This window comes from Protopterus annectens, chromosome 13.part0 (genome assembly GCF_019279795.1).
Source record: "Protopterus annectens isolate FY-2018-M chromosome 13.part0, PAN1.0, whole genome shotgun sequence".
NCBI classification, from domain to species: Eukaryota; Metazoa; Chordata; order Ceratodontiformes; family Protopteridae; genus Protopterus; species Protopterus annectens.
Window position 1 is genome coordinate 884,255,916 of NC_056747.1, and position 72,089 is coordinate 884,328,004.

The window sequence follows — 72,089 nt, forward strand, 5'->3', positions numbered from 1 at the left end:
CTTTTCTCCCCGGGCCTCTACTGAAAATGGAAATATCTCCAGCTAGACTAGCCCGGTCAACAAATGTAAAATAAAATAAATAAATAATAATAGGTAAATGAAAGGCCATCAGAAGTGATGTGCTGGTATAAGTGCTCGGTAAATGAAAGGCCATCTGAAGTGACATGCTGGTATAGTTGCTAGGTAAATGAAAGGCCATCAGAAGTGACATGCTGGTATAGTTGCTAGGTAAATGAAAGGCCATCAGAAGTGACGTGCTAGTATAGGTGCTAGGTTAATGAAAGGCCAGCAGAAGTGATGGGCTGGTATAGGTGCTAGGTAAATGAAAAGCCATCAGAACTGACGTGCTGGTATAGGGGTTGGGTAACCAAAGGCTATCAGAAGTGACATGCTGGTATAAGTGCTAGGTAAATGAAAAGCGACATGCTGGCATAGGTGCTAGGTAAATGAAAGGCCATCAGAAGTGACGTGCTGGTATAGGGGTTGGGTAAGTGAAAGGCCATCAGAAGTGACATGCTGGTATAGGTGCTAGGTAAATGAAAGGCCATCAGAAGTGATATGCTAGTATAGGAGCTAGGTAAATGAAAGGCCATCAGAAGTAACATGCTGGTATAGGGGTTGGGTAAGTGAAAGGCCATCAGAAGTGACGTGCTGGTATAGGTGCTAGGTAAATGAAAGGCCATCAGAAATGACGTGCTGGTATAGTTGCTAGGTAAATGAAAGGCCATCAGAAGTGACGTGCTGCTATAGGTGCTAGGTAAATGAAAGGCCATCAGAAGTGACATGCTGCTATAGGTGCTAGGTAAATGAAAGGCCATCAGAAGTGATGTGCTGGTATAGGGGTTGGGTAAATGAGAGGCTATCAGTTTGGCAAAGAGGATTAAGGCTATGACATGGTAACAAGCATCAACCTCTAGGCCAGGAATCGATCATGTTAGTCTCCCTTTGCCTACTCTGTGCTTCTGAGCAACTCACTTATCGAGATAGTGTTTCTGCGCCTACCTTTCAACTGCTATGATTTGCACATAGTGCTGTGATGTTTGGCTCTCAGATTTTGCCATGCTCCTTCTTTATTTCTAGTGTTCCTCATAAAGTTAGGCCTGTTTATGAGTATGTACTTTATTAAATACATTAACTAAGCTTGTACAAAGATTCACTAACATAAACTATATAATGTCTAGTATGTAATGACCTTATGTTGTGAAAAATAAGAAAGTGCTCCTCGTTTTGACCCTCTGCTATAATTTTTAAATGCCAGTGTTATCATTTGTAATGCTTGGAGGTTGAGTGGTATGCTCCAGGTTTGTCCCTGAAAAGAGGTATTTGTGTTCAATGGGTTTATCTCATTAAGAAAAGCAACAGTAAGAATTAATAAACTAAAATTTCATCTCCAAAATGTGGAACATTGCCTCTTGTAATGTGGAACAAGTGGGTAAAATGCGGATCACATAATAAAAACTTCATCTTGAAAACCCACAATATGATTTAAATGTGTTACTTTATATTCACAAAATGTCTTTTAATGAATTAATATGATTCAATATTATTTGCCATGAACATTTATTAAAAAAAGCTCTTAACAATGAATGTGTAACTGATGTTTTCAATGTCGAACAGCATAGGACATTAAATTGTTATGACCTAAAATAAGGTGCGTTCCTCATTATGAAGTACATTTAAGAGGTGTGATGCAGAAACATTACAAAAGGTTTCCTTAAGCTTCCTGATGACGCAACCCTTTCCTATTTAATTCCATAAAATAGCTATTGTAGTTTGAAAGTACAAGGATGTACCTAAAACCTTTCTACTTGGTCTTAAAATGTACTCCATTAATTCATGTTTTATCTGCTGAGCAGACATTACCTGCAGGAATGAGAAGCCAATAACGTCTCTCAGCAGTAATCGGACACAAACATGGGCAGTTGTGTGGCACTGGCCGGACTTTGTTGGAGTCACATTCCATACAGTAAGCTGCTAAGGAGCATTACCTGCAGCTGATTCTGTATGTCTCTTGTGACATACTGTGTGATTTTGAGTGAGTTACTTGACAGCACTACCCTCATGTGGTTAACTGGTCATTTTTTGAGTCATGTTTCAACAATACAACCCTTCAGTGACATTTATTTTTTTTCCTAAGCTATTGTGACTCTAAAGGTGATTAAATTTAGCAAGGGGGTACAGGGGGATATGGGATACTCAACAGCCCTCAGCAATGGCAATGCTTTCAACACTTCACAAACATTTTCAGAGCTATGCCATCAGTGAAATGGAACTCAAAAAAATTTACCAAATCTTGCAAGATCTGCTCTGAAAAGAGGCACTTATGCTCAGTGGTCTTTCACGTGTTAACACAATTAAAATAAATAAATAAAATTAAATAAATACATGTTTGCCTACATGTTATTGAAATGCTAGTGAAAGGAAATATTTTGTATCCTACTTGCAGTTCACTTCATGGCTATGATAGAACTGTGTACTACCATGCACTAGAAGTCCCAGGTCATTTGTTTGTGTAGTAAGTGGTGCATTGCTTCCTCTGTATATGCATCTCACTGTCAGTACCTATTTTATGCTCCCCTATGACCAGTTTAAATGACCAACTTGCTTAACAAGGCATAGCTGCCTCTGGCTTTCTTTGTTGTATAGCCAGCCGCCACACATCATGAAAAGCCTTGATTGCCTGTTAGCACACTCAAGTACTTCCATTTCACTTCAGCAGAAACATTCAGTTTTTACATTTTCATAAAAATTTGGTCTTTTTTTCCTTAGAAATTACTTTGCACTTGCGATTCTGTGCAAACAGAAAACATTCACTCTAGCTGAAGAAAAATTGCTTCTGTGAAAATGTTTACATCTAACCATCTAGCTGTTGTTCATCTTTATCTAACAATCTAACCATCTAGCTAAACACCATAAATACTTTTTGTTTTTATCATTCCTCTGTTTGTTGCCATAGTCATATTGCATAACAGTATTTATACTTTCTGCAGGTTGTAAATTATACCTGCATTATACTTACTTCACAGTACCGTTCCAGCCTTTTTCAGTTGGTTTTGAGCAGATGTTTTGTGTGCACTATTGTATTCTGCTTGCAGCTATTCCCTCTCTGTAACATTAAACAATTTTCTTCTGCATCTTTGCTGATGTTCTATTAAATCAAGGTGTCATATTGTTTCATATGAGGATTTCAGGCCTAATAAGAACAGCAGAAGCTTTTGGGACAAAAGATTCTGGTTCCTATAAAGGATTTAACTAATTAAAACGGGATATCTTGACACCACATTCTAGCTAGTGTTATGGGGTTTGACTTTGCTTATGACCTATGGCAGTGTTTTGCAAAAGCTTAGAAATACATATTGAACAATTATTAACATACCAGTACATGTCCAAGTCTGATCATAACTGGTAGTGATTTTATTCATCTCCCTGTACTCTCAGTGATAATGTTGCATGAATGCAAATAATGACTGTGTAAATGGCAGTATGCTTTTATTTTTTCTGCTTTTATCCATCTTGTTTCTGGCCAAATAACCAATAAGGCGATATGATTTTTAGCTTTCTTTCTTGGATGCAAATTTTGACATGGATAGATAAAAATAATTGTACATCAACGCACACACACACACACACACACACACACACACACACACACACACACACACACACACACACACACACACACACATACACGTTCATTCATAAAAAATGTGACAGAGCATGAACAAAGTGGAGATGTGCTATTAAAGCCATGTAGTTTTGATGCAAAGCTAAATAGCTGTTTTGTCCCATCTTAATATAAAGATATAAGGAATTTATGCTGCGCAGCATCTGTGAAGCGAGATCTAGGTTATTTTCACTTTATTTGAAACCATCATTTATAATAAAATAATGTTCTATTTATTTGTTCATGTTGCATATTCTATAATCCTATGGACAATTTAAGTATAAAACAAAAGACAATATCTGTAGATTTTTTAAGTTACTATTTCTTTAAGAGAAGTCATACGTTCACTGCATTTTATCATCATTAATATTGAGCATGTAGCAATGTCATGTTCTCCTGCACTTGTGGTTTATCTAATGCAAAGAGTCACAGAATTTGTGCTTTGATACTGAAAATCTGTTGAATGTACCCTATAAATGCAAACAAAAGGGCATGCAAATCCATAAGAAAGAATTTCGGGAGGGTCAGTTTAAATGGCATGGCGCTATCAGGTTTCACAGTAAAATCAGCAAAGGTCAAGAACAGCAGATGCGTTACTGCATTTTGTCCTTATCTCCTTATAAGAGACAGCCAGAAATGACAGAGATGTTAACTCTTGAGGCTAATGGGAAACCATGAGCAAAAACAAAATGACAGCTACAACAGATGACCCTCTGCAGATTTTACCCCCACACAAACAAGACAAGACTAACAAAAAAGGTACTGACTGTACAGTCAGAATGTATACCTAACATAATTAAAATGTGTATTGTTCTATATTATTAGGGGACTGTGTAGTAATGTTTATATAAACCTTACAGAACTTCACTTTACTGACACTCTTATGACTATATATGGTTTCCCATTATAATCTCGAAATACTGAAATGTCGAATTTCAGTATCTCGAAACTATAAAGGCGAACGACTAACAATCCCAAAACCCAAAAGCACGAAACACACAATCACGAACATGTATACATCATACACCACACAGCACACACACCATTTTACCTACACCACACAAACTATGCAACCCTACACTACATGTAAGCAGGGGGGCAAGCACCCCTGCATCCACCATGTGGGGGGCTGTGCCCTCCACACCCCCTACTTATATATATCAACTCCGAGATCACACAAAATGAAAAAAAAAAACAAACAAACTCACAACCAGACATTCTACGGTCCCTTGCTCCCACGCACACACACACACACACACACACACACACACACACACACACACACACACACACACACACACACACACACGCACACACACACACACACGCACGCACACACACACGCACACACACACACACACACACACACACAAACACCAACACATCCAACACTCACATTCATACTTTCACCTCCCTACTCTAACCCACACGTACAACTTACAAAAACACTCACATACACTCACTCACCTTAAATTCCGGACACCATCCCAGCCAAACACTTCATGCAACATAGCGTAAATGCATAAGCGCGGATTTGAGATATTCGGATTCGCGCTTATGCACTATTGCTATTTTGAAGATTCGCCTTTATGGTCTCGGGATACTGAAATTTGGGATTTCAGTATTTTGAGATTATAAAGGGGAACCCTTTAAATATATTTACCATACGTGTATAATAGAGGTGCCTGGCATGAAGAAACATTTAAGCATGTGTTAAAATATTATTTCTTATAAACATCTAAAATAATTTAAAAGACTGGCACTTTCCTAGTATGCAGACATACTTCTGTATGAACTAGGTCTTAAACGTGTTTGAAAACAAAGTCTACATATATTCATTCCAGAGCTATTTGTACTACTTTCTTCCATGTAATAGCTATTCCTGTATCTCTAGACTTTATCTGTGTAATTGGTTATCCTACCGCATAAGGTCTTCACCTTATAAATACAAGGTTCAGGGTTTAATTTTGATCATGGGTTATTGGCTAGGCTTAAAATGGCCCGTAAGGGCAGTTAGCCTAGTATTCAACCATAAACAATAAATCTATAGAGTGACAGCCAAGTGCTTGAATAGCATTTGGTCAGAATACACAAACATTTGTCTAAAGTTATGACAATCAGTTTTATCTTTGTTCAGAAGTGCAGTAACCTCAAAGTTCATTATATTAAGCCTCAAGTGCAGGAGTTGAAGCCCCAAACATAAGACGTAAAGACGTAACATAAACGTAAGACCTTTCTTGCTACAGCCAAAGATGCGGTTACAAATGCAAAAACAAAAAAAGTATCAACAAGTGAGTCAGTAACTAAATGATAGAAAGGTCTCCCTGTAAAAGAGATTCCTTAGTGGGTAGTGGGATATCCATGGCCATTAACATCAACTAAACAGTACAAACATGCCATGTCTTAAGCACACTTTGCCCAAGCAACTGCTGTTAAAGGCAAGGAGAGAGTGAAGGGAAAATATTTATTTTGCAGTGCAGTAACATGATCAAATATGAATGGACAAGGGTGTGAATTTAAGAAGCATAATAGCTGACCTCTGAGTCTTATATTCAACTATCTGTAATCATCTGAAGGCATAGCCATCTTTATGCAGAGGGGAGCTATGCAGTCGCCTAGGGCATTGCTTGTTTAGGGGTACCTTTCTATCATTTATTTATTTTAATCAAATAAATATGGCAACAGCATTTTTTGACTTATAAAAATAAATAAATAAATGGTCTGAGTTACTCCTCCACAAAGATGCATTGACACCCTATACGGGAGGCACTGTGCAGCTTGTAAATTAATCTGAACTTTCTGATATTTGCTATCATGCAATCTCCCTGATTTGTGGAATGACAAGAAATATATATCCCCAAAAATTTCCAGGTAAGAAGAAGAAGAAGAAGAAGTGGATCATCATTGCTGACAGCAACAGTCAGGAACAGAACAAGCTAAAATGTTTCTTTCTTTCTTTCTTTCTTTCTTTCTTTCTTTCTTTCTTTCTTTTCATTTCATTTTTTAACGCTGGCAGCAATCAGGTATGGGGAGTGGACAAATGGAGTGTCTTTCAGCTATCCCCGAGTTGTTACTTTTTGGTTAGTTCCTCATAAAATGCAGTTTTCTGCTAAATTTAAGAGTCACACATCAGTCAATGATGACATACATTTGAGTTTCAGACTTCAAGTCAATGATGACATACAGTTGAGTTTCAGACTTCTTATCTACTAAGTGGTGCCCATAATGTAGATGTATATACCAATATTTAAAATCTGTTCTTGATTTTGCCTCCTCATTACTTTTGGTTTTGTCCCCAAGTCTTCCAGTAAGATGATGAGTTATTTTATACCTGAGATGTGCACAGATGACTTAGCTTTAATTGCAGGCATTGTCTGTGGAGGGAAATGACTACCTGCTGTTGATTGCTCATTATTCTGACTTGACAGGATTAAAGTGATTTGTGTGACACAACTGGAAATACTTTATTATTTGGCTACCATTTGTGTAGAACAAAGATGAAATGACTTGACCATAATTTCATCACAATCAGATATCTGTAGTATACACAGTATGGCTATAACTGCTAAGTGCGGGTGAGAACTGTTGGTGGAAGAAAATAACTAGTCCTCTTGTTGTTTGCTCAGTTTAAACAGTCGCTAACTTGTTTTTTCATTTGTGCTAAGCAAGATGTAATACTTTATTGCTGTGATCACTGTTACTATTTTCTAACCATACTCCAATATCTGAAGTGTACACAGTGAAGTGGCTGTAATCAATATATATAGAGGCCATCTATGAATACTGATCACTATTAAGCAACAGTCACTGATCTGGCATGGCAGGAAAAGTGTTGCACAATGTATTATATTTTCTGAATTCAGTATAAAACCACTATTGCTATAAATTATGCCTGCCATGTGTTTGGGGAGGAGTGATTTGAAGTGTATTTAAGAGTAGTAAGTTGGCCAAATTTTCTTTCACTTTTTATCACAAGTATCAGCATTGCACGTGATAAGTGGCTATCTTTGGTGGTCAGGCAGGAACCTGTTGTGTGTGATGACGTCTGATCATTGGCATAGTGTCAGAGAAAATAGAGTTGCCATCTCACAGCACATGGCTCTGGTTAAGCTCTTGGCTGTGGCTACTTTTGTGTGCAGTCTGCATGCCTTCTCTGTCTTTGTGTGGGTTTATCCATATGCTCTGGTTTCTTCCAATACCCCCAAATCATGACACAGGCGAACTGATATTACTACAATTTGTCCATAAGTAAACATGCAGTGTGTGTGTGGTTGTGCATCTTGTGATAGACTTGGCTTGTCTGGGGCAGTGTCAGTATGCGAGGGCATGTGTGAAACATCTTTGCAACTTGTGATAAACCTGGCTTGTCAGAGACAGTATCTGTGTGTGCGTGTGTTGTGTGTTCGTATGCACGTGTGTGGACATGCACAATATTGCCAAGGGCATACATACCTTTTCTGGGTAGCAGTGGGAAAAAGAAAGATAGCATGTCATTATCTGTGAAAAACATGCCATAAAGTGCATCACAGAACAGCCAGACTCTTAGAACTTCTGGGGTCCTACCAGTTCCCAACCCACAGATTGTATAAGTGCATTTTGACACAGGCTTATTAGCAGTCTTGCCCTGCACTCCACCTAATCTAAAACTGGCTCTGCTCAGAGGTGTACACAGAAAGTCATTATAGCTTTTGTGAGGGCTGTGGACAATGTGGTAATTATTTTTTTTAACTTTACTCACAAAACCCAGAGATGTACATAGAAGGTCACTATAACTTGTGTTTGGACTGGGTCAGTGAAGTCATTATTTCTTTAACCTTCCTCACACACCAAAAAGGTGTGCACATAAGGTCACAATAGCTTGTCTAGGGGCAGTGTGCTAGTTAGGAGCAATAATTTGAAATACATTACTGTGACTGCTATTTTTCTTTACTTGCCTCACAATCAAACATCAGATGTGTTTACAGGTGGCTATCTTTTGGGGAGGAGGTAAGGAGGCATGCTGTTTTACATATGTCTGACAGCAACAGTTTGAAATATGATACTCTGTTCTATTTGTTATTTCAGTGTCATCCCAGTCAGACATTATAGAGGTACACAGTAGGTGGATGTCTTTGGGAAGAGGGTTGGGTGATGAGACATGCCGTCTATATCACTGAGAGCAGCTCCTTGAAATATATATCTGTGGCCATTTGTGTACTGACTTGCATCCCAAAATAATAGCAGAGTGATACATAGGACATAACAATATTTTGCTTGGCAGGTGGTAGCAAGACAAGCACTATTTCTTTATGTGATTTATGTATCTTTCAAGCATCTGACTTTTTGGTTTATTGTGAAACGCGATTCTGTTAGATGCAACTTCTTTCTTCCTTGAAAGAAGACTGAATTTGTTCCCCTATTTGTGCCTTTTTACAGGCTATCATTGGACAAAAAGGTTGGAAAAGCTCTAAAATGCACCTCAGAGAATATATAATCTCTTAGTTTCTGGGGACCACTGGACCCCCAGACCCTAGCTTAATGTAATTATTTATTCCACAGTTATCACTGTGTACACTTGGCCAGTGTGTGTTTTAAATGATGCAAAAAAAAAAAAGTTGAAGAGTAAGATTTTTGCTCAGGCCATTATTATTAGATGAACAGATTGTTTTGTGGAAAAACAGCTCTAAAATGTACTTCACAGCATATAGAAATTTATGGCTTTTGGGGCCTGGGGATCTGTTGGCTCATAGCCCCCTGGCCGTATTCAGTTATTTCCTCTGCAGGTATTACAGTGCAGTTGTGGCTAGCTTGGGTGTGTTAACATGAAGAAGGAAAAACAGGTTGAGTGGACTGGCCTAAATGTCCTTTTTGGTTATGATCCAGGCTCAGTGAAGCAACAGTTAAGAAGATACAGAGACATTAGTTAAGCGAAACAAAAGAATTCTGAAAGCAAGCTTTACAAAGAATTAGGCACATTAATCAAAGGGATAGCAAACAGTCTATATACATCAGATAAAGTAAGAACACCATATTATACTGATAATGAATAAATGAATACATTTAATATGTTGGTGCAATATTGATTGCATTTTGATTTACAAAGTATAAAACAGTAACTCCTTATGCTGATTCTCACAGTTTTAGCACATAGCTTTGAATATTATTAACAATAATTGTTTGGAATCATAAATAGTTATGAATTCCATTACATAAAATGGTGCAAAGAGCAGCAACATGCAAGGAAGAGGCACTTTAGAAGCATAAGTAGCGGTCACTTTAGGGGACAATAGTGATGTATACAGAGAATGCAAATGACTCCGAAATAATATAGAACTAAGGTTCTAGGTGCAAATGCGAGACAGCAGATGTGTAAATGACGCCCTCAAACATGGCGAAGTGATTCAAAAATGTATAAAGTGGGAGTGTTCTGCCAAGGTGTTCGTCTGCTCTTAATGTTAGAAATTGTTGATGTACATGATATTAGAATGTTTATGATAACAGCAGCTATAGTAGAGCAGTATGTGTTAGTGTCCACACTTGCCACCACTTAGTTGACCAAATGATTGTGGACCACTTCTTTGGATAAGGATGCCATATGGAAGTTTGTCAAATTTTGTTAGACACGTGGAATCAAGGGGTATACTTGGACAGCTCATTCCACTGAGACATGTATAGCTTTAACCATCTCATCTACTGGGACCTTTTAGTGACCTGCAGGGGGAATGCTAGGAATTTCACAGGTGTCAGCTTTAGATATGCTATACCAGTTCCTTGACATTATGTTCCAACTTGTAAAGGAGAATATGTGGTTGACAAGGGCTGCAGAGGACAGTATCACCACTATGTGGGCATTCTATAGTATTGCCTATTTCTCTGAGATCCTGGGAGTCATTGATTTCACACACACATTGCCATCAAGGTCTGACCCAATCCACATGATGTCAGATATATCAACAAGAAGGGCTTCTATTCCCTCAGCTGCCAGGTGTATTGCAATACCAAGAGTATAGTCTGCAATGTTTCCATGCACTTCCCAGGCAGTTCTTATGATTCTTATACCTGGCATATGTCTGACATCTACCAACATTTTATGTGGGATGACTTTTCATAGGGTCATCTACTTGATAGGTATACATGTAGGTGGGTACAGAGCCCACTATGTACAGTTATGATGCAGGTAGCAGGCCTTCTATAGTGCTGTGCACTGGATGCTGGATATGTGTTAGAAACATGGATGATGACCCCATATGCAACCTCCAGACCATGGCAGAGAAGGCATACAATACTTCACACACACACACACACACACACACACACACACACACACACACACACACACACACACACACACACACACACACACACACACACACACACACACGCACACACACACACACACACACACACACACACACACACACACACACACACACACACACACACACACACACACACACACACACACACACACACACACACAAGGAATATGATAGAGCATGCTTTTTGTTAAAGTCATGTTTCTGCTGCCTAGATGTCTCCATTGAAGCACTGCAGTGCACTCCTGAGATTTGCAGCACCTTATTTGTTGTGTGCTCCATGTTTCATAATATTGTTGTGCAGAAATAGCTTCAGTAACAAGGAAATATCCCAGCAAGATCCACTATACATGTTGAAGCAGCAGACAAGAAGCAAGCAGCTAGCCGGAGAAGGGACAGACACCAACAGAATCCAATGTGAGGCAGACATAGCTGCAATACATTGTGACAAGACAAAAACAGGGGCATCTGGCAGATAACTATGGGCCATAACATAGATAAAATAGAATAAAAAGGTGCATGCATTATCAAACCCAGGCTGTGTAGTACAGTGCATGTATTGGCCACGCAATTTATTCAGACATTACCTTACCAAGGCAGTTTAGTGGTGGGCATGGCACAGTCTTCATAATTTGTACATCTTGTAGATACAGTGACAGATGACCACAGTGCTTTCATATGGGCCAGGGTCACATAAGGTAAATGAGGTTGTCATGTAGTGTGGTGGCAGGTTGTGAGGAGTCAGTGATCACATGCCCCAGTGGTGGGATGGAGATGTCATGTTGTTAATGCTGGCAATGTGTATTGGGGTGGCCTGTGAGTTTAGAACTTGATGCAGTCCATGGCAAGGACAGCACAGAACTATGGGAATTTGTGTGCTCCATGATGGTCTGTCCCATGTCTGGAGCAATCAGATGTATGACATTCATCACCAGGATGATGGCCATGAGTAAATATGGCACTCTGTGTATCCACAGGGCATATTAGTGGTGTATAACTACTGAGATGTCCAGGAATGGGAGCCAGAGGAGCATCAGTGGCCAAACACATGACAGTCACAATGGCCAGGAGTGGTGGCCTCCATAGTCAGAGCCAACATTGATGTTCCTCGGCAACAGTCTGTGTCTTCTTGTTATGCCTAGCCAGGAATCAGCCACCTGTGTCTGGACACATCCATGTCCACATTCTGCAGAGGCAGGTCACAGGACAGTTACCATCTGCCTAATATATGAAAAAATGGATGTCATGTGATGCACAAGTGACCTGAGCAGCACCATCTGCTTAGTGTTCATATATTCCATATTATAGTACAGAAACTGGATTTCATCCCACAGACTATGCAGATATTGCACCATGTCCTACAGGCCATACAGCACTCACACCACCTCCACAATGATGTGAGCAGCATCTTTCTGTGTCTGAATCACTTGCCTGCACATCCACTGATTAATGACAAGTGGACACAAGGTACTGCATTATCAAAATAATTCTCTATCAGGACATCTGCAGGGATATCCTCAAACACACCTACGTGCTTTCTTCCTTTCCCACCCTCCCAGTCAAGGTGAACCCTGGCCAAAGGTATTTGAAATGGGGTCCCTCCTAAATCTCTGACTGGAGTGGACTGCCCAAGCAAGTACTGCTCGTCTTTAACCACTGCAGGCTTCACAATGGTTATGTCAGAGACTGTGGCTATCTTAGCAGTGGCCTGTTTTCCATCCACTAAGATAGGATATAAACTCTGGTGATAGTCTGGTACTCCTCTTGTCTCCAGACAACTTACCACTGGCATGCTTTTATTCCCACTTGGTGGCTACCCAACCTTTTGTTCCCCATCTTGCTTCAGTGGATATTTGTATTCTACATGGCCCTTCTGGTTACATTTAAAACATCTAAGCATTGACCCTGGCCATGTACCTGAACTAGCAGCTTCCACTATTACTGGTGGACTTTGTTGGGGTGGTTTAGGCTACCCACCATTTGTTCCCTTATAGCCATATGCAGCACTATCTCCTTCTTCTGCAGTGATGTTCTGTTGCTAAGTAGAGATCCCCTTTTCTCCCCAGCTCATCTGCAGAGTTACACTCCTGGTCTGACAACCAGATTCTCATGTCCTCAGGCAAAGTGCTAAGGGCTTGTTCCCCTCACCTAAAGGTCTGCCAGCCTTTTAAAAGTGGTGACCTCACACCCACTCAGCCACCTATGAAAATAAGTGCTTAACTCAGCAATATAATCACATACACTTTCATCTGCCTTGCAGCTATGCTCACAAAACTTTTTTCTGTAGGCTTTAGGTGTTAACTTAAAACATTCCAATAAACATTTTTTAACTTTATCATAGTTTAAACATTCAGTGTCAGACAATTTAGAAACAGCAGTTACAGCTTTACCTTGGAGTAAGGGGGTCAGGAACCATACCCGGAGCCCTTGATCAACATTATACTGTTTACATACTCTTTCAGATTTATGAATAAAACTATCAAAATTACCACCGTCTGTAAACTGTGGAAGAAATTTACTAACCTTTATTGTTTCTCAGGTTCAGTTATTCCCTTCTCCGTTACCTCCATGACCCTGATGAAGAGTCAGCATGTTCCTCTCATGTTGGCACTTCTTATTTTCTTCTGCCTCCAAATGTTGCCATCTCTCTGCTGATTCTAATTCCAAATATTTGGCTTCCAGTTCAACTCTCTTTAACTCCAGATGGGTTTTTAAGTCTTCTGAGGAAAAGGAAAACTGTTCTGTTTCTGAGGGCTGCACATCCTCGTCATCAGACTGGTTGTCTTCCTGGTTGCTGGTTCATGCTGCAGCTGCAATTATGGCTGAAATCATTTCCTCTTTAGTCAGGTTGGCATGCACCAGTCTTTTGGCTTCACACACCTTGGCCAACTGTTTATTTGTCAACTTGCCATAATCCTCTGCTGACATCTTTGCCTGCTTTCTCTGACTAAACCAAACTAACAATAAATAAATAAATAAATAAATAAATAAATAAAAAACTGTTGTGAAAATGAAATGCTGTATGTTTACTTTGTGGCTGCGTGGAGTACACACACCTTCAGTGACAACTGCCTACAGGCTACAGAAGTTCAATTAATATCTATACCACTGCTCACCAATATAAGATGTCCCTGCTCTGGGGTAATAATCAAGTAGCCTCAATCCTCACCACTGACACCAGTGAGGGACATTCACTTGGAACTAAAATAGATAAACCCTGTATTTCCAGATGCAGCTTTCTGCACCAAGCACAATTTCATTTAAGAGCATACAGGGAGCACGCTCTGTCCTAGGGCTGGGTTTTCCTCTCCAGGCCTCAAATAAGACCCCCACCTTTCTCTCTGCATAAACCAGTGCTCTGTGTCCCTGCTCCAATTAGCTGACACTCACACTGTTTAAGATTTGATTTTCACACACACACACACACACACACACACACACACACACACACACACACACACACACACACACACACACACACACACACACACACACACACCTAGGAAAGACTGGCACAGATTTACTAGCTCTACCACCTCTGCCCAGGCTATGGGCAGTTCCACTGCCATCAGCCAGCTAATCTAAGGCTCTTACAGGGGTTCCCAATTATACTGAGTAAAATTAATGCTAATACAAAGGGTAGTGTTTGACTAATGCAGCAAGACTTTCAGGAGTGGCCACAGTGTTATGAAATAAATGTAAGTTCTCTTAAAGGGTATAATATTCTCTAAAAGACCAGCCATAATGAAAAGTTTAAATATATTTAATAATAAATAATAAAATAGCATGAAAATACTAAATATCTATTTACAATAAACACCAGAGTTTCAGTCAGAGGAAATATTAAATATAACACTGATGGAAAGAGTCACACATATACAGAAAAACAATACTTAACTAATCTCATTATATTTTTCCTGACTGATCTAAAGAATTACTGTCCCCTAGTTCACTTACTAGAGCAAGGCAAGGTGAAATGGGTGAGTGGTCCTTCTTTGGCAGGTTTCACAAACAGACTGCCCTGAGACTTCTGTCTCATCTAGTATTAAGACATCTGGTTACCTGACTTCTGGTTCCCACACTACCCCCTTTATTAGAAACTGAGCCAAAATGTTGCACATATGTGTTACCATACACACACATAGCACTTTGCTAAGATGTGTTACAGCATCTGGAAGCTATAAAACTATTTCAGAAACTTTCACCCTTCCAAAGTAGCAGTTAGTTCGCCCCTAAGGGCAATACAGTAGGATTCCTAGTCCTGGTTTTCACAGACATTTTGTCTCTGGCTGCAATCAGACCTATGAGATGCAATCTTTATGGCATAGACTGGAAAATTTAATTTCAGGGTATTTTTCAAAGTTAGCTGAACTGAGATTAACCTCTTTTCTTCCATTATCCTCTGTTCCAATATATTCATTTCAACAGTTGCAATACAGTCTGACATACAGGTGTATTTATTTTCTGTCCAGCAGGACCCACTGTTGGTACATTTTTTAACAGAAGCAACTTTACAAATACATTTTCAACACAAGCACCTGTACAAATCATTTTGGTATACAAATGACATATAATTCTTTACAAAACTCCGGCTAGCTATGCTGGCATATGTTGCACAGGAAGTCATGCACTGCTCTACTCTCTCTGGCATATCTGGCACAACGTCACACATATATATATATATATATATATATATATATATATATATACATACACACACACACGCACACACACACACACACACACACACACACACACACACACACACACACACACATATGCACACACACACACGCACACACACATAGATATATATATATATATATATATATATATATATATATATATATATATACATATATATATATATATATATATATATATATATATGTGTGTGTGTGTGTGTGTGTGTATTATACATTGAAATTGATATACATATTTATATACTTATACATACAGATAGACATAGACATATACGGTTGTAGCTCAAGGTTGTCAACTCATTTGGTTGACAATATTTGTGGGTATATAGCAGAGAAAATGGACAAATGAGTGAATGCTCATTTGTGTGAATCACATATGGTTTAATTCAAGCATTTTATAGTGTAGGTAAGTAGAGGTGTGCAGGAAAATCAATATTTGAATGAAACAGTGGTGGTTACGAAGATGTGCACGATCATGTTAAAGGAGTTGGTGTGTACGTAAAAGTATTCATGAGCTAGAGTTAAATTAAAGACCAGGTAAGGGGATGGATTCAGTGTTGTGTATATTTGCTGTTCTGTGTCCTTTTGTCTTGTGTAGTGATAGCATTAGGGAAAGGGTTTTTAGTAGAGTAATGTGCATAGTTGAGGTTGGGGCAGGGTTAGGGTCAGCACACGAGTAAGGGTGTGGTAGGGGAGCCCATTCTTAATCCATAAGCAAAGTAAGAGGTAACAACTTGACTTGCATCTTGATGTGAGAAATATTCTGTGTCATATATACATTGGATGACTATCCTGTTAGTTTTATTTATTAATAAACTGTGCAAGTAAAAATGCCGTAAATTCATCCTGACTTGTTGAACCCCACTCCTGATCATAATGATAAGGGGGAATGTGGAGAGAAATGGAGAAGCACATGATGCAATCTGTAGTGCTAGTGAATTATGTTAGTCTGAGAGATTATAGCCCTCCTGACCTATTGAATGAAGCTTGGGTAGTTCAAATGATGGTGAATATGAGCTCATCACCTGTCAACCATCATACTGTTATAAGACAGAGCAACACAGGAAGAAGGTGGAGGCACTAGGTGGGGTGGAGGGGTTGATATCTTTGTTAGAAGGGATATTAAGTGCCCTTGGAGGTACACAAATAACTGCTGGCACAATGAAAGTCGTGAGTGTGGCAAGAGACTGAGTAGCATGAGTGAACCTACTGCCAAGACATAACAAACCCACACAGATGGAGTTAAATGAAGAAAAGTAAGAGGAGGACGGTGTGACAATACTATAAGAATTAAACATCTCCTTATCACAACAATGGCACTTGGAAAAATATAAAAAGCTATAACATTTCATAACTGAACAAAGAAAACAAGAAAACTTGCCAAGTGCAGTCCATCTGTATGTGTGCGTGTTTGTTGGAGGTGGTATTGTTCCCATCTACACCACTCATTCCTAAATACACTGTTACCTGGAGCTGTAAAGAACTACAAATAGAAAACATATATCTGAAACCCATAATTTGTTGATAACAAAAAATAGTTCTAAGGTTTGCAAAAAGCAGTCCTCATAATAGCAAAAGAGAGTCTGTTATAACTTGTCCAGGTAGGTCAGATTCATCATACAGGTCATTTATGGTAGAACAAGGAACTCTATATACCTATTCTAGGATGTCTTTAATCCTGTTGGTAAGGATTAGAAATCTGGTCATCTTCCTGTCTCTACTGGACAGCATCGTGGTCACCGATGTCCTGGGAGTGAGCACACAAGTGGCTATCCCTGTGTTATTTATAGTAACAGGATATGAAATACTAAACAACTAGGTAAATAGCCACAGTTAAATTAACATATGTGCATACTATATTGTGAAAATAGTCTGAAAGAGCTAGTGTTTATAATGCTGTGTAGGTTAGTTGGGTAGCATTTCAGAAGAGGGTTCAAAAAAGTCACTTCAGCTTGCGTATAGTAGAGTGATAAAGTAAAGTGAAAGAGGTAGTGACATTCACAAAACCTGTTGTTCATGATACAGAAAAATGTTATTAACAGAGAAAACATCTAGGAAGAGAAGAATACAAAGAGATGGAAAAAAGGAGGGAGGTAGAGACAGAGACAGAGAACAATCAAGTGAGCAGAATATGTACTTTGGCAGAACAATTTTATTTAGTTAGTGCAAGCAGAGAATGTATTAGAACTAAGATTAACTAAATGTGTCAGGATCAAAGGAATTTAAATAGTCTTTTAATAAAACTGACAATAATGCGAATACTGTAGAAGACATTAAACTTTATCCTGCAGTATAATACAAACACATGAGGCTATGAGGTGCCAACAGGCTTCTTCCCTTTTTAGTTGGGCCCTCATTCTCCACATTCAGATTGTGTACTACTGTGGAATATAATGATAATTATCAAGACTCTGCTAATTGGAGGGTGGTGCTAACGTATGTTTCCCAGAGTTAAAACTTGCTACAGCTTCGGCCAGAAGAAACAAACCATTCAAAGCTTTAACTTGTGAAATTTTCTAAAAGTATTTTTATGAGGGGATCTAATACAGTCCCCCAGTCAAGTATTAACTCTTCCAGTTTTGCATTTCAGGCACAGATTTTCAACTAGAACTGAATCAGGCATTGACTTATAAACCAGGCAGTGGACATCTTTAAGTATCCTGTAAAAAACATAATATAAACAAATTCCCTTTATGATTCCAGATGTGAATTTTCTAGTTAGAAATCATTGCATCCTTCCAAACTTATTCTGATGGCTTGTTCAAATGTTACAGAAATCAGCTTTACATTCAATGTTGTTGTGTCTTTCGGCTTTTCCCGGTTAGGGGTTGCCACAGCGGAACTCCGGTCCGCTAATGATTGGCAGTAGATTTTTATGTGCTGGCTTGCCAGGCTTAACACACTACCTTCAACCAAGGAACGCCCATTCATGCATGTCGCCACACAGAAGACGCTCTTACTGAGAATCGAACGGGCAACGTCTTGCAGTATAAAGGGGTCAGTGATCTACCTAGTATGACTAGATGTGGTCTTTGGAATTAGAGTGGGTTCGTAATATTCCATTCTTATCTTTCTAGTTTGGCACTGGTCAAGGTTTAAATTGTCTGCTATTGGTTAACTTCTCAACTCTTCAGATTTTTGCCTCATAATTTTGGTATGTTCCTCATACAATTTGTGATTTTTCTCCATTTTTGTGGCAAATCAGTGAGGACTGGATTCTCTAAATAATGACAGGCATCTGAGTTTCAGACTGCATATCCTTCATAAAATGCATGGTAACACAAGATCTTTTATTTTAGCAACTTTCTTATTTTGTAAGAGCAATATTTAATATTTGTCTGTATTTTGGGAGCTTTGTCCACTCATTATTTTTGGATTTGTTTAGATTTTTTATGCTAAGAGTTTAAGAGGTATTTATTGGCACTAGATCATTAGTGGCAGACTTTTTTTATGATTTGACATTTATTGTATAATCATAATATATGTCATATGCCAAGTCTCACATTGGTACATTTACTGACATTAAAGGCAAGGTCATTATTACTGTATAAGACACGAACAATGTATTACTTAGTTTGCAGCCAGTAGCATATTTGGATATATAGTGCCCATTTCCTATTTTTTTTCTAAGAAGAATAGCCTAAAAAGAACTGGGCCCAGGAGAGACATTGGTGGAACACTGTAGCAACCCACATTTATTTAGATTGGTAACTCCCACAATGACTTGTTGAGCCCTGTTGTTTAACAAGTGCCTTACCCACTGACTAACCCACAGATTGACATTTACTGCTTTTAATTTGCAAAGCATTCCCTTTTAAGTGAAATATTCCCTTATACAAATCAGTGCTGAATGCCTTAACAAGGGAATGTTGACAGGATGTACTTTTCAGTCTTTCATCAACCAGTGTTGTTACCTCTTCAAGGAGTACAATAATTCAGAAGGTAAGATTTCCACTTAACATATCCATGCTGTTCCATGTATCACAGAAATAGGTCCCCTGGATAATTTTGTATAAACTTCATTATAACCTTCCCCATGATTTTACATAGAATGTAGTCCACCTAGCTGCTGTATATCCTAGATGTTTGCCAGTGCTAGAGACCTTAAATGTAAAGTGCTTGATCAGTGTTCAAACCCCACTGTAAGACAACAGTTATATCATTAGGCCCTTCTTTATTATTACTTTTGAACTGAAAAAAGGCAATAACTCTCAAAATGCCAGCAACTTCAGAAAATACGATGAAATAGACTGGATTTATTGTGGTTAGAAAGATTATGAATTTTGGGTACTTATGTATTATCGCAACCAGATTTTCGCGGTTGTGAATTTACAATACTTCTGTACAAACGAGGCCACAAACCACTGTAAGGTGGTATTTAGGGTCTGTTTTATTTGTTGTGGACTAGCTTTCTGTTACAGGGTCTGTGTGAAGAGGAAGACAAACGTTTGAGGAAACCCGCTTCGTGTTTTCAGAGTGCCTTACACACGCACGCTTGAATTAGAATGCCTGCTGTTGTTCTGACGAACGGATTATTTTGACAGTGTGGAAGGAAGCAGCCTTCAGAGAAGGCAAAGGCAGACCCTGTCATGATGGTTTTGGTCACTTTTTTTTTTTTTTTTTTTTGGGGGGGGGGGTACTACTTGTAAAGACATCTTCAGGTCAAAATTAAAAGAAAAAAAAAAACGGTTGCTAACAGCCACAAAGTACAGGAAGAAAAGAGCATTGTCCGGCAATGAGATGTTTTGGGAAAGTGCTCTTACTACGTGTAATCATGGAAGTGATTTCAGTAACCGGGAAGATGCAATGACATGCTGCCGCCAGGGAAGTGCATGCATAGACAGTTCACTATTTTTCTAATTTGTATTCATAACCCTGCATAAAAGACCCTTCCTTGTCAAAGAAAACACATCGTCTCCCATTTTTAAAATCTTACCGGACACATTTCACTATTGGGAAGCAACCTTTACGATCTCAAAAATCTGGTTGCGATAATACGTAAGTACCGAATTTTGTTAGGTATTCTCATGGGAGAAAGAGGGCAGCATCCATATACTATATGATTGCTACCCTAAAAATACATGTGATGGCAGATGGATAGGACTTAGGAGCTGGAACACTTTGTACGGTATATGTATGCATTTCCATTGGGATATATACCATGGTACTAGTATTCCATTTGAATGGAGGAATAAAGAACTGGGAGACTGTATTAATCCCCCTCCAGGGTACAGTTGTACTGCCAAATGTGAAGAAATAGAAATGACTATTAAAGAATAACAGCAGAGCCAGTACGATCTTACTAATGACAGCAGATATGTGCATTACTGGGTAAATAAAGCATAAAAGGCACATAAATAAATATCTCCACATGCCCCATTAACAGTGTTAGATGACATGAGCTGAAAGCAGTTTGACATTAATTAAGAAATCTATACCAAATGTGATGCATTTAGCCAACATTTTGCATTGATCCTTGTCTGAAGATATATACAAGGCAGGTTTGGTTTTGGAACAGATTTGAATGATAAAGTGCACTGTTATTAAAGATAAACAAATGTTTCTCTGTGGTAAAGACATGCCAGTGACTTTTCTGCACAGTACAGTCAAACATACTTAGGTGTCAAGTGACAGAATATAAAACAATTTATAGTTGTGGGAATTTCCCTATAATGGAATATTTCCCAAGTAGTACAGTGATTGCATTGTTAGAGGAACCCATCGGTCATTTCTCTGAAAACAAAAGTCTCTGTACCATTACAGTGATAAGAGTCAGAAAAGTTTATAGATTACAACATCAAGAAGTCTGCCTTAGAAGACTAGCATGAGATTGAGACATGATAACAAACACATCATTTCTGCATCTATGGGAAAAGCATTACGACACTTAAGGAGTACCAAAAGTGGAGTGGTTTATTGTGTTAATCAAATGGCAGTTTCTGTTACAAATGTGCATGCTGTCAAATCTTCTAATAGTTTTTGTGTCATTTTAATGATCACATTTTGTGGTATGGAACACAATACTTTTCAAAGCATGTTAGATGTTAGTATCTTATCTTTTGATCAAAGAACCAGAGAAAAGGAAATGGAAGCAGTTAGGGTTGCAGGCAAGGCATGACATGTTACCTTCTCCAAACATGAAATCATCACAGTGTCTACATGTATGTCAGCTCACACATATACAAAGAATATCCAACAAAGAGTCAGACAGAAACCACTGGAGGCTTCTTGAAATTTCATCTGCTCTGTCTAGGCTTGCCCCCTCCCCCATGTGAACTCAGTAGTTTGCACATCTGAATATCTGCCTGGAGATGGGGCTGTCTCTTGCAACACTGTTAGGACTAAGGGAAGAATCTGTGTCAAGCTTAAGTATTTAACAGGAAATGTTTTGCATTTCTTAGGGAGTGAGTAGAGAAAGACAGAAATCTGTCAGTCATGTCCCTTAGTTTCTCAGCATTAATTTTCATACACGTTTTCTAAAATTAAAGTCAATGGACAGAGTAAGTGTACCGTTGGACTTTAATTTAAAGAATCACATGCTTACATATGGCATAGCTACTAAATGGAGCAGCATGTGCGTCTATAAATTAAATATTCAGAAAAATCTGTAAACTGTGCAGAAAAGAACTAATGTGCTTGTGAAATCATAGCGGTATATACAAATTCACAAATGATGGGTATGTGCTTGTTTACAGCAGTATTATGAGTAAAAGTATTTGAATGGCGTAACTAACCTGATTCCTCTCCTTTTTCCTAATCTGATTGTGAGAAGCATTACAGCAAACAATTTATATACAGTCAGGTGATACTGCTAACCAATCAAATGTCAGTTTTTTATTCACCTTTTTACAAATGCAAATAATTGGATTACTTGTTGTATGACACTTTTATTAACTATTGGAGGCAGCTGTACTTAAAATGTTAAGTTAAGGCTTCAACACTAAAATCTTCTGTGTGAAGAATGAAGGAAAAATATGCAGAGATCAGTGTAAAAAAAACACAGTAGAAAATGACCAATAAAATCCAAATGAGCAACACAGTGACAGGACCCAACCATGCTACAGGTTTATTAAGTGATTCAGCACATTTCTCCATAGCTAATATAAAACAGACTCATACTATTAAACAGACACATGATCACAATTACCCTCTTAATTTGTAGTCACATGCATAAGCTTCATAGAACATTTACATACTCATTTCATCATAATAAAAATGGAAAATAAAAACTAAAAGACAATAAACAGCTTGAATACTTAAACAGAATTATAACTTAGCTGATCTCATTTTCAGAACACAGCCTATTGAAATATATTTGTTTAATTTTGGGGGGGGGGCTACCTCTACATTTTAATGGAGTTGCCAAATTAGCGCTTTGTACACTAAACTGTTTTCCCACTTGCCCCTTCTGCTGTTAATCAAAACCTAAACAATGATATAACAAAGTTGATAAATTTGCAGCAAACATCGCTTTCAGAACCCACCACTGTATAGTACTAAAAGCCTTAATTGGTTAGAACGACCCCATCAACTAACATATACACAGATTCTTACCACTATAAAATTATCCAGAATCTTATCTGCTTGTCCAGCACTAAATAACATTCTGCACAACTATGTTCCCTGTTAGTCATTACAATCCTGTTACAAAAATTCCTGTTTACAAACATATCAAATCTGCTGGGCATTGTCTGTACTCATACTATGTTGCTAAGGCCTGGAAACCCTTATTTCTATCCATCAGGTCAATACCCTCCCTCCTCTCCTTCAAAACTATTCTGACAGACTTCCTAGCCAAAAGCTGCCTTTGTCCTTGCTCAGCTCCAGGATAAACTATATCCCTAAATATGAACAAATACCTGCTCATACCTTACACCTCCTTACTCTCCCTTTACTCACTTTCTTGCTTCTATCAATTTCTCTCCCCTGGCTTTTCCCCTAAAATATCAAAAACCTGCTTTTCTCTCAACTCGTATTGCAGTTCCTGTTTATATTATACTAACTTACCTTTAGTTTCTCTATAAACCGGCTAACATTTCTTTAACTATTAAATAATTATCATATCACTTCTATCTATTCTTAAGCAATGTTTTCATGTTATGTCTGATTTGGTCTAATTATTTAAACTGTAGTTGTTTTTTGCATTATTTTTAAAGACTGTAAAATTATTGTTCTTAAAAGGTTTTGTAATACTTTGGAGTTTTTCTTCCCAGGTCTCCACTGAAAAAGGGCTCCTACCCATTCAGTCTTTCCCAGTAATCAAAGAAATAAATAATACACGGGACCTTCTTTACCACAAAAAATTATTCACATATGAATATGTCATAAAATAACACTGCTGATATATCCATTGTTGTAACCTGCATTCTGTCTTCCCAGCACAGAATGCCTCACATGAAGGAGCATTTTCAGTGTATACTACTCCTGAGGCAGTGCAATCAAATCTTACATTAAAACAAATGGTCCTCTGAAAGTCACCCACTCTAAAGTAAGGACTCTCCAATAAATATCTACACTGTTTGTACTTTTCCACACTTAAATAAGGCTTGCAAGTCCTTTTGTAATGACTGTTCCATAATAAACAATAGGGTTTTCCAAAGTTTGTTTAATATTCTTCCCTTTTTTGAAGATGAAACTAGGTTCCATTCTCACGTTCCACCAACAATGGGTCTCCACTGAAACAAGACTAGTTTGTTTAAATGGCCTTATTTATTGCTGAGTTGTCCATAGAGTGTCCTAATACCATTGCCCTGAATATCTTTATCTAATAAATATTGTCTGGTAATCCCTCACCTTTCACCACCAAAGATTTGTATAATATTGTGGGAAATCCTGGGCTTTATCGGTTGAAATTTCATTCATTAAATTAATGGTAAACTTCTAATGATAATTCATGCCCGTAAACATTTTTTTAAAAATGTCTTAATTCAGTAAAAAGTGTACAGTTATTAGTTACCAGATAAGAAAATCTGATCATTTGCCTCTTGACAACTTTGTGTTTCAACCAATTGTGATGGATACTAGTAAAATGAGGCAGTAAATTGGAATAAGTTGTATTCCTTTTAATATTGGGTGCAAACTTATGTCTGTTACTGATTTTATAAACAGTAACATTCAGGAAGTCAATGGATCTTAACAAAAATTCATAAGAACATTTTATAAAGTCAGTAGTGTTGTTGAAATAGTAAAAAAATATTCAACTTCCTCATGACCAGTTCCACAAAATAAAAATGTCTTTTAGAAATCTAAAATACATTTTCTCCTTTGGATTTTGTTGGTTGCTTCTACCTTTTTTAGTTTCTGAGTGTGGAATGGGAAGAGAGGACTCTTCATTCATAAGGCATTGTGAGGCTTGGGTTTGGTTTTCAATGTAATGCAGGATCCTGGGGTTCAGCTTTGCTACCAGTGGCACAGCAAGAGACCAGACATTGTTAAAATGGTAGCCATGAGCTTTAGTCTGTCATAGTTATAACAATCTGAAGCAGTAGGAGAGCAAAGAATTTCAGGTCTTAATTATATGTCACCAAGGGAGAATATGATGTTTAAAAGAAAGAACTGTATTTAAATAAAAACAGAAACAAACTTTAGATAAGTAAGTCTGAAAAAATACTCAGTAGTAAAAAATGGGCCTGAACATGGATAATTCAATACTTGAAACTGAAAAGATCCAAATCCTGCAAATCACAGTAACATAAAAAAAAGCTTGAATTTCCGAAACCCATAGCAGTGCAGCAGACCCAGGAGCAAGTACTACCATGATCCTACAGGGGTGTGGACCGAGGAATGAGTGCTAATATTGGTCTTGCAAGGTAGCAGGTCCAGGAGTTTGATATTATGGCCTTCAGCATTTTGGTCTTTAAATATCTGGTAACTATCACATCTTACACATTTGCAAAACTCAATTTAATTTCCTCCTATGAAATCCTCCACTGTCCTGTACATAACAGACCCTTCACTTTACTTCCCTTCTGTTTTCCTACTGTAGTCACAGCTTGAAGCTCAGTAAGCTGGACAGACCAAACTTCACTTTACCAACCAGAGATTCCAGAACCACCTGAAGGCCAGCTGAGAGATATAATCCCAACTCAAGTCCAGGAGTTGTCCAGAGGCCTCCTGCCTTTGGGCTGTGTAAGGAATAACTGTAATGGAAACCATTCTGGAAAAAAACTTTGTAGTATGTCAGAACCACTTTATTTGGCTCATTTCATGTTGAAAGAATGGCAGTTCACCTTTGTGGCTATAATGCATGATGAACACCTTATCCTGTCATGGAAGGCAAGTTCATCCAACGTTGTGGAAAATCCCGTTTCTGCATTATCCCAACCCTGTTCTTTCTGTCATTATGCACAGCTTATGACGATATATGAAGCTGAAGATGGAGATCTGAAATGATGAATCATAAGCATTGTTACAGAATGCAGCTCACACATCACCACCATATATCCGTTTAGCTTCCAAGGCTGCGGTTTCTGCCCCTCTCTGTTTTCTAGTCTTACTCTCTTCCTTGACATTACTGAATAACAAGACCCCAGGGCCCTTAAAGTCCTACAATAAGGACAGCTATGCTCCACCAGAGGAGAGAAATCCAGTCTTTTCTTGGAGCACATCACGGCCTGGATTTGGAAATATTGATTCTCTTTTCAGCCGTTGAGTGCATGTCATAAGTCATAGTCAGATGAAGTAAAAAACATCATCTGGAAGCAGAAGAAATGCCACATTAATGTTATTAAACCAAATATCCTCCTAAGTTAACTATGTTTTGATAGCTTGTCCATGAAAATCATGAGCAGGGTGGTAAGAAGACACATCTTTAACACAGCTTGAAATCCTCCTTGGCTGATTCTAACTAGCCAATAGATCAGATCAGCTCTCACTGTATTTACACAGGAGATGGACTACATGCATCAATGACCCTGGTATCTCATACCTCTGTAGGGCATCCTGCAACACATGCCAGGGCATGTGGGTAGAAGCCTTCTCGAATCCATGAAACAAATGCAGACTGGCTTAGGAAATCCCCATGACCCCTCCCACATCTACAGAAGTCTAAAATATCCGATTCTGTCTCTTATAAAGTGGAGAGAATCTGCATTGCTCTGTCTGAATTCAAGGTTCTGCTTTCAGCTGGAGACTCTACACCAGCGTTTTGATGTAGTCTTTTCCAAGGAATCTGGGGAGTGTGGGACTGTGGGACCCCTAATAGAAATAAACTACTCCTCCATTTGTAAAGATGGTGACCACCACATCTAATTGCAAATCCAGAGGCAGTGTCCCTGTCTAACATGCAGAACTGACAAGGCACATTATCTGTACTAATGCAGTCCAGCCGACTGCCTTCAGCATCATTTTGGGATCTCTGAGTGTCCTTGAGCTGACCACCTACTGCACGGCTGCTTCTCCTGTAACGTCTATCATCGGATGGTGTTGGAATGGGAAATCTTAATGAGATAGCAGGGGAATGGGAGAACAGTGGAAGGAGAGTAACTCCAACTGGTGCCATTATAACAGGAGTGGGAAGGGGTAGTGGATACATAGAATAGATTTAGCAGCTGGATGCATCACACATGATGTTCTATGCTAGGGCTTTTCTTAGGTTCTACCCCAACATGCTGATAGCACACTGTGAGGCCGGGTCAGGAGTGAGTCATGTCATGTGAGAACATGCCTGTCCTAGGCCATAAAGCTACCATACCCCCTCAGCCACCCTGCATGCCCAAGCAAATAATCTCTCCAAGCCCCAGCCACCACCAGGGCTTTATGAGCACTCTACCTATGTCAGCATGACCCTTCCCTCCCCAGGAGAGACATGCCCATCCTTACTGCCAGCTCTGTGAGCTACCAGAGTAACCCACTGATCCTGGGTAACCTGAGCATTAGTCAGAGAGTCTTCCTTCATTGCCACTGGAACTGGCTGCCTTTGGCATCTTTGGCTATGTCTCATCTGCTACTGCAGCCTTACCACTGTAGAGGCCATTGATCAGTGCAATGACTTTAGCTACAGTGATGGATCACACACCACCAAAAAGTTCAAGCACTACCTCTTAATAAAAGGGCATGTCCATCTGGTTAAGGAGCATTCCTCTTACCTGTCCAAATTTTTGCAGAATGTCCATTTTTTTGCTTCATATTTTTGTTGTGTTCCTCACAAAAGTTTGGTTTTCTGACAAATCATAGAGGATGGAAGTCAGGCATTTGAGTTTCATACTTTTCATGCTAATGGAAAACCTGTTATATCAACTTTCTTTAAAAAATGTCTCTATTTTTGGACCCTTTGTCCTCCCCCTATTATTTATGGCTTTGTCCTGACTTTGTGCTCTAAGAGGTTGAGGGGTACATTAAGGAGTTTCTAAAAGTACTTCTTCCACTTCCTAACAATATCTACAGTTGTGAGCAGCAGCCCCTTGGACTTACTTCACACAGACTGATTGAGCTCCCAGTGGACTGTATTGGGATCAGTGGACATCAAACCTGTTTCCATTAGCCCAGTTTTTACTCCTGTCAGCAACCTGTCAGCAAGCATCATATAAAAATCAAAAATACCATCCAGTACACATGGAGTCTGCCTATCAGACTCGAGTAAGAGAGAAAAAAAAGGCTAACATGGGCCAACAGACTTACATGTTGTATACCCCATGTATCACCATACAATAAAATACCATATAGAACAGCCCTTCTTACAAGGTTACTCTGCAAAACACCAGAGTATTACAAAATAAACTGTACACTTCCAGCCAATGTGGTAAAGATGAATGCTATGCCAACGTATGAAAAAAGACTCAGCATCGCTTTAATAAGATTCATGATGTTTCCCTTCAATATAACCAGCTTATTTCATTTCTTCACCACCACTTTTGTTCATTCTGTACACAGTAATCCAAGGTAACCTCTGTTGTTCTCCAAAAAGAAATATTCACCAAAATCGCAATCCTTTGCCATAAACTTAACAGTTTACTTCACATATGTTGCATCCAATCTACTCTGGCTGATCTTACTACCACTTCATAGACTGACAAGAAATATTTAACCCTTTATGGAGGAAAGCTATGCCCACCTTCACCACCAGATGAGGGAACTCTGCTTCCACACTCCTGATCTCTACGTCTTCCACCTCTGAGGTCACACCAACTTAGAGAACATGGGATAAATGTGCTTCCTTTTTCTCAGAGGTGATGTGACTTAGGTTATAGTCTACTTCAAGATCAGGAGTATAAGGGAAAGAGCTCCCACAATGAGGGTACACAGCAGGAGAGACTCCTGCAAAATTCTTTTAAAATTGGCTCATCTGCCGAAGTTCCACAGTCAGGCAGGTTGGTGGGAATGTATGGTTGATTGGTCATGCATGAGTAAATGTAGCTTTGGTATTAACAACACACATGTTATGCCATGTACCATTCCCCTGACATTTCTTCACCTTCATCTCCAGCTTTAGTATTCAGTGTCTTACCAGCAACATGGACAATGAATAATTCATGACTAACTTATCCCTAAGCAGCAAATATATACTAGCATTAAGACAGCTCCACTGAAAAATGCTTAGTATCCTGTACTGGAAAAGCCAGATAATATTCCACAAGAAGTAAAAGAATATAAATATACAATGGAAATAATGCTGATTTAAGTGCACACCCTTGCTTCTGCCCCTGTCTTTATCAACAGATTCATAATTTCATAAGAGATTAGTAGGCTAATGGCTCAAGATTCCTTACAAGCTTAACCAATTCTACTCGGACTTTACCCAATTTTCTATCCCTAGGAGAGAGATAACAAAGGTCAGCAAGCTGGGTTTTCACTATTTTTACAGATTGCCTTTTTCCATAAGGGACATAGGCACCACCTCAAGTGTGAATTTGTGATTTTTCATCCATCGATCCTGATTACACTTGTAGATGGTCCAGGAAGGGTTCTGCTGCACATGAATAGGAAGCCTATTCCAGAGGAGGAGCAATCTTTGGGACACATATTTGTCCCTCCAGCATGATCTGTCCATGTCAGAGATCAGGTTTAGATATTTCAAGCAGGTAACTCTCATGCAGTTACATTTGCAAATATGCAACATTTCCATCAGGGCTGTGACTGCCTTGTAGGTTAGGCACAGATCACCCCTCAGTAATCGGTATGAAACTGAATATAGTGATAGGGCTTTTAATTGGTCCACAATTAACATGTTGGTTATATCCTGTATTTTTTGGGAGAAACCTCTGAGTATGCTCCAGCTGTTGCAGCAGGTGCCTGGTGAGGTACATTCCAAAGGGTGCATTGTTCCCGATTATTGGCCAGATGAGGGTTGAGTACAGTGGTGCTATGGCATCCTTAGATCAGGTGCTATGCCTTTACTTATAAGCTGAGCTACATAGAAGGATTTACTTACCCCTGTGGACACATGGTAGTCAAAGTTCAGATTACTATCTATCTGAGTACCTAGATCTCTCACCACTGGGTCCACTGTTAGGGAAGTGCTATAAATTTTGTAATTTGCAGGGGTATTTGATTTCTGAAAGGGTATTATTATGCACTTCTTCACATTTAGTTAGAGACCATGGTTCTGGCACAAGTCATTAATCTGTGTCAGAACTTTCTGTAGAATCTCAACAACGTTTGGAGAGTCAGTGATTGCCCCCGACTTGCAGTCATCAGCAAACTTGGCTAGCCAAAGGTCATCTACATTTGCCCTAACATCTGAAAAGTATATCCTAAACAAGAGGGGTAGCACTGACGCTGTGGTACCCTATTGGTGACTGGCCTCTTGCTGGCTGTGGTTTCCCTGACTCTAACAATGTGTCCTATCTATGAGACATTTTGTTATCCATCTGGTGACATAGAGGTTTATGCCCATTTTTGTGAGTTTATCTATATTATACCTGAGTTGGGTATTGTGTCAAATGCCTTCACCAGGTCAAGGTAGGCAGTATGCACTGGTTTACCCTTATCATTTACCTTGGGGACCTTCTCAAAGAAGTCCACCAGAATCAGCAGGCAGAACCTGCTCTTGATGAAGCTGTACTGGGATGGGTCTAGAGACTGGAGATTTCCTATGTCATTGTTAATCAGGTCCATGATTATCCTTTCCTTAGCCTTGCATATAAGGCTAGTCAGTCTTATGCGTCAGTAGTTTCCTGGGTCAATGGATAGTCCTCCTTGTGCAGAGGGATGACTGTTGCTGTTCTCCACTCTGCTAGGACAAAATCTGTCTGGCAACTGTGGTTAAAAAGAAATCTATGTGGGCCTGCTAGGTCATGTTTCAAGCTATTGAATAGGCACACTGGGATTCCATTAGGGCCCTTTGAAGCCATGTTTCCAGCTTTAGAGAGTGCAGTGATGGGGTATTTTATGGGTGTGACCAGAGGAGATGATGGGGTGAAACGTGAACTGAATTTATTGGCCAACAGGTTTGCTATTTCTTCTGACTGAGTGTAGATAGTGCTAATGAGGATTTTTTCTCTGTTGTGCACCCTCCCACTTACTTCTAGACAGGAATTTCTTCCTTCTGTTGTATAGTCTATTTATGCCAGTGGTCCACCAGAGTGGATTGCTTTTCTGAGTAGACCTGGGTTTAGTTCGGTCAGGTACTGCTGTTTCTATGTAGTTGTTTAAGTGGTTGTACAGGGCATTTGTGTATACTTCTGTGTAAGCCTCTGTGTTTTCGGGGTTGGGGGCAGCTTTAAAATTAACTATGTTATCACTTAATAGAAAGTAATTTGCCTTGTAAAAATTCTGTAGGGTTTTAGGGTTTGATGGGGGTTATACTGTTACATTTGTTTCACAGGAGACCGATTTACGATCTGATCTTACCAATGAGGACATTACGGGGGGGTGGGGTGCAACACTCCCTCATGTGATTCCCTAGTGGGAGTGCAGACCTATTGTTCCAGAGCAGTTGCATTGATGAAGTCCAGGAATCTCTGAGCCTGCATACCAGTGGTCGTATGTTTCCCATTTTATGGATGGGTAGTTAAAATCACCCATGAATACTGTGTTGGGCTGAATGATAAATGATTCTAATAACGTCAGGTATGCGGAGAAGTTTTTATGGTTCATGGTAAATAAAGCAACCATTTGTCATACCATACGAATGAAGAACTGTAATAATTTTGTCTGATATTTTCTGAAGAGGCTTGATCAGATGTTCATACATTTCGTCTCCCACAACCATTTATCATTAACTAGAAGTAGTATAAAATAATTTTAAATCGTTTTTTTCTTAAAACTTGCATATTTTCTGTCCTTGACCTAGCACTCTTGTGTGGGGTCATTTACTGCACTGTTATAACTTGATATTACTTGTGAACCTCTGCTATCTCTGTAAAAAACAAAAACAACAAAAAAATCTTGCTTTTTTCCCACTTTTCTGAGAGTTAAAAAAGTTCAGTTACAGGCTTGCTGTTCCTGAACTGTTTGAAAGTTTCTGTGAGGCCATTTTTGCTTGGGCTGAAGGAGGGTCTCTGTGTTCATCAGTGGCAGTGACTAACATTGAGCAGCTTCCCTGCCCCCGGAGAGGTGGTTACTGACTTGAAACTGTAGTTTTATTGGCCACTAGGGGTCATTTCCATAACTCCTTCATCTTCCTCTCTTAAAACCTAGTTGCCTCGTGGTTTGAGCGTCTTTTCAGGCTTGTTGGCTGTTGGTGAAGCACCCTCCAAGAGGAAAAACGCTGAGAGAAGAAGGAGCCACTTTTGAGATTTTAAGTATTTTTTCTCTGTTTATTTGCTAAGTTTTTCTGCATAGCTGCCTAGCTTGAGCATTTTCTGGCTTGTTAAACTTGATTTCTGTATTAGTAGCTGTATTTAGAGCACAACCAAAAGCTGTTTGCTGAATTTCCTGTTTGCACTTAATTTTAAATCGTTTTTTCTTAAAACTTGCATATTTTCTGTCCTTGACCTAGCACTCTTGTGTGGGGTCATTTACTGCACTGTTATAACTTGATATTACTTGTGAACCTCTGCTATCTCTGTAAAAACAAAACAACAAAAAAAATCTTGCTTTTTCCCACTTTTCTGAGAGTTAAAAAAGTTCAGTTACAGGCTTGCTGTTCCTGAACTGTTTGAAAGTTTCTGTGAGGCCATTTTTGCTTGGGCTGAAGGAGGGTCTCTGTGTTCATCAGTGGCAGTGACTAACATTGAGCAGCTTCCCTGCCGGCCGGAGAGGTGGTTACTGACTTGAAACTGTAGTTTTATTGGCCACTAGGGGTCATTTCCATAACTCCTTCATCTTCCTCTCTTAAAACCTAGTTGCCTCATGGTTTGAGCGTCTTTTCAGGCTTGTTGGCTGTTGGTGAAGCACCCTCCAAGAGGAAAAACGCTGAGAGAAGAAGGGAGCCACTTTTGAGATTTTAAGTATTTTTCTCTGTTTATTTGCTAAGTTTTTCTGCATAGCTGCCTAGCTTGAGCATTTTCTGGCTTGTTAAACTTGATTTCTGTATTAGTAGCTGTATTTAGAGCACAACCAAAAGCTGTTTGCTGAATTTCCTGTTTGCACTTAAATTTAAATCGTTTTTTTCTTAAAACTTGCATATTTTCTGTCCTTGACCTAGCACTCTTGTGTGGGGTCATTTACTGCACTGTTATAACTTGATATTACTTGTGAACCTCTGCTATCTCTGTAAAAAAAAAACATAAAAAAAAATCTTGCTTTTTCCCACTTTTCTGAGAGTTAAAAAGTTCAGTTACAGGCTTGCTGTTCCTGAACTGTTTGAAAGTTTCTGTGAGGCCATTTTTGCTTGGGCTGAAGGAGGGTCTCTGTGTTCATCAGTGGCAGTGACTAACATTGAGCAGCTTCCCTGCCCCCCGGAGAGGTGGTTACTGACTTGAAACTGTAGTTTTATTGGCCACTAGGGGTCATTTCCATAACTCCTTCATTTGTCCTCAGAGGAGTGGTTTAAGGTTATAACTTGTAGTTTATTGGCCATTTTGGGTCATTTCCTGTCTTTTCCAGCCCCCTGCTATAAAGCACGCTTTAGCGCGATTTAGCCCGATTTAGCCCGATTTAGCGGAGTTGCTACCGTTGCACACTAGGGCAGCGCCGGTTAAGCAGGTTTAAACTATTCGGGCTACCTAAAGTCCACTCTTCAAATTTTCCCTTAAAACTACCTTCCTCGAACTATACTACTGATCTAATCAGCTTATCCTATAATTAAAAAGATGATCTCTACTTGACTCCAAGTAGACTATTCTCTATCTGTTAAACGTAGCACTTGCTCCTACAGTACTTATTACCTTGATACGGCACTCTTGTCATAGATAGTACCCCAAAAAGGCAACCCCCCATTTCTCGGTCACCCACGTCCCCGGAATCTTTTTAAAGTTTTTTGTCTATTCCTTCTAGCATGTCGAGGGATCAGTTGCTAGTGTCCTCTCCTGCTCAGCTGGTTAACCTGGGAATATTGAGGCAATGTTACAATTGCCTCATGTACACAGACAACCCTCTCCTCCTCCCACAAAACACAAATACATGCGAGAGATGCAACTATACGGCCAAACTGGAGGCTGAGCTCTCTCAACATAGGACTGGCAAGACCAGTCAGGAGGAGAAGGTTACCACACACACTATAGACCCAGTCTCACATAGTACCATTACAACCTCAAATCATACACATAAACACACAAAGACATACTCGGAGGCTCTGATCAAAAATCTACCAAAACAGCAGAGGCCACCAAAGCAGACACCCAAACAACCACCACCTCAGAACACAACACCTGCAACACATAGACCTCACAGTCAGAGTGTCAAACAGTCACAGCCCTTAAGGCCAAACACAATGCCAGACACACTAGTCATTGGTGACTCCATAGTCAGACACACTGGCGTCCCGCCACCAGATTGAGTAAGGAGAAGGTCACAGTAAGCTGCCTGTCGGGCTAGAATCCGCCACATAACGCAAGCACTCAGGTCTCTCAACAGCAGGTACAAATATGACTCAGTCATTGTCCACGCTGGTGTAAATGACCTGAGACGCACTCCTTGGACTACATGAAAAGAGACATTGAGGAGCTCTCTGATTATGTAGCCCAGGCAGGTATGACCCTGACCTTGAGCAGTATCCTACCTTCACCAAGAATGATGCCACAATACAGAGATAAGATGATCAGCTTTAACAATTGGCTTAAACACTGGTGTCATTCAAAGGGGATCCAGTGTCTGTCTGCCTGGGATGACATGCTGGACAAGCCACGCTGCTTCGCAAGGGACGGCTTGCACCTGTCACCCTGGGATTCCGGATATTGGCAAAGGCTCTTGCCACCCCCATAGTGCCTTTTTAGGCAAGGCTCAAATTCTAAACCTACCACCCTAGAACACAAAAAGGAAAAACTAAGGGTAATGCTGCTCAATGCCAGAAGTCTAAATCTCAAAATGCACGCACTGAGGCCCTTCTCAGTATGGAGAACATCGATGTCTGTGCTGTGACAGAAACCTGGTTCAAGGCTCCTGAGAGCACCCCAGCTATCAGGTTTTACCTCATATCATGCTCCGGCCCCAAAATCCGGACAATACCAAGAAAGGAGGGGGGGGGGGTATCCATATTCATCAAGGACACCCACACCTCAAGACTGGTGGCAACGCACGATGCATTGGAGACCATCCAGGTGCAATTAACCATAGGCAAGACTGCTCTGCAAATTGTAGCATGTTACAGGCCACCTCACAAACTCAGGAACCTCACATGGCCTTCCTGAAAACACTAGAGGGGATAAATGTATCACCAAACACCATCATACTAGGTGACTTCAATTACCCTAATATAGACTGGGAACACTACTCAAGCCCAAACACCCTAGCCCAAAAGTTCCTGGAATTCATAAACTCAAATGCCATGGAACAACTAGTCACCATCCCCACAAGAGGAGATAACATACTTGATCTCATCATCACGAACATGGGAGCACAATGTTCAACACCGGAGGTGTACCCCTCTCTGGTGAGATCAGACCACAAACTAATCTCGCTGGAGGTCCTCATCCCACCCCCCCTTAAATAAAAAGACCACAGTATGGACCTTCTCAAAAGCGGACTTCACACTTCTAAAGACTGGTGTGGTCTCCTTTAAGGCCCGCAAGCCGGCGGAAAACAGTACTCAAGCCGCTGAATCACTTACAAATGCCTTCTACCAGCACCTGCAGGACTGCATGGATAAGGCAATCCCAAGCAAAACAAAGACTCTTTGTACCAAAGGCAAGCGTCCAGTCTGGTGGACCCCAGCCATAAACAAACTCTACAACAAAAGGAGGAAGCTACTACAAAATAGAGCAAAATCCTTAAAAGGTAAGACACCCTTGATCACTATAAGTAAAAACTAAAAGCTCTCATAAAATCATCCAAAGCAAATTTCGAGAGAAAAATAGCTAAAGACTCAAAAGACAATCATAAGGCCTTCTTTAGCTATGTTAGAAACCTGGGAGGAAACTCCCAGATATGCTCAGAGCTAGTTCAAAATGATGTGAAGATTACTGATCCTACAGACATTGCCAACATACTGGCTGACAGGTTCAGTGCAAACTTCTCCCCTCCCCCAAAAGGAGAGATATCTATACCAAACGATTGCAGCCCCCAAACATCTCCAGCCCAAGTGAGAACTGCTCTCTCCAAAGCAAAAACACAGCATCCATGGGACCTGATGGTGTCCCCGGCTGTGTGCTCCATGAACTCAATGAGGAATTAAACCCACAGCTAGGACAGCTGTTTAATCAAAGTCTTACCTCTGGATACGCACCCAGGAGTGGCGCACTGCAACTGTGGTACCACTTCACAAAGGCGGTGCCTCCACCGACCCTGGAAATTACCGCCCATTAGCTTGACAAGCCTTATCTGCAAAGCCATGGAGAGGATCATAATGGACCTCATAAATAAAGACATAGGGAATTTGCAGACTTTGGATCCAACCCAGTTTGGCTTTGTCAAAGGCAGATCATGCCTTTTAAACTTGGTTGACTTTTTCAAACAGTCACCAAAGCCATTGATGAGGGAAAGGCAGTCCATACAGCCTACCTCGATCTGGCTAAGGCCTTCGATACAATACCCCACTCGGGTATCATTGAAAAACTCATCAGCTTAAATGTCAACCCATACATCACAAGATGGGTTGCAAACTGGCTGAGTGACAGAACCCACAGGGTCAGAGTTGCTGGCGCCATGTCAGACTCAAAGCCTGTCACAAGTGGTGTCCCACAGGGCTCAGTCCTGGGCCCACTCTTGTTTGGCATCTACTTTTGCCAAGTACAAGCAAACACAGGAGGGTTATGGCTGACAAAGTTTGCAGATGACTGCAAACTGGGTGCCATAGTAGAAAACACATCTGATACAGATATCCTACAGAAGGGTCTCACAGAAACGGATAACTGGTGCCAGAGCCACGGCCTAAAGTTAAATGCCAAAAAATGCATAGTCATACCCTTCGGGAAAAACAAGGTTACCCCTAGCTACCAAATAGGTGGCAATCCACTGAGCACAGAAGAAGTTATCAGGGACCTAGGGACCCAGGTTGATAGTAGTCTGTCATTCGACACCCATGTAGCTAAAGTAGTTAGGAAGACCTTCTACATTGCCCACCTTATCATGAAGGGATTCTCATCTAGATCAAGGGAGGTCATAGTCTCCCTTTACTCATCACTCATCAGGCCAATGATTGAGTACAATGCCCCATTCGGAATGTATCTGACCCGACACTTGCAGCAGCTGGAGAGGCCACAAAAGTTCCTCACCAAAAGGATAAAGGGTCTCAAAAATCTGTCCTATGCTGCCCGACTGAAAGAACTCCAGCTCTATTCAGTCGCCACCGCTTGCTCAGAGGTGACCTTTGCCTAACATACAAGGCCATGTCAAACCCAGATTTGATGAATATGCTTCACCTCAAAAAATCTAGATCCATCAGAGCCACAAGGGCGGGAGACTTAAACCTTGACACGGCTATTAATAGGACGTGCTGGAGGGACAGATTCATCACCCAAAGACTCCCTATGCTGTGGAACAAAATCCCGGTACATGTGAGGCAGAGTACCTCGCTGGCCTTGTTCAAGAGAAATCTTGACCAATGGATGGGAGATCACAGATATACCCCAGGGATAACCTCAGTGTCACTGCTCGACAGAGGCACAGCAAAATAATGGGTATAGTTCCCCATACTAAAGGGGTGGCGTAAGCCACAAAACGATGGGCTAGGCTTGTAAATGCCCTCGGGCAGATAGCCTAGTATGAACCTATGAACCTATGAACCTATACCATCTCGAGTCTTCCCTGAAAGAGGCTACTTAGTCTAGTGGGACTAACTCTGGAAAATGAAGGATAAATAAAATAAAATCAAAACAAAGAACTAATCAATCTTAGTATTGCAAAAACATATCTGAAAACTTCAGATAGACCCACACAGTGAGATGTTTTTAATAGCAAACGTTATCTGCTGTACAACTACCAAACTTCGAAACTCCAGCAGTCAAAATCTATGCCAAACACATCTACTTACACATATACAAAATTACACCCACTACTTAAAATCTACTAAGTCTTAGGCCTAGTCTCTGGACCATGAGAATGAATTCCCCTGTTTTGTACACTACCCATTCAAAGCACTATGACTGATATAATTTTCAGAGCAAACAACATGACATCACAGGCTACAGTGACTCTCAGGGTCCAATCCCACTGTTTTTTTTCTGATGATGTTCATGTAAAATGGTGAATGAAAACCCTTAATTTATAAAATGATATGTTTGCAGTATCGTGAGAATGGGTACTGTTAATTGTTACTACTTTGTTTCTGCCTACAGTCTGTGCCAGTAGTGTGTCCCTGACTTCCTGTTATAAACTGAGAGCTGCTAGAATAACAGGATATTTCTTACCCTGCCTTTTCTGAAAGCTATGAAGTCTGAAACTCAAATGTAGCATTTATGTAGTCAACATCATTCCTTAGTGATTTGTCAGAAAATCACAGATTTTATGAGGAACAGACCAAAATTAGGAGGTGAAAACTTGGACCTTCTGCAAAAATCTGGACAGTTGAGAGGCATAGGCTATGGTGAATGTAAACATAAGAGACTGAGTTACACTGTCTTTCTGACAGTGCTGAGTTCTTAATGGCTTTGAAAGCTGGAAAAACAAAGCATTTTTTATGTAACCAGTAGTAGGTGGACCAGATAAAGCTCCATGCACTACAAAGAATTATAATCAGGTTTCCGATCAGAACCTTTAATTACGATCTCGAGGTGATTTTCTTGGCATCCATGCCTTGAACACATAATAACGTAGCCATGATAGGTGACCCGATCATAATCTTCCATATAATATGATCTACTTTTTAGCCTAGACCAGATTATTCTAGTTTTGATTAATAAACGTGTATGTAACAGATGACTTCATGCTTGTGCAGAGGTACCACACCATTCCTGTATGTGGCACTGGCGACTTCAGTTTGACCAGCTTACCTAGTACCGGATGCCTTCTGGGAGGAACTGAGAAATGGTGGCCAGCTGTTTCCTTTACAAGGGTGGGTGGGGTTGTGCTGCCCTGGCAAGGTCCCAAAATGTAAACCCGTTGGTCAACATAAGACAGTTGGCTTTAGCTGGGGTAACTCTGCCAGACGTCTGCAGTAAGGTTTGAGCTGTGTACATGGTAGTATCTCTTTGATTCTTACATTAATAGTGATGAATATCAAAGTAGGAATGGGAGAGCAATGGTTAGACTAAGAAACATCCTTCACAGCTTCTAGAATGGAGACATACATGGATGCCCCTTTCTCTTCTTTACCAGTACCCTAGGATAAGACATACTTGAATATACATACTAGGGCCCTGATGTAAGGAGAAAACTAACTGGTCTTCATAAATCAAAAAGCTTAATGAAGAGTACTGGGATGAAATTCACTCAACACACATTAATGCAAGAACTAATGCTATTGATCTGTATTCTGCTCCATCCTTTCATTTCCAGGTTTATGTATGAGAACTCCACCTACATATTTCTTGTCTAGTTAAAACCAATCTAAATACAGTACAGCTGACTTTTGGCTTCTGAAGTATTAACTGTTTTATTTCCAACAACACTAAGTTGTTTAAAGAATAGTTGGGGAAAGTACAAATTCATTAACGTGTTCCATTTCTTACTGCTGAGCAATGTGCTTTAGCTTATTCCTTTTATTTTTGGAGAATGAGGTAGATGGGTGGTATGGGATACACTCATTTGTGGGGTTCTGGGACAACCAGGTTGCAGAAAAATGGATTTGTCTATCTGTAATTTGAATATAGAATGTCACTGGCAGGAGACTGGATTCGTCTATCTGTAATGTGAACATAGAATGTCACTGGCAGGAGACTGGATTTGTCTATCTGTAATGTGAACACAGAATGTCACTGGCAGGAGACTGGATTCGGATATCTGTAATGTGAACATAGAATGTCACTGGCAGGAATTGGGATTCGTCTATCTGTAATGTGAACATAGAATGTCACTGGCAGGAGACTGGATTTGTCTATCTGTAATGTGAACATAGAATGTCACTGGCAGGAGACTGGATTCGGATATCTGTAATGTGAACATAGAATGTCACTGGCAGGAACTGGGATTCGTCTATCTGTAATGTGAACATAGAATGTCACTGGCAGGAAACTGGATTCATCTATCTGTAATATGAACACAGAATGTCACTGGCAGGAGACTGACTTCATCTATCTGTAATGTGAATATAGAATATCACTGGCAGGAGACTGGATTCGTCTATCTATAATGTGAACATAGAATGTCACTGGCAGGAGCCTGGATTCATCTTTCTGTAATGTGAACATAGAACGTCACTGGCAGGAGACTGGATTCGTCTATCTGTAATGTGAACATAGAATGTCACTGGCAGGTGCCGGGATTTGTCTATCTGTAATGTAAACATAGAATGTCACTGGCAGGAGACTGGATTCGTCTGTCTGTAATGTTCATAGGTTCATAGGTTCATAGGTTCATACTAGGCTATCTGCCCGAGGGCATTTATAAGCCTAGCCCATCGTTTTGTGGCTTACGCCACCCCTTTAGTATGGGGAACTATACCCATTATTTTGCTGTGCCTCTGTCGAGCAGTGACACTGAGGTAATTCCTGGGGTATATCTGCGATCTCCCATCCATTGGTCAAGATTTCTCTTGAACAAGGCCAGCGAGGTGCTCTGCCTCACATGTACCAGGATTTTGTTCCACAGCATAGGGAGTCTTTGGGTGATGAATCTATCCCTCCAGCACGTCCTATTAATAGCCGTGTCGAGGTTTAAGTCTCCCGCCCTTGTGGCTCTGATGGATCTAGATTTTTTGAGGTGAAGTATATTCATCAAATCTGGGTTTGACATGGCCTTGTATGTTAGGCAAAGGTCACCTCTGAGCAAGCGGTAAGCGACTGAATAGAGCTGGAGTTCTTTCAGTCGGGCAGCATAGGACAGATTTTTCAGACCCTTTATCCTTTTGGTGAGGAACGTTTGTGTCCTCTCCAGCTGCTGCAAGTGTCGGGTCAGATACATTCCGAATGGGGCATTGTACTCAATCATTGGTCTGATGAGTGATGAGTAAAGGGAGACTATGACCTCCCTTGATCTAGATGAGAATCCCTTCATGATAAGGTGGGCAATGTAGAAGGACTTCCTAACTACTTTAGCTACATGGGTGTCGAATGACAGACTACTATCAACCTGGGTCCCCAGGTCCCTGATAACTTCTTCTGTGCTCAGTGGATTGCCACCTATTTGGTAGCTAGGGGTAACCTTGTTTTTCCCAAGGGTATGACTATGCATTTTTGGCATTTAACTTTAGGCCGTGGCTCTGGCACCAGTTATCCATTTCTGTGAGACCCTTCTGAAGGATATCTGTGTCAGATGTGTTTTCTACTATGGCGCCAGTTTGCAGTCATCTGCAAACTTTGTCAGCCATAACCCTCCTGTGTTTGCTTGTACTGGAAAAGTAGATGCCAAACAAGAGTGGGCCCAGGACTGAGCCCTGTGGGACACCACTTGTGACAGGCTTTGAGTCTGACATGGCGCCAGCAACTCTGACCCTGTGGGTTCTGTCACTCAGCCAGTTTGCAACCCATCTTGTGATGTATGGGTTAACATTTAAGCTGATGAGTTTTTCAATGATACCCGAGTGGGGTATTGTATCAAGGCCTTAGCCAGATCGAGGTAGGCTGTATGGACTGCCTTTCCCTCATCAATGGCTTTGGTGACTGTTTCAAAAAGTCAACCAAGTTTAAAAGGCATGATCTGCCTTTGACAAAGCCAAACTGGGTTGGATCCAAAGTCTGCAAATTCCTATGTCTTTATTTATGAGGTCCATTATGATCCTCTCCATGGCTTTGCAGATAAGGCTTGTCAAGCTAATGGGCGGTAATTTCCAGGGTCTGTGGAGGCACCGCCTTTGTGAAGTGGGACCACAGTTGCAGTGCGCCACTCCTGGTGCGTATCCAGAGGTAAGACTTTGATTAAACAGCTGTCGTAGCTGTGGGTTTAATTCCTCATTGAGTTCGTGGAGCACACAGCCAGGGACACCATCGGGTCCCATGGATGCTGTGTTTTTGCTTTGAGAGAGCAGTTCTCACTTGGGCGTTGGAGATGTTTGGGGGCTGCACTCATTTGGTATAGATATCTCTCCTTTGGGGAGAAGTTTGCACTGAACCTGTCAGCCAGTATGTTGGCAATGTCTGTAGGATCAGTAATCTTCACATCATTTTGAACTAGTTCTGAGCATATCTGGGAGTTTCCTCCTAGGTTTCTAACATAGCTAAAGAAGGCCTTATGATTGTCTTTTGAGTCTTTAGCTATTTTTCTCTCGAAATTTGCTTTGGATGATTTTATGAGAGCTCTTAGTTTTTACTTATAGTGATCAAGGGTGTCTTACCTTTTAAGGATTTTGCTCTATCTTGTAGTAGCTTCCTCCTTTTGTTGTAGAGTTTGTTTATGGCTGGGGTCCACCAGACTGGACGCTTGCCTTTGGTACAAAGAGTCTTTGTTTTGCTTGGGATTGCCTTATCCATGCAGTCCTGCAGGTGCTGGTAGAAGGCGTTTGTAAGTGATTCAGTGGCTTGAGTATTGTTTTCCTTGGCTCGGGGCCTGAAAGGAGACCACACTAGTCTTTAGAAGTGTGAAGTCGGCTTTTGAGAAGTTTTTTACTGTGGTCTTTTTTTTCAGGTGGGGGTGGGATGAGGACCTCCAGCGAGATTAGTTTGTGATCTGATCTCACCAGTGAGGGGTATACTTCCGGTGTTGAACATTGTGCTCCCATGTTCGTGATGATGAGATCAAGTATGTTATCTCCTCTTGTGGGGATGGTGACTAGTTGTTCCATGGCATTTGAGTTTATGAATTCCAGGAACTTTTGGGCTAGGGTGTTTGGGCTTGAGTAGTGTTCCCAGTCTATATTAGGGTAATTGAAGTCACCTAGTATGATGGTGTTTGGTGATACATTTATCCCTCTAGTGTTTTCAGGAAGGCCATGTGAGTTTCCTGAGTTTGTGAGGGTGGCCTGTAACATGCTACAATTTGCAGAGCAGTCTTGCCTATGGTTAATTGCACCTGGATGGTCTCCGATGCATCGTGCGTTGCCACCAGTCTTGAGGTGTGGGTGTCCTTGATGAATATGGATACCCCTCCTTTCTTGGTATTGTCCGGATTTTGGGGCGAACGCATGATATGAGGTAAAACCTGATAGCGCTGGGGTGCTCTCAGGAGCCTTGAACCAGGTTTCTGTCACAGCACAGACATCGATGTTCTCCATACTGAGAAGGGCCTCGAGTGCGTGCATTTTGAGATTTAGACTTCTGGCATTGAGCAGCATTACCCTTAGTTTTTCCTTTTGTGTTCTAGGGTGGTAGGTTTAGAATTTGAGCCTTGCCTAAAAAGGCACTATGGGGTGGCAAGAGCCTTTGCCAATATCCTGAATCCCAGGGTGACAGGTGCAAGCCGTCCCTCATGGCAGCGTGGCTTGTCCAGCATGTCATCCCAGGCAGACAGATACTGGATCCCCTTTGAATGACACCAGTGTTTAAGCCAATTGTTAAAGCTGATCATCTTATCTCTGTATTGTGGCATCATTCTTGGTGAAGGTAGGATACTGCTCAAGGTCAGGGTCATACCTGCCTGGGCTACATAATCAGAGAGCTCCTCAATGTCTCTTTTCATGTAGTCCAAGGAGGTACGTCTCAGGTCGCTTACACCAGCGTGGACAATGACTGAGTCATATTTGTACCTGCTGTTGAGAGACCTGAGTGCTTGCTATGTGGCGGATTCTAGCCCGACAGGCAGCTTACTGTGACCTTCTCCTTACTCAGTCTGGTGAGCGGGACATCAGTGTGTCTGACTATGGAGTCATCAATGACTAGTGTGTCTGGCATTGTGTTTGGCCTTAAGGGCTGTGACTGTTTGACACTCTGACTGTGAGGTCTATGTGTTGCGGGTGTTGTGTTCTGAGGTGGTGGTTGTTTGGGTGTCTGCTTTGGTGGCCTCTGCTGTTTTGGTAGATTTTTGATCAGAGCCTCCAGTATGTCTTTGTGTGTTTATGTGTATGATTTGAGGTTGTAATGGTACTATGTGAGACTGGGTCTATAGTGTGTGTGGTAACCTTCTCCTCCTGACTGGTCTTGCCAGTCCTATGTTGAGAGAGCTCAGCCTCCAGTTTGGCCGTATAGTTGCATCTCTCGCATGTATTTGTGTTTTGTGGGAGGAGGAGAGGGTTGTCTGTGTACATGAGGCAATTGAAACATTGCCTCAATATTCCCAGGTTCACCAGCTGAGCAGGAGAGGACACTAGCAACTGATCCTCGACATGCTAGAAGGGTAGACGAAAACTTTAAAAAGATTCGGGGACGTGGGTGACCGAGAAATGGGGGTTGCCTTTTGGGGTACTATCTATGACAAGAGTGCCGTATCAAGGTAATAAGTACTGTAGGAGCAAGTGCTAGGTTTAATAGATAGAGAATAGTCTACTTGGAGTCAAGTAGAGATGATCTTTTAGTTATAGGATATGCTGATTTGATCAGTAGTATAGTTCGAGGAAGGTAGTTTTAAGGGAAAATTTGAAGAGTGGACTTTAGGTAGCCTGAATAGTTTAAACCTGCTTAACCGGCACTGCCCTAGTGTGCAACAGTGGCAGCTCCGCTCTAAATCAGCTTAGCGCTTTATACCAGGGGGCTGGAAAAAGCTAGAAACTGGCCCACAACGACCAATAAACTACTAGTTACTGGCTGAAACCTCACAAAACTGGACAAAAGGCAGCTCAATGCTTCCCACTCCCACTGGTAAGCAAGGTAGCTTCCCTTCCCCCAAATAAGGCAAGGAAACAGTACACAGGAACTATAACCAAAGCCCAGGAATCAGCAACTCTGAAACTGGACTAAACTAGTAAAGCAGGAAAAACAAGAGATATTTTTTCTTTTTTTTCACAAAACAGGCAGAAACAGGTACAGCAAACACTTATAAATGCTATGAATCAGCTACTACAGCTTACACAGAAGAATTTGCTACAAATACAGTCAAATAGTAACAAACAAGGATTCCAAGTGCAATATTAAGTTAAATGCAGTAAAACAGCTTCAATGTAACAGAAAGGCAGGCGAAATACAGTTGCTAGGTATTCAGATGTGGAAAGCAACAAAGAATATACTTAGTATCAAGAAAAGTCGCTTATTCTGCTCTCTGCAGCCTGGATTACTCTGCTGGCCCACGTGGAGTCTGTGCTGAGTAGGTACAAGCTGAAAGTTTTATACCAGGGGCTGGAAAAGCTAGAAACTGGCCCAAAACGACCAATAAACTACTAGTTACTGGCTGAAACCTCACAAAACTGGACAAAGGCAGCTCAATGCTTCCCACTCCCACTGGTAAGCAAGGTAGCTTCCCTTCCCCAAATAAGGCAAGGAAACAGTACACAGGAACTACAACCAAAGCCCAGGAATCAGCAACTCTGAAACTGGACTAAACTAGTAAAGCAGGAAAAACAAGAGATATTTTTTCTTTTTTTTCTTTTTTTCACAAAACAGGCAGAAACAGGTACAGCAAACACTTATAAATGCTATGAATCAGCTACTACAGCTTACACAGAAGAATTTGCTACAAATACAGTCAAATAGTAACAAACAAGGATTCCAAGTGCAATATTAAGTTAAATGCAGTAAAAACAGCTTCAATGTAACAGAAAGGCAGGCGAAATACAGTTGCTAGGTATTCAGATGTGGAAAGCAACAAAAAATATACTTAGTATCAAGAAAAGTCGCTTATTCAGCTCTCTGCAGCCTGGATTACTCTGCTGGCCCACGTGGAGTCTGTGCTGAGTAGGTACAAGCTGAAAGTTTTATACCATGTGAACATAGAATGTCACTGGCAGGAGATTGGATTTGGATATCTGTAATGTGAACATAGAATGTCACTGGCAGGAACTGGGATTCGTCTATCTGTAATGTGAACATAGAATGTCACTGGCAGGATCTGTAATATGAACATAGAATGTCACTGGCAGGAGACTGACTTCATCTATCTGTAATGTGAATATAGAATGTCACTGGCAGGAGACTGGATTCGTCTATCTATAATGTGAACATAGAATGTCACTGGCAGGAGCCGGGATTCGTCTATCTGTAATGTGAACATAGAATGTCACTGGCAGGAGACTGGATTCATCTATCTGTAATGTGAACATAAAATGTCACTGGAATGTGTAAAAAGGGTAACTACTTTACAGTTGACATAACTGTCTTAGGCTTTGGTCAGATGTTATTAACAGGAAACTGATTCTGCTTTTCTGAATGACCATCTAATGTCTGTGTGAGTACTCAAGAAAGTCTTTAGACTGACTGCTGTAAGAAATACTGGATAAGGATTTCTGCATCTTGTATAGTGTACTGAAACTTCTGGAGGTCAGGGTCACAGAAAACAAATTTGCTACCACCATATGGTTTAAAACTGTATATCCTAGCTGACAAAGTTACACATAATTCTTACCATTAAACAACACTACATCTTCCAGGTTTGCTGTTTCCTGAATCATATGATACCAGTTATTTGAAGATATAAATTCATTGAGCCATCTGAAGCAGTGAAAGATGTGTACTATATTATAGCATGAATCATGGCTATTATCCCGAGACAAATGGTGTATGGACTCATGAAAGTTACATCATACATTAACCTATCTTGCCTTGTTCAGCTATTGCTTATGCTTATACCTGAAGTTTGTTCACCAAATTATTAAGTGATCCCCCCCCCAAAAAAAAAAATACAGGGATCCTAATACTTAGAAACCAGATTAAAAAAACATAAAGAAAAATACTAAAACCAACAACTAACAGCTGAACTGTGTTCAAAATAGTAAAGAATAAACAGCAAATAAAACACAGTGCAGCAACCAGGGCAAACGGCATAAAAACAAAGAGGCTCCATAAAAAACTCAATTTAATATGACAAAATAATAAAAGGATAAGCACTTTCACATATCATGCTTCATCAGATCCTAACAGACAAAAAACAGAACAATCTACTTAAAAATAGGATAGCCAATCACAAAATTAAAACAATTAATGATGCAATGGTCTAGATTTCAAAGCAGGTTTTAAAGTTATAGTATAGTTCAAACCAGGTAACCTATGAGCCTGGAGTGTTGCTATCCATTGCATTTCTAATAATTCTGTTTTGTTGATTATATGATAACCTGTAGGAAATCACTGTCACATGTGTGCAATTTGGACATACATAGAAACTGTCCTTTCATGATGTTACCAAATATCCTAGCTGGATGCATACTACTCCTAGCCAACAGGTTATTTTTCTTACATTCCTTTCTGTGTAGCCATGAGTCAATACTGCCATCAGAATTGAAGACTATAGTTGTATCTAAAAAATCAATTCTCTCCCTGGACCATTGCATAGTACATCTGAAACAGGAACTACTATGTTCCAAATAATCAACAAAATCAGACAACAAAGAGTCTGTACCTTCCCATAAAATAAAAACATGTCAACAAAACACCTATAGTAAATAAGATTTTGCCTATATGCATGATCAGAAAAACCAACCTGCGATTCCCAATCGGCTAAAACCAAATTGGCATAACTATTAGCGTAGGGTGTCCCCATGGCAATATCCTGCATCTGCAGATAGAAAATGCCATCAAAAATAAAAACATTCGATTTCAAAATCAACTCTAACAAAGTACAAATTAATTCAATATGCTGATGTGATAAGCCAATAAAACTATTAAGAAAATTCTTAATACCCTCAACACCATAGGTATTAGGTATAACAGTGAATAACATATTAATGCCTAAAGTCACCAAAATAAAATTCCTTTCTTGAAAGTTTAAACAGCAGGCACTCTCACCAAAAGTCTGTAGAAATTCCTCCGTATGTTTCAATACTGCTGGTGCTCGTGCCAGAAAAGGTTTAAGTTCCTGTTCAACAAATATTGATAAGGGCTGTGTCGCCCAACCCTTACCAGCCACAATCAGCCTTAAAGGTGGTCTCTCCCTCCTTTTATGTATTTTAGGAAGACCATTAAAAGAGGGGAATAACAGGATGTTCTACAAGCATAAAATCATACCGTTTCTTAGACAACATTTCAGACATGAGCAAATCATATAAACAAACATGTATTTCCTGTACAAAACGGTTCACCTGATATTTAGCCGCAGGTAAATATGTATCACTCTCATTTAAGAGTTCCAACATACTTTCAACGCGTACACTTGTGTCCATCACAACAATTACACCGCCCTTGTCAGCAGGGCGTATGCAAATATCCATGTTGGCTTTGAGTTGTTCAAGTGCTAGGAATTCATGTCTAGTTAAATTATAAAAAGTTTTGTCACTAAGATTGGTTAGAATGTTATACAAATCACTGTCACAAACACTGACAAATGCTTCAACCACAGCTGGCAGCTGTGGATTGAATAGACTAGGTTTCCTTAGGAGTTTACCTGGCAACCTGCATGGACTGTATTTCATTCTATTTAGGTAAGACTAACCAAAGGTTGAAAGATCAAGTGCTGCAGCACCTGGGTGATAGAAGAATGAGCTGTTTGAATGCTTTTTATAAACATATTAGAGACAATGTGGGCCATTCTTTTAAGTTTATTGTTATTGGTATTGTTAATGAGTCTGAGGGGGAGATATCGTCAGCAAAACAGAGTTATTAGAAATGCAATGGATAGCAACACTCCAGGCTCATAGGTTACTGGTTTAAACTATACTGTACCTGTAAAACTTGCTTTGAAATCTAGACCATTGCATCATTAATTGCTTTAATTTTGTGACTGGCTGTTCTTTTTGTAAATAGATTGTTCTGTTTTTTTGTCTGTTAGGATCTGATGAAGCATGATATGTGAAAGTGCTTATCATTTTACTATTTTGTCATATTAAATTGATTTTTTACGGAGCCTCTTTTTTTTATGCTGTTTGCCCTGGTTGTTGCACTGTGTTTTATTTGCTGTTTATTCTTAAAAAAAAAAAAAAAACATGTAAGCTGCAATTCAGAAAGAATTGCTGTGAGTGGTAAACTTTATCACTGGCAGCTTCCCCCTCACAGTAACCTTCTGTGATTTAGACACCACTCTACAGCAAGGATTGCAGGCACATCAGTGAAGAAGGATGTCCCACTGACCACGGTAGATGGTAATGATGCAATATGGAGGCATGGCCAATGCCAATTTGTGATGTAATCTCTTGGAAATGGTTGCAGCTACCAATTTATGCTGCTGAGTGGTTCTGAGAATTGCTAGGCTGTGTAAATTACCATGCTTGGTAAAAAAAATGTAGCATTGTCAAAAGACAGCAGTCACCCATTGACTTCATTGGAAGAAGTTATGATGTAGGTATGTTCAGCAAAGTTCAGAGGAGAGGTGAGAATGGGTGTATGCACGCGTGCGTGCGCGTGCGTGTGTGTGTGTGTGTGTGTGTGTGTGTGTGTGTGTGTGTGGATAAATGGGTGAGAGTATCCATGAGTGTGATTGACTCTGGGGAGGGGCGTTGAAGCTGAGTGAATATATGTGTGTGTGTGTGTGTGTGTGTGTGTGTGTGTATGTATATCTGTGGGTGAGTGGTGGGGTAGTGCCTGTGCCAACACAATGCATGAGCTGTCAGTATAAATATTACCACCATCACAGGGCTGACAGCAGTAGTGGAAAAATGCCTTTCAGAGACATTCAAATGAACTAATAATGAGGTCCTTCTCATTGCAGCTAAAGCTGTCTCTGAATGGCATTTTCAAAGTCCATGTAAATTGACCTACTTGCAGTAGACAGTTTGTGTGAGTACAAGCAATTATTTTGAACCCCAGGGAAAAGTGTATTTCTATTTTCACTGTGTCTCTTGAGAAGAATAAAAGGCCTCTGAGAAGACAACTGCAACAGTCCCAGATTAACTACTGTCAAAGCTTGCACCAGTGGTTGCCCATTAATCTCTGTTTGCCATGTTAGAAATGGCACGGTATACCATCTGTTTAGTCAGGCAGTTAACGTTGCACCATAGCAGCTAAACAGAAACCATGTTAACAATTCAAGCATCTTGCACCAGCTAGCTGTAGTTTAGGAATTGCATATGTGCATTCTTAACAAGTGTTAACAACATATATATTAGTCTTAAAATGATAATGACAATGGTTATCTTATATATATGCATAATATATACAAACACTCTAGAAGCTTTATTCCACTTATCATAACATCTCCTCCCTTCAAAAGAAAAAAATCTTATTTTTCAAAATTATGAAGTATGATGCTACACACAAAATGCACCATCTATTCAGTTCTTTGGAATGAACATATGCGCAATCTGATTATTTGCAAAATATTTAAAATGCACTATTAGCAATTACTTAACTCTCTCGAAGACCCTGACAACTCTGAAAGCACTTTGGGATAAGAATCTGTCAAGCACTGATTATTACTTTAAAGACCATTCCAAATAGAAGTAGTAACAGATAGACAACCTGCAGAAAGAAAACTCTGAGACATATTATTATGACAGGCATTAGTAATATTACAGTAACAAGATAGAGCAGAGTCAGCTGGAAAAGAAACATGAACAGTTACACTTGACTTTATTGGCTGGACAGCACGTGCTCTCTCACTGTGATTATTCAAACTCAAACTTCCTCCCTTGTCTCAAATATTCAGTTGAGGTAGCTCTTTTGTTGATAGAGAAATGGATATAGTAGACATTTTACAGGGTTACTGTTGGCTTATACTGGTTCAATGGGTTTTCAGGATTCCTACGTTCAGAATAACACTCATCAGGAACCAACTGGACATGTCATCTATTTTGTCAAACGATGGTACTGTCTTTAGTTTGCACCTTGTAGGAGTGTGGTTCAGTAGGTCTTTAGTTTGCACCTTATAGGAGTGTGGTTCAGTAGGTCTTTAGTTTGCACCTTGTAGGAATGCGGTCACTGTTGCATCTGTTGTGCCCTATACTTTTTTTCCTACTCTAACTTCAGGTGGACAACTTGGTGTGGTTGAAGGACAGGTAGTGGGTGTGCATCATAGCATACAATAGGGTGTTATCTAGACTGTGGGCATCACATGAAATCATGCAATCCACTGTTTACAGGCAGGCCAGTAAAACATTTTTGACAAATCAAATGACTTCATTGGGTTAAACATTATCATTATTGAAGAAATGTATTTTTTTCTAAGCTGAATATATTAATTTCTGTAAAACAAGCATGTTGAGAGATAAGTCATATTTTTTTTCAGTCAAAGAATTTGATTCTGGGCTTATATATTCATTAGTATACTTCTTCTTCTAACTTTTCCCAGTTAGGGGTCGCCACAGCGGATCACCTGTCCGCTCATGATTAGCAGTGGAGTTTTACAGTGTCGAGTTGCCAGTCCGGCACCCAACCTTCCACAGAAGGCACACACATGCACACAATCACACCTAGGGCCAATTTAGAGTGTCCAATCCACCTACAGCATGTCTTTGGGATGTGGGAGGAAACCGGAGCACCTGGAGGAAACCCACGCGACCACAGGGAGGACATGCAGATTCCGCACAGAAGAAACCCCAGCCAAGGATTGAACCGGAGAACCTCTTGTTGTGAGGCGGCAAGGCTAACTGTTGCACCACCGTGGCTGCCCATATTCATTGGTATACTATAGTTCCATAAATGGTAAAGACACTTTTCATTTTTGTTTCAGCAAGAAGATTCTGGGTCTGACACCAAGTCAGAGTCTACACAAATGATTTTCCAGTAATTTTTGTTCTCTGTGTTAGAGATGTCAGGATATACCATCAGCTATATTTTAGGGTTTGCATTCTAAACTTCAAATGTCAATAGATTTGTAGGTCTAAACTAGGCTAATGACTACTAGGGCCCTCATAAGCAACATTTGCAACCCAAATATGACCCACAAATTTCATTTATATATAGGGGTGATTTACTGACCACCTCTGTCCATCAGAGACATAGGCACCAGACCAGAACCAATTTTTATTACCCATCCATCCCAAGTTTTGTACTAATATAAATATAGGAAGGAACACATGGATGGGGAGTCTCTTCCAGAGAATGGAAATTCTCTGAGAAACATATCTGTCTCTCCAACATGTCCTATTTACATCACAAGAAAAATGTAGGTCTTTTTATCTAGTAGTTCTAATGTTTGTTTTAGGATGTGCAAAAGGTTCATCAAAACAGGGTGCAGGGATGCCTTGTACACCAGGCAAATATCACCTCTCAGTAGTCTGTAAAAAGACAGAACTTTGAGGTGATCAACATATGACATTTTGTTTACTAGCCATACCTGCCAACTCTACAGATTTTTGCTGACTGCCCAGATTTTTGCCTCATATTTTTAGTCTGTTTCTCATAAAATTGTAGTTTTCTGACAAATCATTGGTAAATTGAATTCAGAAAATATTGACAGACAATTGAGTTTCAGACTTCATACCCTTCAGAAAATTCATGTTAATGCAAAACCTGTTATTCTATCAATGTTCTAAGTTTGTAAGAGCAATATTTAAAAAGTGTCCCTATTTTTGGGCCTTTATCTCCACATTATTTATGACTTTGTCCAGATTTTTTTCTAAGAGGTTGAGAGGTATGTTTACTCCCTATATTCTTTTTGTAAGGAACTTTGTGGACATTTCAGTTGCTGTATGTGTCTGTGCAGGTACATACCAAAGGGAACATCATACTCTATGATGGGTCTGATGAGGACCGAGTACAGTGATGCGATGACCTCTCTAGACTTAGATGCTATGCTCTACTTATAAGTTGAGCAACATAGAATGATTTTCCTACTACTTTGGACATATGTTGGTCAAAGGCCAGGTTACTTTCTACATGAGTTCCCAGATCCCTGACTAGTGAATCAACTTTTAAGGGTGTTTTATTGGTACATAGTTACCTGGGGTGGCTGACTTCCCAAAATGTACTATAATGCATTTCTTGCCACTGAGTTTTAAGCCATGGCTTTGCCACCATGCATTTGTCTGTGTTAGACCTTCCCAAAGGGTGTTTTCATCTTGGGGGAATTCAATGACTGCTCCCAATTTACTCATCTGCAAACCTGGTTAGTCAGAAGCCTTTCACATTGGTTTTGACCTCATAGAAGTAAGCCCAGCACAGAGAGCTGATGGTCTCCACTGGTAACCTGCCTCTTTGTGGAGGTGGCCTGACTGATTCTAACCTCTTAGGGTCCTTTCCGTGAGCCAGCTAGCTATCCAGTGTGTTATAAAGTGGTTTATGCCTAGTTCCATAACTTTGCTGACAGTGCCTAAGTAAGTTATTGTATCAAATACTTTATACAGATCTAAGGAGGTAGTATGCACTGCTTTCACCTCATCTGTTGCCTTAGTGACCTTTTCAGAGAAGTCCACAAGGTTCCAGAAAGCATTACTTTCCTTTGACAAAGCCAAACTGGGATGGATCTAGTGTTTGGAGGTCTTCTATGTCTTTATTGATAATTTTCATGATAATTCTTTCCACGGCTTTGCAAATTAGACTAGTCAGACTAACAGGTCTGTAGTTTCCAGGATATGTTGAAGGTCCTCCCTTATGAAGGGGGATGACTATCACAGTCCTCCATTCTCATGGTACAAAGTCTGTTTTAAGATTATATTTAAATAATGACTCCAGGGGTCCTGATAAGTTGCATTGTAGACTGCTTAGGAGGCACCCTTGAGATATTATTGGGGACCATTGAAGCTGTGTTCTTGGCTTTAGCAAGTGGAGCCAATACATGCCCCCTTGTTACAGTTGGAGGGGATATGTTTCACTGTATTTCTTGGGAAATCATTGGGGGTGATAGCAGATTATAGCTGGTACTGAACTTGTCTGCTAAAATATTCACTATATTGCTAGGCTTGGTGAATGTGGCACCATTAACCACCAGTTCAGCACACTGCTATGTGATGCCCTTGATGTTCCTGACATAGATGAAGAAGGCTTTATGTTTATCTTTCCCCAGGAGGCTAGCTTAACCTCAAAGTTGGCTTTGTTTGACTTAATTAGCCCTCTTAGTTGTTCATTTTACTTGATGAGAGAGTTTTTATCATTATGGGAATCACCCTTCCTGAATTTTGCCATAATGTTTTCCTTTTGTTGTATATCCTGTTTAAATTGGGATGCCACAAAGGTGGTTTGTTTCTGGGGCTAGTTGTGGGCTTTCTTCTGGTAGGTACAGTAGCCTCTATATAACCACTGATATGGTTGCACAGAGTCTCTGAGAGCAATTCAGCACGGGCTACTGTGTTCTTGGGGTTTGGAGGAGCATTGAATTCTGACAAACCATCACTTAATAAAAGGTAGTTTGCCTTGGAATAGTTCCCAACTGTTACTAGTTTTATGGGAGTTAAGAGATGATTTTGATTTCTAAGGAGACAGCTTTTGGGTTGGACCTTACCAGGAAGAATGAGGCATTGAGAGGATGCAGTGTTCTGTCATATTTGTGAGTATGATGTCCAGTATATTGGAGCCTCTAGTGGGCGTTTTCACTATTTGGTCAAGGGTGTTTATATTTATGAAGTCCAGGAATCTCTGTACCTGTAGATTTGAGGCTGTGTGGAATTTCTAGTCTATAGAGTGTTAATTAAAATCTCCCATGAACAGAGTGTTAGGATGGATGATAAGTGTCTCCAGTAGGTCCAAGTATACATTGTGATCTTCTTGGGACATGGCGGGTGACCTGTAGTCTAGGATATAGTATGGGATTTTTGTCTGTGGTGATCTGTACATGGAGGAACTCCAGCACATCATCCTGTCTGACCACGCTAGAGGTATGCTTGTTACTAATGTATATTGAGACACCTCCACCTTTAGCCCTTATCTGTGTAACTACTAGTCTAAAAGTGTGGATGTCACTGAATCCTTGTACTTCCAAGGTTCTGTCTGCCTCTTTAAACTATGTCTCTGTAACTGCACAGATGTCTATCTTCTCGAGCATGAGCAGGGCTTGGAGGGAATTTATTTATTTATTTTTTTTATTTAGGCTGTTGGCATTGAGCAGTAATACCCTGAGGTTCAGATGAGTTGATTTTGCTGTTGGTAGGTTTGTTCATTTGTAATTGCCTAAAAATGCACTATGGGGGGGGGGGTGAATAAAGTTTTAGCCAGTATTTGAGAACCTAGAGGGGACAGGCACAGGCTATCCTTGATAAAGCATTGTGGTCTAACCATGTCCTCCCAAGCTGACAAATATCGGATCCCCTTAGAATGACATCAGAAAGACAGCCAAATGCTAAAATCAATCAACTTTTATCATATTGTGTCATCAGCCTTGGTAGTGGCAACATACTGCTCAGTGCTAGGCTCATACTAGCCTGATACACATAGTCTGAGAGCTCCATAATGTCTCTCTTCATATAGTTCAGGGAGGTATGAATGAGGTAATGTGCACCTACATGGACTATGATGGAATCATACTGGTACCTGTGGTGTTATGACTTAAGTGCATGTGTGATTTGGTGGATCCTGGTTCCAGATAAGCAACTAACTGTTATCTTAATGCTTCTTCAGTCTGGTTAGAAGGACATCACTATATCTTACAGTGGAGCCCTCTGTGCCAAGAGTCCTAGGAAGTGTGTTTGCTTGCCTTAGGGGCTTAATGTTTGGGGCTGTAATGAGTGTGACTGTATATGTGGCGTTAGCTTTCTTTTTCCTGAGTGCCTTTTAGCTTGCTCAGGTATAGCTTTGGCAATGGATGGTCTAGCTAATATTTGTTGTTTAGGACGATTGCTTTTAAGTGGCTCAGCATACATTAGCCTATGTGTGTGCTGTGTGCTATGCGAGGTTTGTGTTCTGTGTGTGGTTTCGACAACCTCATGTCCACTTGTGAGAGTTTGGCCTCCAGTGTCATTGTGTTAAGTACAGCTCTCACAAACTGTATCTGTTTCTTTAAAGATTAAGTGGTTGCTGGTAAACATGAGACAATTCCTTCATTGTCTCAAGATGTCCATATCCATCTAGCTGGTTACAGAGAAGTTAGGAAATTGCACATCCATACTGTCCAGTTGTTTGATTATTGAAATATAAGGGCCTGGTGTATTGGGGTTAGAAGGCTGTTAAGGGTGCTTTTTTTTGGTGCGGACTAATAAGAATACTTTAGTGGGGCAGATTATGCTAAACACTACTAAAGTCTGCTAACTTTAATGTTCACACAGTATTGATTTCCACTAAATCTATAGGTATTGTCTAACTAGTTGCTCTAAGCTTGTTTAAATATTTCCTCTATTTACTACTTTACAGGGTACAGTTTTATTGATGGCTCTAGAGGGCAAAATAGCATTTCTGTGTTTCCTCAACCACTCTCTTTGCAACTGAAGGAGCCTACAGTTCCCCTAGAACATCCCCTTCAGAATACAACTCCTGCTAATGAGATGCCAAACAGTCAAAAGAGCTTGAAACAGGAACAGGCAAAGAAACAGAATATCAACCCCTGCACTACCTTTGTTAACTTCTTCCAACAAATTATCAGGCATGTTAGCATTAGAATCAGAATGCAAGTATTGTTCTGCAGGCAAAAAAGCAAACGCCTCAGCAGTGACTTGCAAAGAGCTAGCAAGTATATATATTCCCTAGTTGTATGAGGTGCAGAAAGATGCTTCTGCCCCAGACTAAAAACAGAAACAGGATCTGAACATGCATGCTGATTTGGAGTGACGAAGAATGGGTATCCCCAGCAAAGGCATGCAATGAACATGCAAGATGCAGAGCTGTGTGAGGTACAGAAATATGTTACCCCAATGAATGCTGAAAAAAACATGATAAAGTTCAGATTCACGATATGAAACACCACAGTCAATGCACTTCTTTTTGTTGTTTAAGTAATAAATTAAGAATAACAGCATTTGGGCTGACCTGCATATCACAGGCATCCCTATAGTTATTAAGAACAGAATATCTGGCAAATGCACAAGTGCATTGTTTTAACATCAGTTTTAGCCCGACCCTTCCAAACACCAGCACAGCTTCCTCAGAGATTAATTATCTTATTTGTACCATAAACATCTTTACAGTGAAAAAGTAACTTATTTAACATCAACAACAATCAATATATCAATTCTAAATTGCAAAAATGTCTACAGAAAAGTCTGACCATGGTATCACATTCTGTTTCTGAGAGAGACATTCTATAAACGTTTTGGCATTTATGTAAAACACTGGACTTCAAATGTGCATTTGTTTGCCTCTCAGAATGTTATGGTGGTAGCTTAGTTTGACAACCACTGCCATGCAACATTCTGACAGGATTCTTGGGAGATTTTTAGTTAATTCTGTTTGCAGTGGGACTGTTGTCTCCCATAATCCCCACTGTCCTTCTTAAAAAAACAATTGAGGGTGTTATGAGGAAGCAGTAGCCCCCTTACAAATGGAACTAATGAAATCAATTTTCTCTGTATATACATACATATATATAGTTGATTTTAGTATTGTTGAGACTCTAAAGAAATAGGATAACAAATGACTTGATGGAATGTTTGTCTACAGGATTAATAGATAAACCTCTATTTGATTTTTTTATGGTAGCAGAACCTTTAATACCTCAAATAAAGGGGTTACAGAAAATTCATAAAAATGCATTTAAACCACCACTACGCCCCATAGTTGCAGAAGCAGGTTGGTTAACAGAGTCAATATCAGTGTACTTGGATGGGGAATTTAAGGACTACCTTAATGAATGTCCTATAATATTAAAAAATACTGAACATTTCCTAAGAGATTTGTACAAGGAATATCATGAGAATTCCAAAGCGGAATTCTTAGTAACTTTTGATGTCACCCCCTTATTTACCTGCATTCCAAACAACGAAGGAATTAATATGGTATGGAAATTTATGATGAGACTAGGAAAGTTAACACCAACACGTATTGATTTCTTATGCATGTTACTGGAGATAGTATTAGACTATAATGTTTTTATCTTCCAGAATACATGCTATTGGCAAACAGCTGGTGTCACTATGGGCACCAGCTGTGCAAATACCTATGCCAATATTGTCATGGCAGAGTGGGAACATCAGTTCATATTAAATAAGCAGAACTCACATGTAGGGTTTTATCGACGGTTTGTCGATGACCTTTTCCTTATTTGGGAGGGTGATGAAAATGCATTTATAGAATTTTATAATTACCTGAATAGTACTAGCCCTTTCTTGAAATTTACTATGAAGCATTCAACTAAGTCAATGGAATTTTTAGATGTCTTAGTAACAAAAATGGACAATTCTTTGTCCAGTAAACTCTATAGGAAAGCATGCTATTGTCCAACATATTTACACAGAAATAGCATGCATCCGAGATTCACCTTTCAAAGAATAATGAAGGGTCAGGCTTATAGAGTATCGCGGCTATCATGTGAAGAGTGAGATTTTACACAAAGCATGATACAATTAGCTACTGAGTTTGAGAACAGAGGTTATGACAAAGACAAGATTACTCTAACTCATAGAGAGGTGATTAATGAGAGGATGGATCGCGCTCACCCATATTACAGTGATAGACCCATAAATAGAAAAGTGAAATCTACGAATAAAAAGAATCTGAAACAACTATTATGTAATGGAAATACCAACACAATATCTCTCCCATTGAATAATTTGAATGGGACATGTAAATGTGGGAAATGTGCACACTGCCAACATATAGATGAGTCCATATTTTTTAGACACCCTGAGACAAGAAAACTCTGGGAATTAAGAACTCAAACTGACTGCAATATAAAAAATGTAATATATTGTGCACATTGTATACGCTGCTTTAAATTCTATATAGGTAAAACAAATAGACGTCTTAGAGAATGCATTAGGGACCACATATATTGTACTAATAAGGGTTTAGAATATAGTGCTTTAGCTAAACATTCTTTAAAAGAAGTACAACATGCATTTTTATTTCAAGTGTTGCAAGTAGTGGATGAAAATGTAAGAATGGGAGATATAGTTAACAAAACAGAAACTTTAGAACTGCAGTGGATCCTACGTTTGGGCTCTCATAGGGGACATGGTCTGAATGACAGTGTCCCATTGAAACCTGTTCTGAAGTCTAGGAGGGTCAATAAGCATAAGAAAGGCTTATAACATTTAAATGTAGCTATATCATGTAGTTACATGTTAAACTTTGTAAATTATATATGCATTTGTTTTGAAGTCTAGATGTATAATATTATGGGTCATATTTGGATTTACAAATTAGGCATTGAATTTATATATATATATATATATATATATATATATATATATATATATATATATATATATATATATATATATATATATTTAGTAAATATAAGTAATTTGACATATATATTCCTTAAATTTTAAATATATATTTTTATATGTTTTATTTTAATTCATCTATTATATATTTATTGTATATTATCAGCTTCTGTTTGTACAAAAATATGAAATATAGGAAAATTTCTTTAGAAGCTATAATGTCATTTGATATATTATACATTTGATTTTGAGCAGGAATTAGCTACTTTGTCTTTAAATTGTAATTGATTTTTGATCTGTTAGCTTCTGAATGGCTAGTTTGAATTTTGAGTTTCAGAAATGTTATATGAGGATCTATGTTAGTTGTTACTCTTGGTTTGATGAAGCAATATTGAACTATTGTGAAAGCGCTTACCGTATTGTTGTCAAGTATTGGAATAAATTCGATTGGTGTTTTATCTAACTGCATCCTTTATTTGATCGTGTTTCCTTCATTTGGGATTTTTCTGCATATATATATATATATATATATATATATATATGTGTATATATATATATATATATATATATATATATATATATATATATATATATATATTATAAATATATTATATGTGTGTGTGTGTGTGCGTGCGTGCGTGTAGACACACACACACACACACACACACACACACACACACACACACACACACACACACACACACACAAACTAAAGTAGTCAACTCCTTTACTATGGAGACCGTGGGACTCAATGCCGCCCCAACATCAGTACATTATAGTGCAGGAACTGGCAGTTATAGCAGACACAAGATGTTGTGTAATAAAGTCACTTGGTAATCAAGATATGCCTTTGCAAGAGGTCCAGTGTTCTACATAATTGCCACTAACTTCCGGAATAAAAAAAGTTTCTAAACCCTAGTCAGGGAGAGATAGATTCATTACATAGTGCCTTTTGCATCTCTGCAATAGACCTCCACTGCAAATTAAGGAGTGTGATATATATTTTCCTTCAAATGAGATTGGAAAATTGGATGGGTATTTACAAAAAAACGTAGCTTTACTGGCCCCTTTTTTAAGAGGAAGTTCAGTCTGAGGGTGAGTACTGGCAAGGCATAAAAGGTCTCAGGACTCAATTTCCTTGCATTTCCTAGGATCCTATGAAGGTGAATGATAGTATGCGTGCCTGTTGCAGAGAATCTCAGTGGTTTTGCAAGTGTGTTCCAAGGAAAATATCTGTCATAAAAGATATGGTAGTTTACATTACAGTCTCACAACGACAAACTTACTCCTGAAGATACTGTAGAAAATTTAGAACTCTTTACTTTCACCACACCCACATAGGAATGCTTTTCAGCTAACATCACTGCATTTCCTTCAATACTGTCATCAGCAACAGTTTGAGATGGTCAAAACTCTTTACAGACAGATTCTGTTTGCTTCTCCTTGACTGGCAACAATTCCTTTTGCGAGTCCAAAGCAAAATGTAGCAGTCGCTGAAACGGGCCTTTTAGAATCCCTTATTTGTCCCCCAAAAAAGAATTATCAACCTCAGGAACAGACATAATTTTCAGCAAGACAGTCAGACAATCCAGCAGAGGAAGGAGAAGTAATCTGTTCAACCTCAGAAACAGCAAGAACACTGCCAGAACAATTGTCTGAAGCATCACAGAATAAGGTAAATTTTCAGCAGTACCAGCAGACGCAATTATGAAAGTATGCGGTGGAGGCACTTTATTTTATTCATATTCAGTGTTTACAAACTTGCATTATTTATGTATGTTACATATGGACATGAATAAGGAAAAGACAAATAACAAAAATAGAAGTGCCCTGCCAAAAAGTTGGACTATTTAGTAGAGCTAATCTGCTTAAGAAAACATAACTAAATAAATATATAACTAACACAGTTAACAAAAATAAAGTAAATAAATAACACAGCTTACTGCCTAACAAATACAATTTCAGGTAACACGTAAAAAGTTGAATGAGCATTTGCAATATTCATTGACCATTACAAGGATATTCAAAACAATCAACCACAATATGCTATTACAAAAACTAACAGGTAGTTCCTCAAGTGAAATTTGCAGTTGGTTCTCACATTACCTAGCAAGAAAGATATGTACATTGCCAGTTATTTCACTGTATATACAAAGTGATACAACCCCTGTAAAAGAGGCATTCCTCAGGGTTATATATTACCCCTTACTATTTTTTAGTTGTTCTTCTTTCGGCTTTTCCTGGTTAGGGGTCACCACAGTGGAACTCTGGTCTGCTAATGACTGGCAGCAGATTTTTACAGTGCCGAGGTGCCAGCTCGACGCCTAACCTTCAGCAAAGGTATGCCCTTTCTACACGTCTTTCGAACCCCACTCGACCACAGGGAGGACATGCAGACTCCACACAGAAGGTGCTCCAGCTGGGAATCGAACAGAAGAACCTCTTGCTGTGAGGTAACAACACTACTGCTGCATCACCGCGGCTACCCCTTACTATTTTTAGTACATATAAATAATCTACACTGTGATATACCAAACTTAAACTGTGCTCAATATGCAAATAATATAGTTCTCATAAAAGCAGGTAGTGCCTCTTATGAAGTAAGCACCTTGTTAGAAGAGGATTATTTCTACTTTGGAAATGTCTGAAAAAAAAGAAACATGCTTTCTCTAAATACTCTAAAATCCACAGCTATGCCCATTGGTATACAACTGGACTTGCTAAAGTAGAGCCTATAACTTTAAAAGACCCATTAGGACAAAACATTCCTGTTGTGAACCACCAATGGTACTTAAGCACTATATAAGACCAGAAGACATGTTCAGGATATTATGTTGGTAAAACCAACAATATGCACAATCAGAAGCAGCATACAAACTCTCCCTAACCAAAGAAATAAGATAAGCTATACTGATAAAAGTACTGCTACCAAAGTTGGGATACTTCCCACCACTTACTACCTTGCTGTCATTGCAAAATTCAGCTATCCTACAAAACATAGAAAAAAAATAGAAAACAAAATAGTAAGATTTATATACTTAAGTCTCAGCAGAGAAGCTAAGAATTACTCCCAGAACCTCTTTCTTTCCTTCTAAAAAGTCTGACATACAGATTAATAAATGATAATTACTTTCCCATCAGTAAAAAAAAAGAAAGTGAAGTTTAGGGATCATTCCTACTCTGTTATTAATCAGGGTGGCAATTCAGGGATCATTTCTACTCTGTTATAAATCAGGGTGGCAATTCAGGGATCATTCCTACTCTGTTATAAATAAGGGTGGCAATTCAGGGATTATTCCTATTCTGTTATTAATCAGGGTGGCAATCTTGTTCTTAGTCTTCCATTTACACTCACGAGGTGGGTTGGTATGCTATAGTATAAGTGAGAGGATATGCTCACAGATTGCTCCTGAACCATGAAATAATTTACCCTTTCAATTTATAAACTCAAACAACACAGGTGAATTCAGAAAGCACCTTAAGGAACACTTGATAAAAGAAAACAGTTGTAGATATTTTGACAAGCTTGATTGATGTATAGTATACATAAGCACAATGATTCCATAGACTTTAAGTGGTGGTGTTGACAAAAATATACACTGTAAACATAGATATTAAGGAATACATAATACCATATTTATGTGTAAACTGCTCAGCTGTGACTGTATCACAAAATCATGCAAACATACATGTCCTTACACCTTTAAAACCAATTTTAATTTCTCCTTTAGAGTGTTGTCTACAGTAAACATTTTCTTAACGCTCAGTCTTTTCTCTCTGTTTCTGATAAACACCTTATGTTAACTTGCACATATGTAGCATATTGTTATACTCAACTTTATAGGGTTACATTGTTTGAGCTACAAAGGCTGTTCTTGCCTATTGACATAATCAACATATGATTGTTAAAATTGTTTCAGGCCTTGAAAACATTTCTTTGGCCAGTGCAACTACCTGGTTAACAAATGTAAAATAAAATTAAATTAAAATAAATGTGCATGCAGGCATGTGTATATAGCTATAGCCCCAAACCACTGACCTCTATTGATGACGATCAAACTGTTTGCCCATTGCTACTACTAATTAACCCTGCTAACTAAATGTAGCTGCTGGATGACAGAAGCCTCTCTCACAGTTGTACTGTCATAATGACTCATGTCTGTGCTATACCCACTGTTTCATCCTTCCCTGTGTAAATACAATGAGGTCAAAAACAATCACGTGTGCCTTCCTGCATTCATTGATCAAGTTAAGTGACAGAGCTACCCAGCAGGCATACTAGCTTGCAGCAAAATCCTTGCCCATGTCATCAGGCCAGTCTGCACTGTTGATATGTTAATACAGCCAGACAATTTGGAACTAAAATGCTGTTTACATTTAATATATTTAGTAAGGTATAGAACCCAATAGAAAACATCTAAGAAGAATGTGTTTGTGTTAATTTTCTCTACTCCTCTGAAAATTTCTTCTTGTATTTTTTATAAGGTGCTCCAATATGAAGTGAATGAAGCTACTGTGTTCCGACACTTTGTGCTGGTGTCTTCATGAGATTTTGGATGTTTTCTGATATATGTAATAAAAACTGTTTAAAAGAAAAAAAGTTTTAATGGTACATCTTTTCCCAAGGCAGTTGATGAATGATAAACCCGACTGGTCTTGCAGTAGTGTAGTTGCTTTGCTTCACATAAACACACATTGTTATTTTTTTAGCTGCCAATTATAGACCTCTTTGTCTTTGCATTAGCATCTAATTAGTTATGTTCAAGTCTCTAATAGAAGTCAAAGTTAACTGGAACTGGTTGTCCTTAACCAGTTGTTACAGACTTACAGATCTGTGGTCATTAGCAAACATGCTGACCAGAAACAAGACTTGCCTAAGGCTGACTATGGTTGGTTCTGTGGTTTCTGAGAAGCAGCTGTGATTAACAATCAGATCCAATGACATTCTCCTGTTCTTATCCAATATACATCACCAGTACTTATATCAAAAGGAGATGCGGATATCCAACTGTTTGCTTATACCTGTTTACACACATTCGTAAGTTATCTCATTCCTTGTGTTTCTAAAAAGAAAAAAAATTCTGTTGTCACAGTGTAATTTCCTGCTGTTTAGTGTATCACTGCAACACAATTTCTTTACAGCAGAAAACAGAAAGCAGCATTTTCCTGACACAAACCTATGTACAGGAATGCATGTACTCATGTAAACTAAGCAAAGTGCCTTCGTTATCTAAGGCAGCATATTATTAGTTTAAATAATGAGGCCTGAATGTAGTCCTTTAGACTTTAGGACTGATTTTCGCCGTGTTTACCTGTGTACTGGGTGACTTTGAAATAATTACCTTATCAGGTTAAAGCTCGAGAATTACTTGTTATATTTGTCTCTATTGTTCAATCAGTTACCAAAGACAAATAAATGGAACAAATGCTACCACATACCTCAAAATTGGGTTTATGTTTATTTGTTGAACAGCACGTCCATCGAACGGCTGCTCACTGAACACTAAACATCGTACCTAACTTTAATCAAAAGGCCAAATCATCATAAAACTGTACATCGAACGATGATAGTTGGCCAATATCAAAGAAGCTGAATGGAGCAATGGAGAACTTACTTACCGGTAACTTAGGTATAAGGAAACCTGCCCTTTCCCCACTGTAGTACGATCTCGGAGTTTGCATATATATATATATATATATATATATATATATATATATATATATATATATATATATATATAAAATTAGAAGGGAGTGTTGTGGAGGGCAGAGTATGCTAGCTACCACTTTCTAATTTATCTGCCTCGTCTGCCTCTCTCTAGGAAGACATCTTTATGGCTGATCATTTCTCATCTCTAGTGCTTCCGTTGACCTCTGTTTGAAATGCAGCTTTGTGTTCTCAGCATGTTCTGGTTTCTGCACTGTTTGGCATAAAGTAACAGTCAGTGTTACCTTATAATCAACATAGCCTGCTCACCTACAGCCTTTTGGATAAAGTACTGGCCCTTGTCTCAGCTATAAACTTTTCCCACCTGGGCCTCATCAAACTGATTATATGTTTGTGCTAATGTCCTGACCTTTTTCCAACCAATTGTTTCCTAATGAGAGCTGACGTCTGTCATTTCTTTAGTTTCTTTCATGGGTAATTGCCATCATCTTTAAATGAACAACTTCCAGTTTTTTGGACCATGAATACTAGTGTAGTTGGAGATTATTTAGTCAATTACCATCACAGTATAAGCAATGTACCCCTAATGATTCAACTTGGTGCAATGGTTTATCTGTCCAGATTTGTGTAGGCCAACAAGGTAGTGGGACACTGATAGAGCCTGTGGGGCAGAAGGAGTGGGATGGAGGGCACTTACTTTAGAGAACAGGGCCTGTAAATCAGAGTTCAGGTACACACAAATACAGATATTCAAAATTCTAAACTTGGTGACCTGCTGTATTTTTTTTAGCCTGTTTGATTCATTAGTTTTGTTATATCTGCTTAACAGAAAATTTCCAAAGTTGTTCTATATGTTTTCGGTTGTAACAACCACAGTTACAGTATTTTGTTTTCCTGACATTCCATGCTTCAAAGCACCGGAACTAATTTAGGTGAATGTGAGGGCTGTAGAAATCCATTCATCTTAAACTATTTGTGATTATATGCTGCATTTAAGGTTCTTAAATGTAGGGTTGCCACTTTTCAAATGTCCAAAGTGGGACATTTTTCATGGAAACACAAGATTTTGCAATTCAATTAAGTAGTAGAACAGTTTTGTATAGGTTCAGTAGCTATAAATGAATACACTTGTTTGTTGCTTTTCTGCCTACCAGATGCTCTGCATGCAAGATCATAGTATGGCAGGGTCTGAGAAGCCGCCTTTTCTCCACTGTGGTGTGAGCTTGGAATTGGTATATATACTAAGCGGGGGGGGGGTAAAGGGGGCTTGCCCCCTACCAAAATAGTAGTATATGTAGGAGAGAAATGGGAGTCCAGGGCATGTTTGCCCTCCAGCAAAAAAAAAAAAACTTTAATGTGAAACAGTGACTTTCAAAGTTCACTGTTATTTGTGTCATATTGTACTTAAATTTTTGTAGTTTCAGGACTCGCGTTATTCTTGAAGTTCTGATAGGTATCCTGACATTGGGCGCATAGTTTGTTAGAAGTTAGTTTCTCTAAACCTTCAAACTAAAGCTTAAAGCAGTTACAATTTAATTTTCATTTGCTTTGACACCTAACTTCCCCTAATAATTAAATACAATGTAGCAGGTTCCCCTCACACATTATGAGAAGTGAGCAGTATTACAAATTGCATTCCAGTGACTAACTTGGCATCTTCAGATTTTATTTCCAGCCTAGACTATGAGCGTTGAGTTTATTTGTCGTACTGTATATATGGGACAGGGAAGATTTTTATTACCCACATTACTGATATGGTTTGTACACCATTTGTGCACCAGGTTAAAAGGCAATAAGCATGAACTGTGGCTGTCATCTGTTGAAAATCTATAAGAATTATTATCTTCCTCTGGGCAAAGTCAGATATACTGAAACAGAAATATGCCCGTGTTAATAACAGCAATACTGGCATGCTCAAACCATGTGATGTCATAGCTGGCCAACTGTAGTCTTCAGACTGGCTGATTATTAGTGTTTTACAAGTCCTCAAATTATGTAATTGTAATAACATATAGTGGGTAAAGGTGCAGGTATTACACCTGCCGCCTTCTGGAAGAATTGCATAGTTCACTGAAAACAGCTGCTCGTGGGTAATCAGACTTTGCTGAGTACTGTCCTTAATTGTGACATTTACAAAATCCAGATAGAAAAGACACTTATCTGTGATGCTCTGTCACTGTAAGATTAAGTGCAATAGTAAGGGGAATGGAGCAATCTCATTGTCCCCTTTCCCAGTCCTGACAGATTACGCTTCGATATAAAAAGCAGCTAAAATTATGTTATTCCTTTTAGAAGTAATAAGCTGTTTTATGAGACTGTAGCTCTGCCAGTAGCAATAAGTGGGACAGTTCATGACTTACTTATAGGCCTCCATTCAACAGTATTTTATGCTTTTCTTCTCAATATTTTATCTCTGAAATAGCATAAAAATGAGCCAAGTGCTACTAAATAGAGCTCTTGAAGGGTTAAGCATCTTGTGTATTCTAAAGTTTTATACAAAGCTATAATTCTTGGCACATAAAAAAGTAAACATCTGTCTGTTCATTTAAATAGTTCTAATTATATCATTCTTGAAATAATATATGGTAAACAAGTGCACCAGTTTTATTGCACAAGCTGTATGTCTATCACAGTCAGCTTTGGGGTAACCAGGTTAATTTATTCCCTCAAATTTAGCACTGCAGAAATAAAACAGAAGTGAATCATTGTGAAATATAGGCTAAAGACCAATACTTATGCAAATTAAAATGCTCTGTATTCTAGTTAGTATTTTTATCAAACTCAAAGGTAAAAAGATTTTTTTTTATCTTGCTAGCCTAGATTTTTCCATTCTACATATTCTTCTTAAGAAATTGAAAAAAAAAATCATCACTATTACAGCTGTTTCTTGTTTTGATTCTGAATGTAGTTTTAATAGTTTTAAGGCTTCATGAGTAAGTGGATAGCACTCCCTCCCCAAAGTACTGTTTTTTCCTGCAAACAGTCTATCTATACATTCTTTCTATCTCCCCTTCCACATGGAACAAACACAGCCATTATGGCTTCAATTTCTAAAGAACCTCTGTCAAAAGACTGCAGTTGTCTGGTCTACACGTAGTAGAAAGTTTCTAGAGTACCATAGCCCTGATAAAAGAGCCCCAGGTTTCAGAAGATGTCGACCAGAGAAATACTGAGCAACGCCTACCCTTATGCAGTAAGGAATTGCATAGTATCAGTGCATAATGTCAGCATGCAGTATTAGGAAGCATAGGAAATACAAGGCTGTGCATCAGAGATCAAGAATGGCTTACCAATATGCCTGTAAGTCCCAAGATGTATTTTAGGATACCTCTCCATTTGTCTATACTACGTCTGAAGGTGTGGAGTCATAATCTGATGTAAACAGAGATCTCTTGCTCTAGTGCTGGCTACATTATTTACTATATCGATAAAATGGAGGTCTCGTATAATAAAGTCCCTGAGAGCATGGAAAGCAAGACGCAGGTCACAGAATATAGGGATAATGATTACAACCTTTTCAGATAACTAAGGTTGTTAAGGCCTGAGATCCATTTTGTTAGGAGCCTCTGCATTTTTGTTTTAGTTTTTTTGATCTGCCTTGTGAACCATATGATAATGGATGCATTATATTCTATATATAGATGAGATAACATTTGTAGTTAATAGTGAGATATAGAAATATTTTCTAGCTATAGTTGCTACATGGTGATTGAAGGAGATGGAGCCATTGACCCAGGTAACCGAATCCTTTATCACACACTCACTGGAGAGTGGGGTGTCATTGATACAGTAGGCAGTGGGAATGAGTTGTTTTCTGAAGGAGGTGATACTGCATTTCTTAGCATTTAGTTTGAGCCCTTTTTTGGACCACCAGGAGTAAAGGAATGTTAGTCCCATTTGAAAACTATTGGTATCATCGGTTGATTTAACAACTACACTCAGCTTACAATTATAAGCGAACCTAGTCAGCCAGAGAACCTTGTCAATGTTTAGGTCAGAGAAATAAATGCCAAAAAGTCATCAAATCAATAAATGTGAAGAACCCATCAGATATAGCAGGGCCCTACCATGTGTAATGGATTGCTTGGGAGTTGTCTTCACAACATACTAGTGGTCTGCATTATTTATGTTATAAGAAAATCACATTACAGTCTTTATACAGAATACCGTTGTTGTTTTCATTTATTATAATTAACAGTTCATCAACCTGGGGCTCTTTTATCAGGGCTATGGTACTCTAGAAACTTTCTACTACGTGTAGACCAGACAACTGCAGTCTTTTGACAGAGGTTCTTTAGAAATTGAAGCTTTTCATCAGCATTTTTCTTTATTTGAAATTTTAGTCCAGGCAGAAAAAAAAATCTTTAAAACCAGACCGACTGCAGAGTAAGCCTGGGATAATAGTTAAAGTAATGAAATGTGACTGACCTACATATTTTCTTTGTGTGGCCTGTGTGAATCTGTCATGTAACCAGACCAGATCTTCCATGCTGCCCCTGAAAGCAAGTGGCGATGCTTAGAGGCTGTTGCTTCTTTAATGTAGAGCTAACTAAACAGCTATTCAGCTTGACTGGCTGCTGTCTGACATATTGCTGCCAGTCTCAATGCATTTGCAAAGTTTTTGTAAACAACCAGTGAGGTGGGATAATTTCTCTGGAATATTACAAAGGCAAGCTTATATGTCTCCTGAAGCAGGAGCTATTTTTCATGTACAACCTAACCATACTGAACTACAGAATATGTTAAGAATGAAAATATAACATAAAATTAACAAGTAAAAACAAAATATTAAGTAAATACACACAGAGGACAACGCAGCTTGGAGAACTAAACATGGCATTACACCATAAGTATGATTATAATAAGATCAGTATACATAAAATAACCTGGAGTTGATGAAAGCTTTCCTTTCTAGTTTTTGAATATGTTACAATTTCATACAGAAAATGTCACAGTTATGATTCACAGGAAATATTTATGTAATGTATTAATCCTATGGACTGCAGAAGTTCAGAATTTGTTAATTTTCATGGTCAGAATTTGGAAAGCATTCTTTACTATTTGTTAATGTTAGGAATACCACTGTGTTTTACAGCTGTGGTTGAGAATTGGTAATTCATTTCATTCTACTGTTAAAGTGAGATTATTTCTATAAGCAAACCACAGTGTACACTAATTATGCATGTTTAAATCATACATAGAATAAGTATGTACTATTGCATCTTGGTCTCTTAACCTGAGTTTGCATACTCTTTAGTTTTCCTCTAAAAGCAGTCTGTGACTCTGTGAGACTGTCCAGTTAACAATTTTAAAGTAAATTGTTTCTCATAACCTCTGTGTTCATGAATGAGTGAATTAATTCATTTCTCTGACATCTGATTTCTCCTGTTCAGGGCTGTAGCATAAACAGTGGGTTTAAAGCAGAGTCATATGCATGAGGAAACACACACACACACACACACACACACACACACACACACACACACACGCACACACACGCACACACACGCACACACACGCACACACACACACACACACACACACACACACACACACACACACACACACACACACACACACACACACACACACAGTTTTGAAGGTCATCGACTCAGTGAACAATGTAACTTTTGGATGCAGAAGGTAACCATGTCACCTCAAAAAAACTCGCATGGCCTCAATAAGGACAGGTAGACTCCACACAGAAAGCTATCAGCTGGGAAATGAACTAGAGATCCAAGAAGTATGAGACAACAGCCTATAACACTGCATACCCTTGTCTCCAAACCTTCATTTATCCTTGGAAATTAGTACTGATCCCCAAATAAGTGTACAAGCACATCGCAAACTTTATTGCAAATTAAAAATTCTTTGCTTACAAAACAGAATCTCTTCAGACTGATAACTAAGTCACAATGTATTATTTTATACACATGCATATAAAGCAAAATTAAAAAGTTTTTTAACCAGTATCAACAAATTCCTAGATATTCCAAGATTATGGGGTCGTATGACCATTTACACCTTCCCAATACCCTCCCTCAGGTTACACCTTGAAGGGGGGCTATACCTGTCAGTCCCAGAATAAACTTGTGTATACCCATCAAGTCATCTTTACATGCAGGGGAAGTTTATTCTAGAGATTTGGGAGGCACTGTATAATAAACCAATGCCTCCACTATGTTGTATTTATCAGCTGGTGAGTATTTAAGTGTATGGTTCTAGTACTGGTATTACCATTGGACTTACAGAGATACAGGAGATCCAGGACAACTGGGTCTCTAGTGGCATGGTAAGTGAGACAAAGAAGGATCATAGAATCATAGGAGATAACTAGGCAAATTGTCCTGGGGCCCTTGCAAGCCTACCTAAGAGTTTATTCCCAAAAAAGAAACCTCAGTCAGAACCTGTCGCCCCTGTCAGTGAGGGACACAGGTGGAACCCCTGGGATAGATTTGTGGTTTCCCATCCACTCCTCTTAAAAGTCTGAAAGACACTGTATAAAGGGTTTTTAGCTTCCCGTCTCTTTGGATAGCTCAGGGATTTAGGCCTATAATCTTTTTGATTAGGATCCATTGGGGGTCTTTCTAATTGTGTGATATGTTAAGTGAGGTACATCCCAAAGGGGGTGTTGAACTCAATAACTGGTTTGGTCACTTTTGTGCAAATAAGAGGATTTCCTGACAACAATTAATACACAGTGATCAAATGAGAAAGATTTATCAACTCAGTTACCTAGGTCCCTGACTACATTTTCAATTTGTTTTAGTGTGTTACCTATACAGTATGATGACAGGAGTAGTTGTCTACCAAAAGTGATACTACCCTTTTTAGAATTTCATTTGAGTTTGCTAGTGAAAGTTCATTCTGGATGGTTTGGATGTCAGGGGTAAATGAATAACAAGCCCCATTTTGCAATTATCTACAGACTTTGTTAGCCAGAGGTCTAGGCTCTCTGCTTGAAGATCTGAGAACTAAATACTAAAAAATAGAGGACCCAGCAATGCCACAGGACCACAAGCCTCTATGGTCTAGCTTCATACCAAATATTTGGGGTAGAATTGTAATGCTGATACTGTAATGTAATGTTACTCTGTACTGTAATGCAGTGTTA